The sequence below is a fragment of the Pinus tabuliformis genome, chromosome 5_1 (assembly GCF_031772625.1).
Source record: "Pinus tabuliformis cultivar Carrire ecotype Pingquan chromosome 5_1, CPIR1, whole genome shotgun sequence".
Lineage (NCBI taxonomy): Eukaryota > Viridiplantae > Streptophyta > Pinopsida > Pinales > Pinaceae > Pinus > Pinus tabuliformis.
Window position 1 is genome coordinate 245,349,018 of NC_142305.1, and position 72,089 is coordinate 245,421,106.

Sequence of the window (72,089 nt, forward strand, 5' to 3'; positions counted from 1 at the left end):
GCGTACTGGTATGAGTCTGCACCAATACAAGATTGTAAACAGGATTTTCTTATATTAAAGGAAGACGGTAGCAGGTGGTTTTTGTCCCGCATTGGGTTTCCAGCTTATATCATGGTGTTCATGTGTGTTTCTTATGTGTGATGATTTGTTCTATTTTACTGCACCTGCTTACTGTTTATATGGTTAATGAAGTTCTAATGCACTAATTAAAGATCAACATATAATGTATTAACTGAATCATAATTTTACTGGATATACGCTAGTTGCATTAAACATAGTTTCGTGTACACACGGGTTCCCTTAACTGAAGTAGCGTATGTGAATCTGATTATGGAAATGAAAAAGTTAGTGATTTGCTAATACTGATTCACACCCCCCCCCCCACTCTCATTATTATTTCCAATAGATTAGTGTTTGTGGAGCTCAAAATTATATGTGAACAATCTCTTATGGAGGATCGAGGATCATATCTATAAATTTGTGGTTAGTCACTTGTGTAGAACTTTGAAAAATAGTTGAAGCACATTTAGAAGACTTATTGAAGCATCTTGAAGACACTTTCACACTAAAATATACATCACTTATGGTAACAACAAAAAGAGGACAGGAGATAAAGTGCTTTCAATTCCTTATCTAGCACAACATGTCATCTAAGAACTACAGTGACTATTACTCAAAATTTAAAATGGAAAAAAGCTTAGGGAGTTTTATATTGTAAACCACATTTTGACTAGTTGTTTAAGAGAACAGGAAGTTTGGATAAAATTTTTGAAGCCATTCTAAGAAAATCAAGAAATGACAAGACACGTGAGAATGAGAACAATATTATAGACCTAAATTGGATAGGACGTTGGAAAAGCTCTTTGAAGTACTCTTAAAGGAGTATTGTTTTGAAGATCCTTTTGGAGCACATTGATGACACCTTGGTGCATCTTGTGAAGATACTTTGAAACTGAACTTGGAGATATTATTGGAGATCATGATGCATCATTGATGTCATCATGATGTGACTTAGAGATAGTGTTTGGTTACCATGAAGGATATCAGAGACACCTTCATGTGAAGAGAACAAGGTTTTCATTTATGACATAATGTGGAGACTACAATGAAGATGAATATAGATAGGGCTCATTGAAGAAGACATTGGGAGTCGTGAAGTATAACCAAATATATCTTGACGAAGTAAAGTTAAGGGTTAGAGACTTGAAAATACAAGGTTGGTGCCTTGGAGGTAGGTTTGGAACCTGTTGTAGTGGCTACAACCACCCTCCAAAAATTTTCCTTAGTTGTTTTGGAGCCTCCCTTCCAACCTTCACAACAACATGTCTTGCTTCATCAAGTACACAAGCTTTAGTGTTTTTCTTGCACAAAGGTAGCCTATCGATCATAGTTCAATGCATTCCCCTCATAGGCTGATCACCCAAACTTGGTCCAGCTACAGGCTGAGCAGCTCCCCCAAGAAATTGCACAATTCTAGAGGGAAACCAGCCTTCCCTCCATATATTGCACAATCCTAACTGGTAGCCTGCTAGGCTCTAGAATTGTGCAATTCTGGCAATCAACACTCATAGTGAAAATTGTGCAATTTTCCCCAGTAAGGTTGCTCAGCCCAGAATTTGCGCAAATCTAGGCAATAGTCAGCTGCTTTGCCCAAAAATTGCGCAAATCTCCTGGGCAGCCAGCCTAGCTCCCAGCTATAAATGCACATTTTCTCCCAGCAATCGAACAACCTCTTGCAAGTGTAGCTGAGTTGATCGGTTCCCTCCGGGACCGAGCAAAACAGACTTGCATGCATGGGCCACTTCTCCTAAGGCAGCATGCAAAGGCATCCCTTGCTTCAAGGATCTGTGTTTAGCAGTTGGAGGTTACATGCAAGGATCATTTCAAAATCCTCCCACCAAGTGTTGCTTTCCCTAGATTTGTGGCACACGTGTCACAACCTCGATCTTATAAAAACTCATCAATCGGACACTACAAAGCTCATTCCTCACATCAACCTTGTAGCTCTGGCATCCCACATCACATCTACAAGTAATCAGCACATTCAACTCAGTTGTTTTGGGGTAAGCCCACTTTCCATGACTTATGTTGAATTTCTGGCACTTTTTGTGTTTTGCTTCGTATGAACGTTGTCTGCTTGATTTCAGTGAGCACCTACTATCGTTTTGATATATTATAGCTTATACTATCACCATTTCAATTTTCATCAACATCTCACTGTTGTCGCATGCATGAAAATTCTTTTCATGAACGGTCGTCGATTCGGTGACTCGCCTCACCCACATGCATGTTGTTCCATTTTCTAAATGTCTCATTCACCATTTGCATGCATGATCATTCACTTATGCTTACACTTAGTATCACCATGCATTCGCACTCACATTCTTGTTCAGTTTCCTGTCGGTGAGTCTTGGCAACCTTGGCCTAGACGTTGCCTTCATTGAGACAACATTGCACAATCTGAGGAAGGAAGGCTCTGTCTTCCTCTCCATAAATGTGAATTTATTCTTAGGCACTATCCTCTAGGACCATTTTGCACATTTTTGAGGGACAATGACTGCTAGCCCAGAAAATTTCACAATGCAGTCAATGAGCCTGCAGCCATTGCTAGCTGAGATTGTGCATTTCATAATTCTAGTAGTCAGTAGCCAGAATGGAATATGAATTGTGTAGTTCTAGCAGTCAATCAGTCTCCCAGCAGCCCAAATTGTGCTTTGCGCAGTCTTGGCACTCAGTCTCCCGACCTCCCGCCCAAAATTGCACGACCTTCATGATTAGTCACACAGATATGTTGCAAGTCAGTTCTCAAGTTCATTTTGGTTTTCGACTGACATATTTCTTTCCATGAGTGTTGCCATGTCTCTAGGTATCACAGGTGTTCATCTGCCTCTTAGCAACACAAGTACAATGGTTTCTAGGAAAGCAGAGTTGAAGACACCGTTCATAGCACACTTGGGGATGCAGTCGATCAAGTGTCTATGAGCTTGACTACTCGCGAAGAAATCAAGTTTTTCATAGGCAAGGACATCAAGATATGATAGTAGTAGCATCACAGCCGACAACATCATGAAAAACAACTGAAGGTAGCATACCAAATGCAACGAATGCAATGAATGCAAGAGGAAGGTTTTTGAAAACACAGAGGCGGAACAAAGTTGCAAGCTCAAGCGGATCCACTGATGATGCAAGTAGTTGTGGAGACTCAGGCCATGAGGTGGTGACACGACATGAAGATCATGCAAATACAGAGAATGGAACAAAGAACGAGTTGCATGTGCTGAAGCAGCAACTCAAGGAAGAACATGAAGTTTCACCAACAAACGAATGAGTTGCAGCAGGAACAGGAACAACAATGGGCGCAACATGCACTCAATGATGAAAATGCGCCCGTACAAGTTATAGATCTATCCCAGTATCTAGCACAGAGAAAACATGGTGAGCAGTGATGTTTATCACATGCAAGGGATTTAGTAGCATGCATGTCATTGTATGTGTTATCACTCCTCCGGATCTCCAAGGCTAAGGAAGAGTCCAGTTGAGCTAACCATAGACCAACCTTTTGACTTGGTAGCTAGCCCTACCAAGCCGGAGAGGGCTCTCTCCAAAGAATCACAACCAAGAGGGTTGGATGGATTAGGGTTTTAGGCTAGTTATGATGTGCATAGGTTGTCTAATTTGATTTTTGATTAGGTTATTGCTGGATGAGGATATTAGGTAAAAGAGGCTAGGTCAGGGCAAATGAGATATGATTGCAGACATTCAAAGGGGCAAGGTAGGCAAAAGGTTTAGCACTTAGGAGGTGATTTGGTGAGATGGATTAATATTGATGAGGAGTTAGGAAGAGCATAGGAGATGTATTCTTCCTAAACTGAAGAAAAATGGACAAATTATGATAACTTTTCCAAAACAGAGCATGAGCAAACATGTATTCTACCTATCAACTTGAAAATTACCATATAATAGACACGAAATGGTTTATGAGCATACAAAAAATTCATACAAATGATAACAAAGAAGAAACAATGCTAAACATCCATACCACATGTATCCCAAAGAAATAGCGGCAACTCATCTATTAAAACTTGCCAAAATCTAATACAATAGTATCTCTAATCACTAGTACAACATCCAACTAAGTCCAACCTCTTAAAAGAGTGAAGAAAGGGAAGATATAGACATCAAAAAGAACTCCTCCCAACCTCAAGGGTTGAATCCATGAGAGGAGGAGAAATTCCACCAAAATCTAAACTGATAGCTAGAGTGTAGGTTGGTCAAAGTGACTCATCCCTAATTACATTGAAACTGGTTCATTTGACTTGATGAAGACCTTTAACCTAATGTATTTACCCCTAGGTAATAGTAAAAGGCCATAATTACATTTACCATATCAATTAAATTAGTAAAAAGTTTATTCCCAAGGATGAAAATCAAAATTGGAGAAAAACAATGAAAAATCAGGCAACTGGTTAAGTGAGCCATCTCTCTATCAAGTGTGCCCTCACTGTGTCATGTGCGCCCTCCATCTTGCATGATAATTTTGACTACATTCCTGGTGTTCAAATTGAGCCTAGGATAGCTCATTGAAAACCTTGTCCTATCTAGTTTCCAAATATCTCTTTAATTTCCAAATTGGGTTTGATTTGACCCTCCAAAACTTCATTCTCCCAATACTAGTCAACAAGTATAGAATGAGGGCAAAAAAATGAAGTGTGATCTTACATGAGACTTTTTGAGGTCTTCCTCAACTCCAAATTGATCTCATGATAACTCATTGGAAATTGCTTTCTGTCTAGTTATAATTAACTCATCAAGCAAGTCATTTGGACACTCCATCTAGGAGATAAATTGATGTTCCCCAGGTCACTCAAGAAGTGCAGCAACTCTCTTGTAGCAACTGTATTTTTCACATTTCTCCAAAAACATAACACTTGTGTAAAAACTAAAGGATTTTTTCATCCTTGGACTATTGTGGACAAAAACCTATCTCACTTATGTAAAATTTATCTTTGTTTGGTTGGAAAATACTTTGAAGAAAAACTGGCCCTATGTGTGGCAAATGATTTGTCCCTCGGAATGACTTTTTTGAAAAATGATGGAGACATGATGTTTATGAGTTGGAGTGGCCTAATACTTGCTTATATGACCTCCCTTAGACCTCCTCTGCTTATATGTCTATGATTCCATAGCCAACCCTCGCTTAGTGGGAGAGGAAATTAGGGTTTAGTGCTTGTGGAAAATGATGATTTGGACACCCTTGGGAAAATACAACTCCCTTTGGCATTCACTTAACTTTTTGAAACCCTTTAACTTGACTATTTCCTTTGACAAATTGATCTTTTGATGTTCTTTGAGAACTCTTTGAATTTGACTTTGCTTTAATGAAGTTGGCATATAGAGATTAAGTTGGCAGCTTAGGAACAATACTTATTACATATAGTGAAAATAAAATTACATGATGAAATAAGAATTTCTCTTTACAAATCATCTTCACATGGTGAAGAGATGTTATTTGATCACCCTTTACTTGCTGGTCTTATGCAATGGAATGGAGTTCTATTGGAACCTTGGAAACCCTAATAACATAATGAAACCTTGAAAAGCCCTAAAAGACCTAATGAGACCTTGAAGGACTAAATTTCAAGATGACATGACATGATGTGATGGCACGATGTCATTAACTTTATGGACAATGGATACTCAGCAAGGTTGAAATGATCTAGCAAGGGATAAATTTCTAAAAGGAGTAAAGGAAGCCCTAATTCAACCTTCAGTGACCAAATTTTTTCATGATGACCTAGTGGAATGACAAAAATTTCAGAATGGGACCCTAATATGATATGAAAAAAGGATTTTTGATCACTGATGGTAGTATGCAAATATTGACTCTAACAGTGTGCACGCATGCGATCCAACCCATTCAGCACACTCACCAAGGCAAAGACAAGAAGCAAATCCAACTGGAGTTGAACATGTACTTTAGCAAGTTAATGTGCATGCACCAGCACACACTTGAAGATCAACATGGACACTATGCATCAGAGTGTTGTCCTTTCAGCCACACCCAAGAATACCATGTGCATGTTAGCAGATGAGTTGGATGAAGGGCCAAACCAATACACCAGTTGCAACGGAGGCAAGAGTTCACTTCGGAAAGATGTCACCATGGGGTGCATGCACACTGTCACGGATGATCAAGCATGGCATCAGCTCACCACCTTCGCCATCACAAGCATGTCAAAGATTTGGTCTCATCACAACGGACCAAATGCCAGTGATGTATTGCATGTCTTGCTCAAGCCATGTTGTCTCACATGAGTACATGTGCATTGTAATGTTAAGTCATGTCAAGTGTAAGCCAAGTGTCAATAGTTGGATGTAACAGTCATAGAGTAGGTGAAGTGTCATGAGGGTAGTTGAACTGTCAAAAAGGGTAATGTCAAGGGTCACCCCACCCTTTGCTAGAAATATTCCCTCATAACTCATTGTATAGGCTTTTGGTCAACCAAGCTTCTCATAAGACTATCTTAGAGAGAGCTTGGACAGTATTGTAATGTGCCTTGGCTTCTCCACTGCACGGAGCTAGTACATATCTTTAGAGGAGTAGGCGGATGTGGGTGTAACGTTCCACTGTTGGGGCTAGCAAGTTTACATGGATGTATTGTATGATTGGAACTTACACTTATTTATATAATAAGAGTCAGCATGTTTCATGCATATGTTGTATTGTATTCCAATTGTCTTGTTTACTCCAAATAGCATATGTATTTTCTTTCTTATGTACGCATGTATGGACTGGTCTGTATGATCATGTATGAATCTTTCTGAAATGTGTTGATTGGTTTAACCATCACTTTGGATTGCCAACTAACTTGATTTCTAGCTTGTGTTGCATCTTCGCTCGTGTGTTCCCTTCCCATCCGGGTACTATTACAGGTTGCCAAGGGGTGCACTCATCTCAACCCACTAGTGTTTGAACTTTTCATGCACCTTCCTTGACTCACTGCAGTGATCACACCCTTGCTACTGAAAAAGTTATCTTACTTTCCTCTACATGAAATAGCAGTCAAGGCATTGCTATACGACCCACTGCTGGGACTCCTACACCAAATAGCCTGAGGTCTAATTGGGACTTCTTACTAGGGATATCCCCTTGACATGTTGGTGGGTCCAGCACTGTCAACAGAGCCCTAGAGAATTTGAGTCCTCAAGAAACTAGGTCGGAGCCTGAACCCATTATAGGATTGGATCCCTTGGGGTTGGTGCCTCAAAATTGACAAGGTTGGAGCCTTGGAAGTCCAAGTTGGAGCTTGGAATATTGAAGATCGGTGCCTTCATCTAGAGTTGGAGGTCCACATATATTGTACTTGATTTATTGAATAAATTAATAAAATTATTTATTCTTATTGTTGTTCATTTTTTGTTCTAAATACAAGTGATCTAACTGGTAAAAGTAACAATTGAAAAGGAATATGAATTCCCCCTCACTCTCAGTATTTCCAACGCCCCCAACATAATGGCATAGGCTAGTGGCTTAATTATAGCATGATGACCAGAGGCACAAGCCCCCTGTTATAGCTCCAAATCTCACTCTTATGGTTTGTGATGTTGTACTCATGGCCTAAGACAACCCCTCCTTCCAGACCTGGTCCTAAAATTTAAAAAATAGTGTTTTATCCCTTATACGCGACATTGCCTTGAGTTAAAATGCGTGTATACGTGGGTCTGTGTATATCCAACCCATGTGTATGTATTAAAACACTTAAAAAAATATAAAATTCCTTCTTTTCGGGCGGAGATCGCGGGTCTTACCTGCTTGTTGTTGGGAAAAGTATCCATTGGGAATGCCCCTATCCCACTCTAAGGTGTGATAGTGCCTTAGCAACAAACAAGGAAAACTAATTGAGTATTTATTCTTTATGAAATGTAAATGAAGAGAAAGGATGTAACTAACCTGTGTCTTCCGCTAGTTTGTTGATCCAATCACTCCTCTCTTTAGTGGCTCTAAGCTCCTCGCTCCTTCATCGGCCCAGCTTCACCGAATTCCTGCAAGATCACAAGAGAGAGAAACTACACGAAGATATAGATAGACATTCATAAAAAGCTCAAGATCAGATTAAGCTAAACATGTAAGCATAACAAAACATCATTGGTACACAGCATGTAGGAGAAACTCAAATAGTTTATTGATAGAATAAGAAAGTCCAAGAGGAGATACAACCAAGTGAGTTCCGATCCAGCATCTACCTCCCAGCAAAGGAATTCCTTCCTCTCCTCCAACAAAGCATAAATCACCCAATGTGCTAATCTCAATCTCAAACCAACAACAATTCTATGCAAAGTACAAAATTCCAGCCTTCTGAACCTCTGGGTGAGAGATCCATATATAGATGTAAGCAGAGAGGATGAGTCAGCTTATGTTTTGACTTGTGGCTTCTCTCTGTCAGTTCTTGCTTCCACTTGGAGGTTGAGAGCCTCTTACTCATCACTAGTCGAATTCATTGAGGCAAGTGTCATTGGAGAAGATTTTGGAAGCTTCCATGGTCTTTCCACCTCGTTGAATGAGCTTGCCATTTTTCATTTCCCGCTCAGTGCACCCTGGTAGTGCTTCCACCTGCGTTGCAACGCACCTAGCCAATGTATCCTCTGCATTTCAACGCAGGCAGCTAGTGGAGCCTCTGAATTGATCCTGATTTGACTAGTTTTGGGCAGTTTCTGGTGGAGAACTTCTGGGAGAAGCTGTCATTTGTTGGCCTTGTTCCTTTAGGGGTAGGAACAACTCTTTTAGGGACTTTGGATCCCTTGGATTATGGAAATTTCATGCTCAATGCTGTAAGGCACAAAAATGTCTATAACACTGCTGATCACCTGTTAGTGCCCGTGGCCCAACTGTTCCCAACCAACTCCTAACTAAAAAACTACTTTGGAGATGGTATAAAAAGACCTCAAAGGGAAGGCCAAAGGGAGAGAATAGAGAGAAAGGTTATTATGATGAGATTTTTCTCTTGACCAGGTCTGAAGTCCCTTGTGCCTTCTGCACTTCCCCCATTTTGTACAGGAAACCTTTGTTTCCTTGTGTGTTGATGTTCATCCACCATTTATGACATCATGGAGAGAGTCATGGAAGGAGTTTTGTTAGAGGCTTGAGGCTGGAACGGATCCGGAAGGAATCTTTGCTCGGAGCCTGCTGAAGGTGACTCGAGTGAACATATTCCTTTTTATGTACTTTATTTGTCTATAATAAAAGAAACACATGTCTTGGTTCCTGAAATGAATCTTCTTTATGTTAATGATATTCATGTTTTGGATTCATGTGTAAATGGTTGTTTGGATTTCATAACTAACTACCTTTCTTTATGACATGAAGATGGTTTCTTTATAAGTTTTTGTCCATGTACTGCTGTGTTCTTTGAATTGTTTGTTTTGCAGGACAAAAGAGAAGAAGGGAACTCCAAGAAGGGTTTGGACCCTAAAGGCCTTCTCAAACGTAGGACCGAAGGTACGTACCCTTATCATAGAATTTGCTTATAATAGCATAATGGCTGTATGAATGCATGTTTTTTTGAATAGACAACTTTCAGTCTGCTAGGGTTTCACCCAAAAAGCCCTAGGGGAGTAATTCCCTCCACCAGAATTGGCGACTCCGCTGGGGACAACACTCTTGTTGTTCCTAGTTTGGGTGTTTTTCAAGCCAATCAGGGCTCAGCTGCCTTGTCTGCTTGCTGTTATTGTCTAGTCTTTTCTTGAACTTTAAGCTTTGCCAGTTTCTTCAGTTTGTCTTTTTTATTTTTTCTTGAAGCTTTTCATATACGATGTTTTTCTTAGATACAGAAGCATATATACGCTTTTTTCTTTGAGTGAACCTGCGTATACGCAGGTTTCCTCAAACACAGTCGCGTATACACGCAATCTGTACTACAGTACAGTCACGTATATATTCCAATTTTCAAGATTTGTAAATCTTTTTGGCCTCTGAAGGTTTGTCTGGTGGTTTGAGTCAGTCTGAAACAGTCATTTTCCAGTATCAGTTATTTGTTTTACAGTGAGCATCTCGTTCTGAATTCTCTCTGATTATAAGGAGTGTTGGTCTTGTTTTTTTTTTATTGCAAGCGTCATCGTTTTTGGCTAAAGCAAGCAAGATTTCTTGCTAGGAATCTTGGCTGCTCTGTTTCATCAGGGTAGGAAGATTGAATTCAATCTTTGTGTTAATCTTGCTTTTGGTGACTTTTTGTTTGCTTGACAAAATCGCTTTTTGTGACCATCTACTTCTTTGTTTCATGAAAGTTGTTGTTTGACACTTTCTTGGAATTTGTCTTTTTGATCTTTTTGGTTTTCGTTGCCAAGGCTTTCATTGCTGCTTTTGATTGTTAAGAGCGATTTTAAACACATTTATTTTTGTTGGGTTTTCATCCATTAAGTGGTGTTGATTCGCAAAAGTGTTTAATTGCCTATTCTTCAATCACAAGTTTCAGTGTTGTTGAGAGCATTTTTTGAAAAGACTTTTTTGTTTATTGCTTTGAAGAAAATCTTTTGAAAATCTTAGTTTTGCTTTCTTGAACTTGCTTTTCATTTGGTTTCCTTTTAGTGAAGTGAAAGTGCTTTATGTTTGTCTTAGTACTTGTTTTTAGTGTTTAGACGAAATGGATGGTAACATCTCATATTCCATCTAGGCATTTTAAGTGGCAAGATAAAGATTGATAAGCAAGCAACTTTCATTTTTTGTTACATCAGCATATATTTGTTGCATTAGGAGAGATTTGCATATCTTTTTAAGCATATATAGCTTTGTTAGCTTTTGTGAGTGTGAAGTGTGCATTAACGAAAAGAAAAGGAAAATTTGTTTTATTAGAAGTACCTCTGAACCCTATAGAAATTGCTCTTCATCGAAAAACGAAAAAGTGCATGTGCATATAGTTAAGTTTTTATTAATTTCTTTTGCGTCAAAAAACACCACTAGTTTCACTTCCGTTACCTTGTGACTTAAAGAACAGCCTAATAAAATCAAGCGCTAACTAAAATTCACTAGAACTTTTTGTTTTAGTCAGTTACACCAACAATATTAGGATTTTAAGGCCTTGGATTAGGCGAGTGGAGAGTTAACTCTCTAAGGCCATATAAACGTCAAACGTAGGAGTCTGAATAACGAGATAAAATCCAATAGCATTAGGAAGACCAGGAAAGCTCTGGATCTGGGAGTTAAGCACGAGGGTCTGTAAAGACAAGGAAGAGAGATACCCCCTCTCCTACTTGTTCGAACTTACCTCACGATTGTTCCGCCTGGCTTCTGCGACGAGTTGGTATCCATAGTTGCTACTCCTAGGGAACTACACAGGTGGCTGCGGAGGGGAATCCCGTGGCACCCGAGGTTGACGTTGCATCACTCTCGACAGTACTACTGGAGGGCACCCTTGCGAAGCTTGGGGGCTTGCACCGACGCAGGCTGTTGTTAGGAGGTCAGCGTAACTTCCTCTGTTACCTTCGCTGATAGGACTGGGCCATCATTATCCCAGACTATCTTCGGAAGGCCCCTGACTCCACTTTCTTATATTTTGGTGTCCGGTCCTCATCACCCAGAGCGGAAATACTTGGAAGTTGTTTGACTAGCTGATATCTTTAGGGACTTTATAGTGTGTGCTCTTTGTTCCTTGTATATAGTTGGCTTTAGGTATTTTTGTATAGTCACGTTTGGACTTTGTGTTCTGAGTGACCGGCTTACCACTCTACCGATCTTGAAAGGCTTTTGGTTGTTCTTTCAGAAGTTGTGGAGTTGCCTCCTCAAGGGCAAAGGTTTTGATTGCTTATCCATATTCCTTGAAAAGTTATTTCTATATTCCCGTAGGGGAAGGGTCTTTGGATCAGTTCGATATGGCCAATATTCCTGTGGAAACCAACCAAGGTGCCCTCCCAAAAGGGGATCCTTGTGCTTTTCCTTTCTTTGGAAACGTTGGTACTCCCTTGATGGCCACTTTGAATATTCCTGGGTTGAATGTTGGACTACCCGTTTGGCTGTGGTCCACTCCGAATATTCCAAATGCTCTTGAAGCTTCTCAGTTGAATGCTTTATTTCAAGGGCATCACATGGGTGCTAATTATTCATCTTCTCTCAAAGAGAAATCTGGGGTTCCTTCTTCTTCTCCTTCTTGTCACAAGAAATCTAAAAAGAGGAGAAAAAGGAAGTCAAAGAAGAAGAATAATTCCATCCTTTCATCTTCAACCTCTGCGAATCATGTTGGAGATGAGCCTTTAGCCACTGCTAGTCATGCTGGGGGCACAAGTCTAGTCACTGCGAGTCACACTAGCACTTCATCTTCAACCTCTGCGAGTCATGTTGGAGATGAGCCTTCAACCACTTCTAGTCATGCTGGGGGTACAAGTCTAGTCACTGCGAGTCACACTAACACTTCATCATCAACCTCTGCGAGTCATGTTGAAGATGAGTCTTCAGCCGCTGAAAGTCATGCTGGGGGCATGAGTCTAGTCACTACGAGTCATACTAGCAAAGAGTCACCGACCTCTGCAAGTCATGTTCAGGACTCTCCACGAACCACTGCTAGTCATGTTGGCGAAATGGAGAATGATAAGAAACCTGGACGTAGAAGTTTTAAACCTAAGTTCCCTTGTAAGATATGCAAGGGAGACGATCTTACTCATTTATGCCCTGGTATTCTAGAAGTTCAAAGGATATGGTCTGAGTCTGAAAGTACTTCTACTCCTAAACCTGATATGGTTTCTCATCAATCCCATCAACCATTGGTTGATAATGTGGTAGAGCCAGTGCAATCGCTAGCCGATTACACTCCTCTTTTGGGGGGTGAAGGGCCTAACAAAAGAGTTTGTTTGATATCTAGTGCAGAGTCTTCTAGTATAGGGGGCATTCCGGTTACTTCGAATGTTCCCCCTCCAAGTGCTAAGAGTGTTTCCTTTGATTGGGATAGTCTTGTTGAGCCTCATCTTCCTTCCGCTGCACCTTTTCAAATAAAGGTCAGTGTTAATTCCACAAATGTCTATCGATGTATGGTGGATGAAGGATCCTCTACAAGTATTATGTCCTCTTTGACTTGGAAAGCTTTGAGCTCCCCAAAGTTGTTGACAGCTCAGAGTCAGTTGATAGCCTATGATAGAAGACCTGGTGAATCTATGGGTGTTCTTCCTCAATTGCCTATCACTTTAGGTGGGAAGACTGTCTTAATCGATATGATGGTGGTTGATAGCCCTTTAGACTTTAATATGCTACTTGGGCGTGATTATGTCTATGCTATGAATGCTGTGGTGTCTTCACTCTTTCGTGTAATGTGCTTTCCTCATAACAGGAATATTGTCACTATTGATCAGCTTGCATCTGATAATCACCACCCTAATTCGACTTTACTGCAGAATGCCCGTTGGTTTGTTCCAAGTGTTCAAGTAGACTCTACCCCGCCACGGGTCAATTATGTGGCATTGAATCCTCAATGTTCAATCGCTTCTTAGAAGGATCCTTTGACCTATTATTCTCCTTCTTGGGACTTGGTCCCGACAGTTGACCGAGAGATTCTTCCTATAGGGACATGGGACCCTTTAATTCCCTCTTTTAATCCTTGTAGTTCTCATGATTTCTCAGATCTTGCTTTGCCTTCACAAGAGGAACTCTTTGAAGCCATGAGTTATGACTACCAAAGGATTCCTTGGTCCAATCCCTGCAAAGGGTTTGTCCAGAAGAACTATTATGCGTAAGCCGCAAGGCTGCGTGGTTCCCTGTACCATATTGTATATATGAGGTACGCATTTTCAACTCTTGTATTCTATAACACAAAAATTTTCTATGAATTTTATATGTGGGATGTATTAACTTCGTGTCTAGTGTTCCTATTTATGTTTACAGAACTTGGAAGATGTCTCCTTTGGAAGTTTATGGTTGGTCCGTTCTGACTGAAATTGGTTCTTGAAACTAGCATATAGGTTAGGTTTTTCCGCTTGCATTATGCACTTATCAGTTTCCTTTCCCATTTTGCCTTAGGATCGACCCCACCAAGTTATGGTGCGGAACCTTCTCATTGCTTAGAAGTATCATGGCTTGTGTGGTAGAGCCTACCTTATCATGGGTGCCCTAGTTAGTACTTTTTTTGTCGCTTGGCACTCATGCTGATTTTTCATCCCTAGGCTCGGGAGTCCTCTGTAGTCCCTCCATGACTTATGCGTTGAAGACTCATTCCTCTTAGCTTCTCCGCTTTGTTCTGGCCTTTTACCCTAGAGGCTCCTTTGTGTTGAGTTGTACTACTGCATTGCATGTTGACCACTTGCACCTTTTGGCCTGGAGCCGGCTTCACTTGGACTCATGTTTAAGCCAACTTTTGACCATGACGTCTGCAAGATCAACCTTGCATACCTTTGACTTCTGAAGCTTGACACACCTTGACCCGTGGAAGGAACATACCTTTGAGTGTCACTGGCCAGTTTTCACCTCCCTGCATTGAGCATAGGAACGTTCCTTTCCCAGGAACTAGATCATCTGTTTCACCGACACTCGTTCTTTCCACTGTACCATAACATTCTTTTATTCTTTTTCCGGCTTAACAGAAAAAGACAAAAAAAATTAAATATTCCAAAAAGAGAGGGAACGGGACATTATTTCCATTTATTGTTGGCAGCTAGAGTCAGTCATGTCGCCCTTGAACAAAGCACTCAAAACAAAGTCTCCTCCTCATGGGTGGGATTTAGTTTGACTTAGGTATGCCATAACCTTGTTATTGAGTCAGTTCTCCCCCGATTGGTTATCTCTTCCAATCATATGGAGGGTTTGTTCGTGCCTCCTGCATGGCGAACTTATACAGAGTCATCATATGCTGCCACACAGTCACATTGAGTCGTGCTTTTGTCGCAGGGAAGTTAGCCTGAGTCGGCCTCTCTGCGGTGTCTCTTGACTCATTTTTCAGTCGGTCATCCCTGGTTGTCAGTGTCATGTCTATCATCACATCAGTTATATTGGTCCTTTACTCGTGCCAGTTTGAGAAGGTCCCCATTGACTTCTTGCTGGCGAGTCTTGTCCTTATCGACGACGACACCTTGCTCTGAGGACAGGCCTAGAGCCGCACCCTGGCCCTATTTTCATTATTGATAGGTCACCTTGTGCTCAGCATCGATCAGTTTCATGGGTCTTTGACTGAGTGGTTTCCCTTGTGTTCGACATCAGCTTACATTATCACACATTGGGATTCGTGCAGTACCTTGGTTTCCATTTGACCCTATTGGTGGATACCTCGCCTCTGTGTCAGCTTTCATTATTGGTTGGTTCAGAGGGTTTCTGTCGTGCGCTAGCCACATCTTGTGTACGCCGGAAACGTACTTCGGTTGGGTTACTACATCTTTTTCGTCCGATTCCTTCCACATTATTGGCCTACGGGTTACACTCGTGCTAGATTGATGGAGGATGCCTTAATGCCTTCCTTCTAGCGGATCTTTCCCTATCGACTCTGACTCATTGCTCTGGGGCATAGATCTAGAGTCCATTTGGCAGTACCTTGGGGTTTGCAGTCATTAGTGGCAGATCCTTCGCTATCGACAATGGGAAACCATCATTGTCTCCTGATCGATAGACTCTTACAGGTGTTCGACTCCAGCTCATCTATTCACACTTGTTAGATTTTACTGGGTACCTTGACGCTCATTATCATTATCGGTGAGTAGTCTCGCGTTTGTTAACGGTATACATCAATGACCAGTAATAAAACGATTTCTCACATGGTCGACTTCAGATCATTTATTCCCATGGTGTAGAAATGTACCATGGCGGTCGGTGAAGACCTCAGGTTGTATCAGCATTCATTGGTTCACTTGACAGTTGCTCCTGTTGCTGCTAGTTGATACCACTCCACTTTATATGTTGCAGTCAGTCATGGCGACATTCTATATGCTGGCACCTGAGTTTGTAGTGTAGTACCATCCTATTCCATCATGTTCAGTTGGTACCTTTTGGGATCAGTTTTTGATATCAGTGATCCGTTGCATCTTTCAGCATCATTGACAGTCTTATATGTGATATTCAGACATGTACTTGTTCATTATGATCAGATGATCCATTATGTATCTTTCAGTCATTTATACTTATATACTTAGTGGATCCGCTTGTACTTGATATGCAGACATGCTTTACTTTTTCTGAGCATGGGTATGCCCGCCTCAGACAGTGTTTCTTTCTGATCTCCTTTGGTGGCTTGGCAGGCTGAATTCTGGTGAAGTCCTCCTCGGTTTTTGACAGACTTCCTTTCCATGTACTCGCATAATATATTTCGGCCATCATGTACCCCTTCTGACCTCATATATTAGGGGGCATCTGTTATAGCTCCAAATCTCACTCTTATGGTTTGTGATGCTATACTCATGGCCTAGGACAACCCCCCCCTTCCAGACCTGGTCCTAAAATTTAAAAAATAGTGTTTTATCCCTTATACGCGACATTGCCCTGAGTTAAAACGCGTGTATACGCGGGTCTGTGTATATCCAAACCGCGTGTATGTATTAAAACACTTAAAAAAATATAAAATTCCTTCTTTTCAAGCGGAGATCGCGGGTCTTACCTGCTGATCACCTGTTAGTGCCCGTGGCCCAACTGTTCCCAACCAACTCCTAACTAAAAAACTACTTTGGAGATGGTATAAAAAGACCTCAAAGGGAAGGCCTAAGGGAGAGAATAGAGAGAAAGGTTATTATGCTGAGATTTTTCTCTTGACCAGGTCTGAAGTCCCTTGTGCCTTATGCACTTCCCCCATTTTGTACAGGAAACCTTTGTTTCCTTGTGTGTTGATGTTCATCCACCATTTATGACATCATGGAGAGAGTCATGGAAGGAGTTTTGTTAGAGGCTTGAGGCTGGAACGGATCCGGAAGGAAGCTTTGCTTGGAGCCTGCTGAAGGTGACTCAGGTGAACATATTCCTTTTTATGTACTTTATTTGTCTATAATAAAAGAAACACATGTCTTGGTTCCCGAAATGAATCTTCTTTATGTTAATGATATTCATGTTTTGGATTCATGTGTAAATGGTTGTTTGGATTTCATAACTAACTACCTTTCTTTATGACATGAAGATGGTTTCTTTATAAGTTTTTGTCCATGTACTGCTGTGTTCTTTGAATTGTTTGTTTTGCAGGACAAAAGAGAAGAAGGGAACTCCAAAAAGGGTTTGGACCCTAAAGGCCTTCTCAAACATAGGACCGAAGGTACGTACCCTTATCATAGAATTTGCTTATAATAGCATAATGGCTGTATGAATGCATGTTTCTTTGAATAGACAACTTTCAGTCTGCTAGGGTTTCACCCAAAAAGCCCTAGGGGAGTAATTCCCTCCACCACCCCCAAAGCTACTTCATTTTATCTACTCAAGTAGACTATTGGTTACTAATAGGTGGATGAAATGAAGGTTAATTTATGAGATCGGGTGAAAGACTTGACTCAACATTTACGATATCTAATCAAAGACTCAAATCAATTAGAGGGGGATATCTTTCATTTTTTAATGAGCTTGACACGGTAAGATAATATGCTCACAGCACCTTGTTTTATTTTTTAATGAGCTCGACATGCAAAAAACTATGCTCACCCCACCCTTTTCATTTTTAACATGCATGACAGAACAAAAGAATTATGGTCACCGAACCTTGTTTCATTTTTAATGAGATTGACATAAGAAAATAACTATGCTCATGGAACCTTGTTTCATTTTTTAATGAGCTTAACACAAGAAAAGGAAGTATGCTCATGGAACCATGTTTCAATTTTTAATGAACTTGACACAAGAAAAGGAACTATGCTCATGATGACCTGATTCATTTTTTAATTAGCTTGAAACAAGAAAATGAACTATGATCGTGATGACTTGATTCATTTTTTAATGAGACTGACATAAGAAAAGGAACTATTCTCATGGAACCTTGTCATGGATTCGAAGAAGACAAGGCTCTGGAAAGAATACATGCCAAGGTACACACATATATCATGGCTTCCAAGAGGTCTTCATCAGATGGAAGAAAAATTCCCTGGAAGGAATACATGTCAAGGGACTCAATAGTGGTAGGAAGATCAAGCTCCAATGTCCCCATTGAATGGTTTATCAAGTCACTTACAAGATCTAAGTAAAAAAAAAAATTGAGCATACAGCGAGAGGCTCATTTTTATGAGTAAGTGAAGGCATGGGACAAGTTGGAAAATAATTAACCTGTGGTGGTGTGGATACCACTGGATATCCTGGATGGAAAAATAGATTTGGAAAACCACTGCAAGCAAAGAATTTTAGAACGAGAAGAAAAAGGTCCTGAAATTTCTTAATTTTCTAAGGTTGTCGCAGGGAGACTATTCACACCAATGTGGTGTCATAGCTATAACACAGGTTATATGCGATAATTTTTCAATTGTCACACTGTTATCAAAATAAAATTGCGACAATTTCAAAATGTCAGACTTACATCATAAGATAGGTGTGACATGTCACACTTTTATCATAAACTAGGCATGAAAACTCTCAATTGTCACATTGTTCTCAAAAGAAAAGTGTGACAATTGTGATATGCTAAGAAAATATTTTTAAAAATGCTCAAGAATTTCCAAAAAAACTAGATTTTAAGAATCAAAATACAATCACCAGAGTACTAGAAGCCACAAAAGGAAAATAAATCCATTGAAGAACTAGGCATTCCCTAGTATGGTTTCCAAGTTTGTTATTGGACAAATCCTTCTTGCGAACAAGAGTGATCTCCCTAGACTCAATGATCAAATCTAGAACAAACAAGACAATGCATACTATCTTTCTCTAATAAAGATTGAACATGACTTACTTGTTTAACGAAGTAGGTCTTCACTTCAATCCTTTTATCGCTTGATTTCCTACTCCACTTCAATCTCCAAATACTAGAACCTGTAACGATAGAGACAAATAAAATGATCAAAGCATAATATGGAAGAATAAGTTTAAGAAAATACTAATGAGAAGATCGAGGAGCTCTGATACAATGAATGCAAACAATAAGAAAATCATGTGAGAAAAATAGTATATATTGTATTAACAAACAAGAGGGAGAAATTACAACCTAGGCCTTGATGCCATAAGCCTCCACTCAAAGATATATAATGCTTATTTTGCAAACAAGCCTTCAATCTCAATTTAATAGCATAAGTGCATAAACCAAGTACTAAAAAATTCAACCCCTTCTCCTTTGATTTGCACTTTATTTATAAGTGAGGAGACAAGGTTGAAGATCCACTTTCCATAGGAGGATATCCACAAAATTGGGGGAATAGGTTTCATAATGAGTGGGATTAGATCCATCAATATTGGCATGAATCCCATATAGGTAGGGGTTCGAGTCCATTGTAACACCCTCCTCCCACATCTACCCAAGTAACCATCCAACCAGGGAAAACATGTGACGAGAAGTTACTATGATATGATTTGACTCCCTATATGTCAGTTAAGGAAGTGGAATCAATGCAAATCCACAACACATACCTTTTATAGCTGCTACAGGACTCCTAAAAGCCTTCCCAGTCATCCCCATGACCAATCCCTGGGTCCCACTGAGTTTTAGATCATTAAACCCCTCGACGCTCCCTTGATATGGACAAGGGTGTGTCTAGGAGGCTCCAGACACTTGCACAACAAGGCATGTGCACATCTGTGGACTTTTCTCTTTAGACCCTTGACTACAAATTCGGGATTTTTGTCACTTTTCAAACCTAGAATCTAGGTCACTGCCCAGAAACCCTTGTAGCTTTCAAAATCCATAATTTACATGACAACAAGACTTACAAGCCAAAAACTGGCTCCAGGACTAGACCTGACCATCCCCAACCAGGACTGACATTATGTCAAACACTTGGAATCAATGTAGTCTACAAGACATGAATACAAGACAAAGCATAAATGGATAATAACTCATATGAGACTTGACAAAAATGATCACCATCCTCTTCCTTTAATTTTTTTGACATCAATTAGGTCTTGCATAAATTATCCTTTCACTTATAGGTAAATACATGAAATAACCATGACTATAACCAGTCATATAACCATGCTTATAACTAACATTAAACTATGTAAATAACAATGAGATAATAGCCATTAAGGCCACATAATAAAAAGTACAAAAGTAAGAGAACTTAGCTTTCATTAAACATAGGCAAGAGCTAACCACGTTCAGGACTTACACGTACCACACGACCATAGACATGGCTAAACCAAATCTTTCTTTCATCCAATCACCCTCATGCCATATTCCAAGCATGAATGTTGGATCTCATGGATAAACCAATCCATATACAACCAAGGGGATCCAGAGGCTAAACCACCTCCACCCTCACCAAACCAGTATCAAGATCACAAAACCAAACTGAGCTTGGAATGCCTTCGAACTCCATCACTATCCTTGAGGAATTTTATGTCTCCTTGTCTCTCAGGCCTTAGCATAATCCACACCATATCAGTACGCCCTAAACCTAGACTCCACCCTTAGGCTTTATAGTGTATCCCACCAAAATTGGTCAAGGGATTCCTCAGCCTTTGGGAATTTTCCTGAGACCACCTCTGCCCCGGATTCCGAAACCATGCGACAACTCCAAAGCTCAAAACTGAGAAACAATCCCATCACACCATGGCTATCTAGAAAAAGGAAAGGCAAGGCTGAAAACCACTGTCATAACCTAGAAAGACCATGTCGCTGACAACCAAAGAACCAAATACCAACATGCAAAACCATTTATGTCAAAACCAGCTAGGAAATCACACATGCAATATGTTACCTGCAAGTATTCTTGTTGAAGCTGCTTGATCCTGATATTCCTTGCTTACTCTTTGATTTCCTTTATTTTCATTGTCCTTCCTTTGCTTGAATTTCCCTTCCTTGCTTCAAAGCTAAGAAAAAGCTTTCCAACTAATCCTCAGAAGCCTTTTCATCAATGAGGCCTCATATTTCTTTATCTTCCATTATTTTCCTTCAATTTTCCTCCTCACATGTAACCTATGACCTTTCACCTTCCTTTTCTCCTATTTTCCTTTATTTTCATAAATAAATGTGCCAAAATAACTTTTGGCCTTTTTAATTCCTTAGTCATTCCTTTTCCAATTTCCTTAGCCATAAGAAACCAATGAACACCTGCACTAGGATGTCTTGCTCGGCATTCAACTTGGAATAAGTTTCCCTTAACCGTTGTCTTATTTTGTCTTTAATAAATTTTATTACATGAACTTTTAATAAAGGGATGTTACAAACCCCTACCCTTGGGGAACACCATCCTCAGTGTTAAACCACACCAAGACCTTAGCAAAACCATTGAAAAGCAAACATACTACCCATGGAGCTTTATAAATTAACTCGTTGCAGTATTTACAATGATCACTCTTGAAGATATGACAATAATATCGTTTATTGGAGCTTTATAACACAACTCATTACGTTATTTATAATAATAACCACATATACACATATGCACATTTTCTAAACCAGAAAATAAAAGGATATGATGCTTGCATCAACAATAAGGGAATCCATAGGCTCACACCTCCACCCTCAAAACTAATGTTAGGATTCACTTCCTTCCCAAGAAGTCCAGAATCCACTACTAAAGTAAAAGTTGCATCTAATGTCCAACGCTACAATCCTACACCACTTTTCCTCTCAGCGAACAGTTACTGGCTCATTTTTCTAGGGCACACTCCCAATATGCATCTGATTTCATCTGGAAATGCTAATGACCAAAACAAATCCACCCCCGACCTTCCCTTCTTTGCTACATAGTCCCTCAGGAAATCCTATCACCCCTTCCATGCAGTCACTTAGCTTCCAAGTTCCCTGGCATCCCCTCTCCCAGGTGATCCATCCCTTGGTAAGGCTTCCTCACATCAGAAGGTCAACAACCAAGACATATACCTACCTCAAAACCATCATACTATCATAGCATGCTCATGGAAATCAATGGACACTATTGGTCACTAGTGTCCCACAATGGCCCTACTCCTTAAGTGCTTTACTAGCATACTGTTGCATGTTCCAATTCCTTTTTCTTCTATTGCTAATGCCTGTCGTCAGTTTCGACCACCCAACCGATTATTTCATGATTTCCTGCACCAAGCACATAATTTCCATTAGTTTCAAAATAAATTTAAATAACTTCAAATCATACCTCATTGGTGGCCTGTCAACAAGGTACACTTGAAATTGTGTTCGCTTCCTATCACAAAAATTCAAACTAGCATCTTTGACGAAATCATCATGTATAAACATATCACATTAGGTTAGCTCCAAACACAACCATCATAGATAAAAATCATAAATCACATGTAACATTCATAAACCAAAATCACATATCACATGTAATCATAATAAATCATAATCATAGGTCATATGTATAATAAAACTGAAATAAAATACTAATACTTATCCTTCAAACATTCCTTAGCTTCTACCTTTGTCCTTATTCTGTACGCACTTTGGATTGGATGCCACACCTGAAAAGCACCCAGTTCCTTCTCTTCAACCATGTACACATACATAGTGTAAATCACACACATATAACCACACACAACATACAACGTCATGCAATACATACACCTATGCCTAACATACAACACATACACCTACACTGAGTGTACAACACAACACAATACATATGCCTACATCTGGTGTACACCACAACATATTACATACACCTACACCTAATGTACAACATAATACATATACATACACAAAATACAACACAGTGAATACACATGTCACGATACAATGACTACATAATACATACACCTACAACCGATGTACAACATAATACATATACATACACAAACAACAACACAACGAATACACATGTCACAATACCACGACTACAAAATGCACATACATAGTATCGCATGCCTGCAACATAACATGTATGACATGCACATAATACCACATCTACACGAGTACCATATGTACAACATGTACACAGTACCACCTATGCACCACACCACCTAGATAATATGTGCACGACATCACATGTACACAATACCACCTGCACAATGTGTAGACAACACCATATGTACACTGCACCACATGTACACAACACCATATGCACACCATGTACATGACACCACATGTACACAATGCCACATGCACACAACACCACATGTACAATATGTACACAACACCATGTGCACACATCGCCACATGTACAGTCATGCACACAACACCATATGTACAACATGCACACAACATCATATGTACATAGAAATGCATATACAACATGTACATAGCATCATATGTACACAACACCACATATCCAACATGCGCATAACATCATCTATACCCAGCACTACATATGTAATTTACACACAACACCATATATACAACATGCATACAATATCATATGTACAAAATACTACATATACAACATTACACCTCACCATAAGTACAATCACTGAATATACAACATGCATAACAATATCACTGCACATCCAAAACTATAGTTCCTTTACCAAGCAACCTTGCTTCTAGTGTCTCTCTGTCATCCATGCTTATCCTAGCATGCCTCAAAGCACATTTTTTCCATTCTGTCGATGTATCTTTTAGTGTTACCTATCATAACATAAACATAGGCATAATACAAGCATATAATATCAATTCATATCCACATGATACTGACCTCATATATTTGTCATTACTACTCTTCCCACTTGATTCCTCATAAACCAGGAACCTCTTCATGCCATTCACCTGCATAAGCAATCATTCCTCAACAAGAATGATCCCTGGTGACCCTGTCAAACAACAAATGACATACATACACATATACATATAAACATCAACATAAAATAATCATGATCCCTAATGACCCTGTCAGATAACAACGTACATACATACATAAATGCATATAAAGCAATCATGATCACAACATAATTACTAGATATCATAAGGCCAAGGTTAAGAGAACTTCCTTTATTCATGCACAACATGCACAATATTGAGAACAATAGTTCCCAACATATCCAAGGCATCTGAAACCTCAAATCCATTTACTTTACCATTTCTATTACCTTTATCATGATTGTCCTATCACCGTCCATTTACCTCGACGGACCAAACCAATCCAACTAGTTGTCATATGCTTGCCTTCAGTTGCCCTTATACATGTAATGAGCTTCATCCAGGCTTTACATAACCTATTGGGTACCACACAAATCTCCTCAAACTCCATTGAAATTCCTCTTTCCCAAACAATTCCCAAGGTTCAAAACATAAAAGGCAAGACAAGAAACAAACAAGAAGAAAACCATGAAAATCAATATGAATATGACACCGCAAACAAAGCAGCAAGGCCTTGCACTAGACATAACAAAGATGCAATCAATCACAACCAAATTGAAAATACCAAAAGAAAATAACTAGAAACAGACACCACGACTCTATCCCATGGTTCCCAATGCCTCCAAGTGAAAATCTCAACCTGAGCCTTCCTCAGAATCTCATGGTAGTTTCCTTGTCATGCAATCCCCTGCATCATATTTCCATAAACACATAATTGACATTGTATAAAAAAATCTAATATATCAGTTATCATACCTTTTCACACTAATTCCAAGCATGTTTCCCTGCAACTACTCATACATTTCAACCACATGTTCCAAAGTTCAAGACAACATATCTATTAATTTGAAATCAACCCTTATAAAGACTAACAATCATGGTGTAATCCATATTCAAATCATATTCATTAGACATAATGCTACAACTGTCACCTACTTACACTCAAGTATATATCAGTTGTCTCAACATGTATGTGTGAGTAAAACCATCTTAAAACAATATTATTTTAACAAATACTCATATCATGTGATTAATCAAATATTCAACAAAAGATACATGACATAATAGACACCAAAACTCAAACACCAAATAGATGACATAATCAAAGAGTCAAGCACCAAAAATACGACATAAGCAAACTCATACCTTAATGTATATCAGGGGAGGCTATCTTGTCTTCACAATCAAGCTAGATTAGCATGATATCAATTCACAATATATCAACTCAACCATAAATAAGGTTGTGATATCCATCACAATAACTAGCTAACATGTTCACATCATAAACTCATAAACAATTATGATTCATACATAATAATCACATCTTCACGGTCAATCTAGATTAGTATGACATAACATCACAACATAGTAACTCATACCTAAATGTCATAACCCTAACCATTTGCATAGACCAATCCAATTTAGTATGGTACATATAACATCAAGATCTTAATGTAATAACCCTAATCATCAAGTTACTAGCATATAACAAAAACAAGTTATATATCATTCTCATCAAAAACATATAACCTAATCATCAAGTTATCTAACATAAAACAACAATAGCAATGCATACAACCACAGGTTACTATCATTCATGACTATATGACACATGTACATATGACTATACTAATCAACTAACATTTATCGTACATATAACCATAATAATAATAGAATGAAACGAATATCAGTAGCCCTAATTCTTATAACAAACATTAACCAACATACCTGCATGCCCACCATAAAAACCTCTATGATGATCTGCTCTTACCCTGGATTCCATTGTTGCAACTTCACTATAATGGTCTACATCTCCTGCTCTATCTCAATCAACACATTAGCATCATATCTTATCAATATCATCATGATGCCCTAATGCATACAATGACCTCATAATTCATGTCTAGCCTACCATACATGCATAACCATGACCATGACAATGCATGCATAATAACATATAGACACTAACATGCATAACAAATTCATATACAACCGACGTGCATTCATGACAAAACATTCCACAACAACACCATCAACCTTCACATGGAAAAATCACTACAACCATGATCAACACCATGCAAATGCAACAAGCACATGGACTACAAGCATAAGGAACACATATGCAACCGACATGAATGCATGACCAACACACTGCCCATCCAGTCCAAGTGTTGAACCATGCTCTGATTCCATCCTATGATATCATATATCACCCAAAGATAACATGAAACAAACACCTCCCAAAGAGAATGGAACCATGCTCTGATACCACTTTGTAATAGCCTCCTCCCACATCTACCCAATTAATTAGCCAACTAGGGAAACATGTGGCAAGAAGTTACTATGATATGATTTGACTCCCTATGTGTCAGTTAAGAAAGTGGAATCAATAGAAACCCACAACACAGACCTTCTATACTTGCCACAGGACTCCCATAAGCCTTCCCAGTCATCCCAATGACCAGTCCCTGGGTCCCACTGAGTCTTATACCATTAAACCCTTGGACACTCCCTTGATATGGTCATGGGTGCATCTGGGAGGCCCCAAATGCTCGTACGTAAGGCATGCGTGCGTCTAGGGACTTTTCTCCTCATACCTGTGCCTGCGACTCTAGAATTTGTGCCACTTTTCAAGCCCAGAATCCAAGTCATAGCTCATAAACCCCTGTAGCTTTCACAATCCATAATTTACATGACAACAAGAATTGCAAGCCAAAAACTAGCTCCAAGACTAGACCTGACCATCCCCAACCAGGACTCACACTTTGTCAAACACTTAGCATCAATGCAATCTACAAGACATGAATATAAGACAGAACATAAATTACCAACAACTCATATGATACTTGACAGGAAGGATCATCACCCTCTTCCTTTAACTATTTTCACATCAATTAGGTCTTGCATCCATTATCCTTTCAGTTATAAGTAAATACATGAAATAACCATGACTATAACCAGTCATATAACCATGCTTATAACCAGCATTAAACCATGTAAATAGCAATGAAATAAAAGCCATTAAGGCCACATAATAATGAGTACAAAAGAAAGAGAGCTTAGCTTTTATTAAACATAGGCAAGAGCCAACCAGGTTCAGGACTTACACATACCACCCGACCATAGACATGGCTAAACCAAATCTTTCTTTCATCCAATCACCCTCATGCCATATTCCAAGCATGAATGTTGGATCTCATGTATAAACCAATCCATATAAAACCAAGGGAATCCAGAGGTTAAACCACCTCCACCCTCACCAAACCGTAATCTCACCAAATCAGCACCGAGATCACAAAACCAAACCGAGCTTGGAATACCTCCATAGTCCATCACAATACTTGAGGAATTTTTTGTCTCCTTGTCTCTCAGGCTTTACTGCAATCCACGCCAAATCACTAGGCCCTAAACCAAGACTCCACCCTTAGGCTTTACCATGTATCCCACCAAAACAAGTCAAGGGATTCCTAGGCCTTCGGAAAATTTCCTTAGACCACCTCTGCCCCAGATTCTAAAACCATCCAGCAATTCCAAAGCTCAAAACCAAGAAACAATCCCATCACACCATGGCTATCTGGAAAAAGGAAAGGCGACACTGAAAACCACTGTCATAACCTAGCAAGACCATGCCACCGACAACCATAGGACCAAATACCAACATGCAAATCCATGCATGTCAAAACCAGCTAGGAAATCACACATGCAATATGTTACCTACAAGTATTCCTACTGAAGCTGCTTGATCCTGCTCTTCCTTTCTTACTCTTTTCTTTCCTTTTTTTTCCTTGTCCTTCCTTTGCTTTCTTTTCCCTTCCTTGCTCCATAGTTGAGGAAAATCTTGCCAACTAATCCTCATAAGCCTTTTTATCAATGAGGCCTCTATTTTCTTCATTTTCCACTATTTTTCTTCAATTTTCCTCCTCGCAACCTGTGACCTTTCACATTCCTTTTCTCCTATTTTCCTTTATTTTCATAAATAAATGTGCCAAAATACCTTTTTGCATTTTTAATTCCTTAACCATTGCCTTTTCCAATTTCATTATCCATAATAAACCAATGAACACTAGCACTAGGTTGTCTTGCCCAACATTCATCTTGGAATAAGTGTCCCTTAACCATGGTCTTATTTTGCCTTTATTAACTTTTATTACGTGGACATTTAACCAGGGGTTGTTACATCCATGTTGTTATGATAAGATTGCTCAATAAGGCTTATAGAATTTACTTTTTATTTTTATCCATGTAGAAATTTTGTCATGCCCTTTAATGCAGAGAATTGTGACAGTGTTCACATGTTGTAATGATTTAACTTGCATTGTCACAGTTTGTCCATAAGGAAAGAGAAACAATGACTAAAATTACGGTTTTTTCATAATGTAATCCAGGATTATTGAAATTCTCATAATGGTTTTTCTTCTGTCTTTGTAGAGGATTACTGGCAAGGGTTCATCGAATAACAAGAAATCTAGATTTGTGGTCATTTTCCTAATTGCACAAAATGACGAGTAACACATTTCAATCAATTACTAAAAAATTGGATGAAAAAGAAAATAGTGCATTAGGGAGAAATCATTATATACTTTATAAGAGCTTATCTACAAATCTGGATTTCCCAATGGGAATTTACCATATGCAACTGTTATCATTACCATAGTTAGATTTGTCACATTTAACCATGATTTATCTTCCTTTACCCTATTTATGTGAAATTGTCAAAATTTTAACTATATTTTTTCAAGTCTCGCTAATGGGAGGTCACAGGGTTAATTCTCCTCAACATCCTCAAGGCTAGACTTTGCCAATAAACTGGTGGGATGTGATCCTAATGTAGGAGCATCTAACCCCCCCTTAATCAAAGAGGAATTTGAAGTGGAGCAAAGAGAGGACAACGTGGACCATGGAGCAAAACAAGGGAAAATCTGTTTTAAAATAGATTTAAAGGATGGACTGAATAAGTCTCTCGAAGACTTGTTACTATTGTTATTCACCATGTGTTCTATGCATGCATGTACTGAGAGATTTAATGGCTTTTTGTAGAGGGTTGATTGGATCCTTCATAGTGATCCGATCCAACACTTCTTATATATATATATATATATATATATATATATATATATGTGAACCTGCATGTTCAAGGATATAGAGGTAATAGATAGAGGAGAGAGTAGTAGATAGACAAAATGTAGCTAGAGGAGAACCCGTCCTAAGGCTGCGACACCTTAGTTTTGTAAACATTCTGTATATGATGATAAAATGTGCATTAGTGTTGAATCATGCTTATGTTTATGCCTTTGTTAAGTTATATTATACATATGTGTGCGTGAGTTAAAATCCCAATTGTGAATGCATGCTGATCGACCATCGATCGCGATCCATTGAATAGTGAGATACTATTATATGAGATTGTGGTAGAACTGCATTTAACGCAAAAATTCTTCAAATGGCGAATAAACTTAAGTAAAGGAGGAAGCGGTGGAAATGCATAGCGACTATCGGATCTTATGGATCAATGGTCCAAATCCCTTATCACATCGACAACAAAACCATTATTGCATCAGGGAATCGGTAGAACTCTTTATGAGTTATCAGAACTAGCCGAAGTTTGATTGCAAGTGTGATGTTGCGATTACACCACAGTCATTGGATCTGGAGTCAAATCGATGGCGCAAAAGAAATCGGTGATCGCAATTGGGGAGGTTAATGGAACAGTGCTATATCGCAAATGTGGAAACATCGATGGCCGATGAGTGACATGGCAATATCGCCGATAGACCGATTGGGCAATCGGTGATCGGGAGTTGTGGTAATCAGCGATCGGGGGTTATGGTGATCAACGATCGGAGTGATCGCTATCAGAGATCGGAGGATGGAGTGGCGCAACGGACTTGTAACACTGCGGACCCATCGATAATTATTAAATCAGTTATATAATGTTTGAAGTCCAGTATGTGTTCCGGAGTGGGTTTTCTAAGAGTTTCCCGTGTATTATGTAATATGTGTTGGGAGGGTCCCGATAGTGGAAAGGCTCGACAATTGAATGGTTAAAGGGGCTTAAGGTGTAAGGCGCATATGTATGCCTCCGATGGTGGAAAGACCCAATAGTGTGAAAGTTCTGATAAAATAGTAATTCCATGGTTTCAAAGGCTTATAGCCTCAATACGCTTCCAATAGGCTTTGTGGGCCCATAACCCATAGGCATCAAGATCAATTTATTTGGAAAATGGGATTTTGATTAACCCCCAAACTCTCATTCCCATCATTTGGTATCAGAGCAAAAGAAGATTCTGCGTGCAAGAGAAGAGAAAAGATTCCAGAGAGAAAGCAGAAGGGAAAGAAGGTACAGTTGTTTAAAGCTAGAGAGTTTATGATCTTACTGTCGCACAGAGAACGACAGCGAAAGGTGAGAAGAATTGCAGCAACCTAGAGCAAGGTGTGCTCAATTGATTCCAGATTAAAGAACCAGAAGGATGCCAAAAGACCGAGTGAGGAGTGCTTGGTGAGGTATCATGTAGCAGAGGAAAACTGTTACTGTAGAGGTTGTTTGCAACTCACAAAGATCATAAAGGAAATTCCACAGAGATGTGGGTAGAATTGTTATGGATAAGGAGAATCATATGACCAAGAGGTCATAAATTTTTGTACCTTGGGAGTCTGATGCAGGAGCATCTAACCCCCCTTAATCAAAGAGGAATCTGAAGCAGAGCAAAGAGAGGACAACGTGAACCATGGAGCAAAACAAGGGAAAATCTATTTTAAAACAGATTTAAAGGATGGATTGGATAAGTCTCTCGAAGACCAGTTACTATTTTTATCCACCATGTGTTGTATGCATGCATGTAATGAGAGCTTTAAGGGCTTTTTGTAGAGGGTTGATAAGATCCTTCATAGTGATCTGATCCAACACTTCTTATATATGTGTGTGTGTGTGAACCTACGTGTTCAGGGATATAGAGGTAATAGATAGAGGAGAGAGCAGTAGATAGACAAAATGTAGCCAGAGGAGAACCCGTCCTAAGGCTGCGATGCCTTAGTTTTGTAACCATTCTGTATATAATGATAAAATGCGCATTAGTGTTGAATCATGCTTGTGTTTATGCCTTTGTTCAGTTATATTATATATATGTGTGCGCGAGTTAAAATCCCAATTGTGAATGCATGTTGATCGACCATCGACCACTGTAGGGTCAATGGCAATCCATTGAATAGTGAGATATTGTTATATGAGATTGTGGCAGAACTGCATTTAACACAAAAATTCTTCAAATGGTGGATAAACTTAAGTAAAGGAGGAAGTGGCAGAAATGCACAACAACTATCGGATCTTATGGATCAATGGTCCAAATTCCTTATCACATCGGTGGTAGAACCATTATCGCATCATGGAATCAGCAGAACTCTTTATGAGTTATCAGGTCTGGCCAAAGTGCAATTGCGAGTGTGATGTTGTGATTACACCATAGTCGTCGGATCTGGAGTCAGATTGACGGCCCAGAAGAAATCGGTGATCGCAATCAGGGAGGTTAATGGAATAGTGCGATATCGCAAATGTGGAAACGCCAATGGCCGATGAGCGACATGGGAATATCACCAATAGACCGATCAGGCAATCAGTGATCAGGAGTTGTGGTATTTGGCGATCAGGGTTATGGTGATCGGCGATCAGAGCGATCGCTATTGGAGATTGGAGGATGGAGTGGTGCGACGGACTTGTAACACTACAGACCTGCCGATAATTATTAAAGCAGTTATATAATGTTTGAAGTCCGGTATGTGTTCGAGAGTGGTTTTCCAAGAGTTTCCCATGTATTATGTAATATGTGTTGCGAGGGTCCCGATAGTGGAAAGGCCCAACAATTGAATGGTTAAAGGGGCTTAAGGCGTAAGGCCCATATGTATGCCTTTGATGGTGGAAAGACCCGATAGTGTGAAAGTTCCAATAAAGTAATAAGTCCATGGTTTCAAAGGCTTATAGCCTCAATATGCTTCCAATAGGCTTTGTGGGCCCAGAACCCACAGCATTAAGATCGATTTATTTGGAAAATGGGATTTTGATTAACCCCCAAAATCTCTTTCCCATTAGATCCCTTCAAATGGATCTATTTAGATATTTCCTATTAATAAAAAATATAAAAAATTAACTATATTTTACCTTTATTTGAAGCTTACTCTACTTTGGAATATGGGTTTTCCACATGTGTCGCATGTCGTTGGATCTTACTTTGTCCAATTCAATAATGGGGAGTCTTGACTTTTTCTCTAAAGGTTGCATAGGTGAGAAAATTTCTTAGGTTTACAACATTTCCTCTATTTGGTAAATAGTTGATATTTTACAATAGGTTTTGTTGTAATGTCTTTGAATTTTCTTGATGTAAATTTGGATTTTACTTTCTATAGTTTTTTTATATGGATTGGCCCAAGGTTACAGGGAAAGTGATGTTGCAGGTAAGTGTGATACTTTGATTTGTGAATATTAGTCTTACATGGAATATGTTACAAACTTGAAATTATAATATCATGTTTATTTAAATGGGTTTTAAATATTTATATCTGAAACTCACTATTAAATATATGAGCAAAATATGCGTATATAATTATAGATTTATAATATCAATTTATTAAATGGATTTTATTAAAATATTTTATAAGGAATTCTTATTAATTGTGCATTCAAAATATTCCTACATGCAGACATTTTAGAGAAACTATGTTTCATAAAATGAAATGGCTGTAGGTTTGGGAAAAATAAGAAATTTGTAAATTGGCATTGGAGAGTTCTATTAAAATAAAAGATTTTACATTAATGTCATGTTGATAGGCCTTCCAAAATATGTCACCATCAAGGCTGCAAGGCCATATAAATCATCCTCAAGTTACAACATAGGGATTAGAACATAACTAGCATAGGACATACATGTAAACAATAACAACAATAACCAACAGAACCCATATTGAAAATAGGTGGTTTCAAACACCAAACAACAGAAGTGTGGGTTAGCGCCCCATGGATTGTTCCAATGGCACATGGATAAATGGGAAAATTGTCCAATACATTAAGCTTAACCATTAAGTGTCCATCAAAATCATGGGAACAACATGAGACAATTCTTATAGGGAAAGGATCAAACAGTGAGAGTTGTAGAAAAAACATGTAACTAAGCACGAACCAACCCTTATAGAGCTAGGACAACCATCATAATATCATAAACTGACCAAAGAAAAACACTATGATCCAACATCAAATGGTCCAAGAGGCTTTGATAGCCACTAGTGAGAAGATACAAAAGGATCCAACCAGTTAAAACACAAGAAAACGTTGATGTCCAATGAAAATGACTTAATAACCACCCAAGTGTTGTTGCCAAACCATCATTGAGTCCCCTTGCGAAAACATGAAGAAACATTACTGCAAAAACTCCTGGAACATACCAAAAAATTTCACTGACATGCATTGGTGCTAATCAAATGAAATAATAGTGAAATTGGGAGGAATGCCAACAGAGGGATGCACAGTATTGCCTAGAGGTTCCACCAAAGGAAGCATAATGCCTCCATGAGGGACCAATGAATCCCTTTATGTCAATTCAAACACCATGAAACCTTCCACCCTAACCAAATGAGCATCAATATCATCAAGGAAATAATGAAGGTTCTTGAGAATTATTTTAATGTCCTCCTATCCAATAAATAGTTTATAGTTGTCCACATGTTTGTCTCTTAAAACCAAACGAAACAAAGTATCCAATTGTTGATGAACCGAAAGGGAATGGAGAAAGTATTATCTGTGTTTCCTTAATCTTCCTTATTCTAGGAGCCATCAAAGGCCCTTATCTCGACCTTCTAAGTCAGAAAAATAATGGCGCTCTCCAAACTCTTGTGCTTCCATTTGACGAATTTCCTTCCATATTTATGGAGGCACTGAGTCAAAATATGAGGCTACATAGTCCCAGGTGAAAATTCTCCTCGATTGCGAATGAGCATGGCTAGCCACCCTCTTCAGCTAGCCAACCATTTACGAGGAGGAATGACAGCAAAGATTAAACCACCACACTAAATAGGAGTCAAACCGACTAGAATAACATAGGGGTTACACGGTAAATTTGAAAAGACACATCCAAAGATGACTAGGTCGTCCCCCAACACCTCAAACAAAAGTTTATACCAGGACAAAATTAAAGAGACCAGAATCTGTGAAGGAAAAAAAGGGCACAACCCTAGTATCCTCAATGATAGCACATTCTAGAGAAAATGTCTTTGAAATCCCCATACTCCACCCACCCAGAGAACCATTTGCAAAGAAATGAACCAAGAAAGTGGGATTTTAAAACCATGTTTTCCATTTAAATGCCTTTCAGAGTTACATTGCCATAGGGGAGCAGGTTTGGGAAAAATAAATAGAAAAAATTAACAATATTTTACACAAGTCAATCACCATTTTACAAAATATATGGAATAAGCAAATAATTAACTCAAAGGACTATAATAGTAAGTAAGGGAAATTTTGTTTAGGTTTATATTTTGAAGACCATCTCAAGCAGAAGGGTTGAGTGATTTCAAAATATGCTAGATTTAGAAACATTCTTGTCTTCTTTTTCATCTTGTTTCGTCACTATTTTATTTTTTGGGCCTTTTTAATGGTATATTTGTAAATGATATATTTTAGGATTTCTGGATTTTAATAAATATCCAATTTAATTAATAGGAAATTTAAATTGAATATCCAAGATAAAGTTATTAAAATAATAGTTTTATTTTTATTAAAAGTAAATGAACTAAAAAAGCATAAAGGCACTTTAAGTTTTATTCTGGTTGTTTAAATCATTCTGTAAATTTTGCTAATAAAGTTTCAATATGCAATATATTATGTTGTTATTAAGATCAATAGGAATATGTTATGGCTCATTTTTTAAGTTTTAGTAAATGTTTGTAGCACTTAAAATTCCTTTTATTGCTCCTCAATAATGTTGATTTTCTTAATTGTAACAATTATAAATATTGAAGCTATAAACATGTTTGTTGAGATTTAGGATGACACTTTTTAAAGCATGACACAATGGAAAATTATTTAAACAGTGATTTATGTTGTTATGTATATAAATTTGACTCTAGTGCATAGAATTTGATATTATAAAAGATTAATTCTATTATTAAATAAAATTCATTCATTGCTAATTATAAACTATGAATTGGACCTTCTGCATTCAAAGGGAAAGGCATGTATAAGTGCCATTTCCAAGTAGATTATTGCATATTTGGAGGGAAAGGTGTCCATAGATTGCTTTAATAGGAAAACCATTAGGAATGGGAGGGAAAAGAATGCTCAAGATGTTTTTAGTATGTAGATAATCATGTGTTTGGAGGGAAATAAGTGGATAAGTTATCATTTGTAGTTAGAGAATCACATTATCTTAGTAGTGTTTATATTACAATTTACTCATTAAAGATTGCAAAAAGTTTTTCAAAAACATTAAAGAGGGCACAATGGAGGAGAATGGAATTAATCAAAAAAATGTGAACTAAAACAAATTCTATCCACTCCTTTGGAAAATGATAAATTTTGAATTTGAAGCATAAAGTTGGTGAACCATGCTACATTAAGTAGCAGTCAAAAATCAATATTTAGTGTGGAAGGAAGGATTAAGTTAACAATAATGCTATTTAAAGGAATTTGGGTCCATGCATGGAAAGAATTACAACATATTACCCAAGATTTCTTTTTTGTGTGCATGATAATATATTAGTGTATTAGAAAAAAACTAGATTGAATAAGACTAACCATTCTAGGGACTATCATACAACACAAATGTGGTGAAAATTTAACAATATTCTAGTTATAATTGTTCATTATTCCTTGTACTAATGTTAAATCCATATGTGAGGTGGTAGTCATAGAGAACCTCTTTAATATCGATGGACAAATTTTTTCAAGATACCATGGGCTTGAGAATTTCTTCCAATAATGAAATGGAAGTTTTAGTGACACTCTAAAGAATCAGTATGCCCCTAAACCATGGCATAAATAAGGCTTCCTAATAAGGGATTCAACCATCATTACCCATTCACTTCTTCATGGAAATTGATGAAAGATTCATGAGTAACAAATCATGTTGGCACCCCTAGTGCCCTTCCAAAATTAGACAATATAGTAGAAGCCATGTATCATTATTTTTTGTTCTTCTTATTTTCCAATGTGAACGTGCAAATTAAGGAAATGCCTTCATTAGTGTGAAAATTGCATCGTAGAAGTGACGGGCATGACTGTTTCATGTGGAATGGGGAAAATGGAATATAGTTGTGGCTCAAAAACACTCAAAGGTAAAAAAAATCTAGATACAAACACACTCTAGAGGTTGGGAAGAACCTCCCTAGACTAAGGATTGAAAAAAAGAAATATTTTGCAGCTTTTCTTTCATAGCAAGGAAGACAACTAGAATTGTTAACCTACCTAGATTCTCTCTTTGACCTCATGGTGCACATCTCAACACACATAAACCTCACTCCTTAACATGATATACTTAAATTCTAATTATTATACAATTGATACCATCCCCAAAGAATCAACCAACCCTTATGGTGGAGAAGCTAGTAGTTTAGCAACATAGGTGGATTATGTTAATGACGCAAATTGTGGGCTTCAATTTCTATTAATTAGTATATGTTTCTGCAAACAATTTTACTATTACGTCATTATATCTAGGAACGTGCTTGTAAAATTTTAAGCATTGTAATTGGTTCGAGTGTTTAAATTTTTTATTTATCGTTCTCCTTTTGGACATATGAACAAGGTTTGTTATTTTTAGGATGTAAGAATGTTCAACTAGTTTGGTCACATAATTTTGACAATATAAGACATTGTTACCGTGAAAAAAAAAAAACCTAATTCCATATAATTGGATTTTTTTTGTGCTAATACATTCATATCAATATCATTTAACAAAACTCCTTATCATAAACATCTTGTACAAATTATCAACAAAGGGAGGATGCTAAAAGTAGTATATGATTGTTACACTAAAATTTGTCACCATGACTATTTGCAGTTAGTATGGCTTCATCAACTATCATACTATCCTCCTTGGCAAGCCTCATACCTCTGCTCTCCATGTCAAACTCCAAGAAGAGAGAAAGTCATTAAAAATCTATATATCTCTGGGTACGCAGTTTCTCTTACCCTTACCTGCGTGTACGCACCCCAAGTTCACAATACCTGCGTACTTGTACGCTCTGTCTGTAAAGCAATGGGTGAGTACTCCTGTAAAGGTCAAAAGGCGCAAGTTTCACTCCCAAAACGTTACTTGTGGTCATTTCTAGAGCATTCTAGAAGCTTGTTTGACGTGTATGAAGCGCCTCCAGATGGTTCATGTATCCCTACCAAAGAGGAACTTATCCCATCAAGAGGGGAGCTATCCCATCCAAAGAGGGGCTTATCCCATTGATGGTGGACCTGAATAACTTCCTCTAGAGCACTATAAATACAGGCATTGGGCCAAAGGGAGGAGAGGTTGAAAGTTGAACATTTCTAAGGGTAGATGCTGCTGGAATTAGGACTCCCTTGTAAAGCTTGAGAGGAGAGATTCCCATCCTTTCCTAGCCTTATTTGAGAGTGGGTAAGCTGATCAAAGTAAAGGAAAACTCTTGATGGACCCTAGGAGGGACTTGCACAACACCAAGGCTCAGGTTGTAATGGTTCCTTTTGTTACCTCTTAATACAAATGAACTTATTTTTCTCAACAGATTGTTATTCATGGTTTGTTTCATATACTCCTTGGTCTGTATGATGGATATGTATTGTTTTATGAGTTTATCAGGTGCTATTTAATCTTTTGGCTTGTTAGTGAATGCAGGTTTCGAAGAGAAGGAGGAGCTCATCCAGATCGGCGAGGCTGGACTACTACAAAGCGTTGGACTAAAGGTATGTTAAAGATCCCCTGATTACTTGTATTCTCAATGCATGTTTAGAGAAAGGTAGTGTTTATTTGTCTTGTTTGTCACTAGAAAGCTTTTGCTTCTAGGGAGGTCGGTTGTGTCCGCACTGTCGACTCTTTCCGCATGACAAAATGGCGACTCCGCTGGGGAATCCATTGATGTGAATGTTTTTTCCTTTGTATCAAATTTTGATCTGAGAAAAGTCATTTGTTTTCTGGTTTTTGGCTGTCTGACTGTGTATTTGGGTGGGCTAGCTTAGGGTTAAATTAGATTTTAGTTTTTCTTTGTCTTGCTAGAAGTACGCAGCCTCTGAGTTGAGCATAGTGCGTACCTGTACGCACTGTCACTTTGTGCACAGAGCGTACCTGCACCTGTGCAAACAGGTCGCCTGCGTACCCTGTCAAAATTAAGAAAATTTCAATTTTCTTCTTTTTACCTTTTAGATTTTAGTTTTCAATTTGTTTTTTCCTGCCCAGATCGACTGGTTTTCTGCTATAAATCTTCACCTAAGCTTGTTTCGTCAGTGTCGAGAGTTTTAGTGAAATTCATAGAGGTTTTGCCTTAGGGTTTGATTTTTAACTGGTCCTGTAGTGACTTTGGCGTTAGAGGTTGTCAAACTTTGGATCTCCTTGGTTTTGTTCAGTCCTCTTAGGAGTCGGGCCTGTCATAGAATTCACCCTTGTGAGAGACCTACCTTTGCGTCTTCTCTTTGCGAATCTCGAAAAAGTTTGTTGTTTGAACTTTGAATTTTATTCTTGAGAAAAGAACAAAAGATTTTGATTTTTGTTTTTGACTGGTTTTTGGTTCTGCATTAACTAGTCCTTAGTTACATTTTGACTGAGTAAAACATCCAGGAATCATCTTTAGTAAGCTTTTGACCCATTAGTTTTACTTTTAGGTGCTTTTCTCTTAGATTTGCTTTTGAGTGAAATTGAGTTGATTTGATTGCCATAGCTTTTTTAACTTTGATTTTTGTTAAAGTAAGTTTTACATGCTTTATTACTTAGGAAAAAATACAAAAATATATTTTGGAGGAAAGTTTGCTTTGGTAGCATTGCAGTCTTTGAAAGAAAAAGGAATTTTCGTGAAGTGATTAGTGGTCATGTGTCGTATGTTTTGAAAAGATAAAGAGTTTGTTTCTTTGATTTTCATTGCCAAGAAAGTTGTCTTTATATTAATTTTGTATTCTCCAACTCTCTTAGCTAGGGAATTCATTGAAAAAGGAAAAATTAGTATAAATCATCCTAAGTGCATCTTTTTAAAGGATTTCGGTCGAGTCTAAACACCATCAGTTTCATCTCCACTACCTTTTGTCTTAACGAAAAGCCATAAAAATTAACGCTTAAAGTAAAATCAACTTAGTAAATTTTTATTTACTAGGGCTCTGAAACACCAATATAGATCAGGCTAGTGTCTTGGAGTAGGAGAGTAATTAACTCTCCAAGACAACAAAACCAAACAAGTAGCTCATCTTGTGGTAGGATAAATCCAACTATTTCATTTGTACTCTGGGAAAGCTCCTCTTAAAGGAGAAGCACGACCTCGTGTCCGAACCAGTGAGGGGATCAATCCTCCCTCGTTGGGAACGATGCCAGACACGCACGTATTACAAACGGTAAACCTCGGATTAACCATTCTCGAGGAGCCAGGGATCACTTGTCAGTAAACCTTGGATTATTGTCAAGGAGCCGGCAAGGGGATTGAGCTTGATACTCTGCCCTTGCGTGCTGTCGGAGTGTAGACTGTTCCCCCAGGTGCATTTGTTGCTGTTGGTAACCTTAGTGACCATTATATTTAGGATTCTACTGAGGTGACGGTGGAGGGAAGATCCCACTGTACCTGGAGCAGACGTCGGCTAGACTCACTTGGATTTTCCGGGGGGTTCACTTCACTCGAGACGGTTAAAGTGGAGGAACTTGTGCTGGTCTATTCATTAAGCAGGTTTCCGGGGTAACTGTTCCGCCCACCACTTCTGTACTGAATTCGGCGATGTTGGGTTTCATCTCCAACTAGTGTTTTCGGTCCAGAAGGCTACTGTTTGTGTATGGTTTGACGCCCTAGATTCTTTAGGCGTGTGATTCAAATTTGTTTGGTTCTTTAGAGACTTTAGGTGGTTTGCTTTGAGATTTTACTTTGTTTGCGTGTGCAGTAGTTAAAAGTTTTTAACTGTGGCTGAATTACCAAGACAGTCCCGTAGACTTCAGGGCAAGTCTCCTGAGATTGTTACCGTGGCCGATTTGTTGAGGAAGTCCCGTAGATTGCGGGGCAAACCTCCTGAAGAGGTCCCGAGTCATTACGAAGGTTTGAAGGTCCTTGTAACTCCTAGTGGTAGTAAAGTAGGTTCACCTGAAGAAGGGGAATCGTCGTTGGTAGTCCATCCAGATTACCAAGGTCTAGAAACAGGTTATAATCCCGAAGCAGTTGCAGTTTCCGAGCTTGCTGGTAGTTTTTCATCTACTAGTGATATAGGCGAAGAACCTGAAGTATCTGAACCTGTTACTCCAACTTCTAGTGCACCTGATTCACCTAGGGTAGAAAGAGTCATCACCGAAAATCTTCCTGCTGGTTTGATAGCTATTGAAGAACTTGCTCCAGAGGAAGAATTTGGCGTATCTATCCTTGAAGATCAACCTACTATTGATCTAAGGGAGCGTGAATCTATCTTTTACAGTCCTCCTAGAAGTACTACTTGGTACCTTTCGTTAACCAATTATTTAGACAACTCAGGGATAATTTTTTCTCCACCTCGTACTCCTTTTCCACCTGGAGGTATTTATACTCCTGTAAATATGTCTGGTCAGTCGTCCGTGTTCACTCAATCTCCTGAATCTTTCTTGTACGGCGGTCCTTCTGTTCCCTCCGGGTATCAGTCACTTTCTGGTACTTTTGCGGGAGCATCTCCTCAACCCATTGAACATGGGTTAATCGCTGGAAACAATGGTAATAAACCGTTGGGTGTAGGAGACATTTACATGATGTCAGGTTCAGTTCCCGATTCTCAACCTCAAGGTGGTCAATTACCGCCTGGGGGGCAGCCTCAATTAACGCCTGGGGGGAAACCTCAAGGACAGTATGTACCCATAGTACAATACATTCCTCAAGGTCAACCCCAGCCTCAATATGTACCCCAGGGTCAACCTCAGTATCAGTATTTACCTCAAGGGTATCAACCTAAAGGTCAAGGTCAACCCCAGTATCAGTATTTACCTCAAGGTTATCAACCTCAAGGTCAATACTCGAGTCAAGGTTATCAACCACCTCAAGGTCAATCATATGTTCAAGGTACGGGAACTGTGCCCTTCAGTTATCAATCCTATCCTCAATCCGGTTATGGATCTCAATATCCTCAACCTGTCATGGGTCAATACCCCGGAATGAGCATAGTGTGGGATCCATCGCAAGTTCAACAGGTATTGCAGCCAAGTGTATAGTTTTCATCTCAAGCTAGACAACCCTTAGTTGCTGGTCCATCCCAGCAACCAGTCCAGTCTAATGTTCAAACTTCTGTACCTTCGGTAGTTACTCAGCCGCCAATTGCACCTAGTACTCCATCTCAAACGGCTGCTGCAACTACCGCAACATCTGTTCCTTCCACCACACTTGCTTCTGGAGTATCGACAGCTCTGGTTTCTACTATCTCTGCAACTACTCCTCAGACATCTTTACCATTGTCTGGATCTACGATTCAAACTACGGTTCATATGCCTGTAGGACAACCTGGTTTAAGTACGGTTGTCACTAGTCAACCACAATTCACTTATCAACCATACCAGGGACAGTACCAATACGGGCCTGCTGTCCAACAGCCGGTTTACCAGTATCAACCGTATCCTGGGTACACTTATCAACAACCTCAGCAACCCCAGTACGGTCTGGTTAATCCTGGTTTTCCAGGAGGATATAATATCCCGAATGCGATTCCGATTCCAATTTATCCTGGATATCCTCCTCCTGGACTGGTCTTGTGACCCAGAGTTTTAGGGATCCTAATCGGCAATTACCATTTATTGCAACTTTGGATTTACCAGACTTGTCGCGCCTAACGAACGATCCAATAAATTATCTTCCGTTCTGGCCGCCAATGCCAAATAAGTTGCCCAGTGATATACCCAAGTTCGAAGGTAAGTCTGGAGAGGATCCGTCCAATCATGTGATGACTTACCACCTCTGGTGTGCTTCAAATTCCATCTCGGATGATTCGATCCGCTTACGTCTTTTCCAGCGTACGTGTTGTGGGGAAAAGTATCCAACACGGAATGACCCTATCCCACTCTAAGGGTGATAGTTCCTTAGCAACAGCTGAAGCAAAGCTATCTAAAGTTACTTCTTTATGACATGCAAGAGATGAAAGGAAGGGATCCACTTACCGATGTCTTGCGCAAATGGTCGATCCAATCTCCTCTATTTGCCGCTCGCTCCCAGCTCCAAGTCTTCTCACGGCCCAGCTACACGAGATCCTGCGAACAAGACAAGAAAAGGAAACTACAAGAAGCATGCATTCATAATTGATTCAAGGATTAGCATAAATCAAATACGCAAGTAAGACAATACACCATTGAAACACATGCGAATAGAAGAACCTCAAATGCTTTATTAATATAAGGAAGTAAGGTTCAGGCGGTGATACAACCGTGAGAGGTCCAATCCAGCATCACCTTCCCGACGGAAAGAAATATCCTCTTCACCTCCCTCAAGCAATCACCCAATACTCTCCACTGTAAACCAACAACAATTCTTTGCACAAAATTCCGCCCTCCAGATCCCATGGGATGAGATCCTTATATAGAGTTTTGGAGTGAAGATAAGTCAGCTTGATGTGTGACTTGTTGTCCTCTTCAACTCCAGTTGTTCTTCAGTTCTTCACTCGGAGTTTCTACCTTCCACTGCGAGTTTTAGAAGCTCTTAACTCATCATTAGGCGAATCTTATGATCAAGTGTCTTTTTGGAAGCTTCCTGGGCACTGGCACATTGAGAAAAAGATTCCTCCACATGTCAAAGTACGCCCAGCGCAGGTAGCCTTTGTTGCACTTGCTATGCAGCGTAGGTACACCATAGAGCTTTTGACATTCAGCGCAGATGCTTAGTGGAGCAGCTGCTTTGATCCAAAATTGACCTGTTTTTGAGTGTTTTTCAGTGGAGAACTGATTTGTAGTGCTGTGGTTTGCTGACCTTGTTCCTCTAGGGGTAGGAACAACATGTTTAGGGACTTTGGATCCCTCAGATTATTGACATTTCATGCTCTATGCTGTAAGGCACAAAAATTTCTATAACAGTTGCCCCCTAAAGTATGAGGTCGTTTATCGGGTGAAATGCTTTATTAGGAGGATCCGAAGTTCATTCAATCGTCGGGAGGTGACCTGTAACAAAATACAATACAATACATTATCTTTTCATACTTTCTTTTCATGATCTAGCTGATGCGGACATTTCCCATGCTCAGCTTTATAAATACATTTGCTGTACATAAACAGACGATCGTCTGATAATAGACTGATAATTCTCTGCTTTTAATTATCATCCTTTTAGTAGGATGATCATCTACTGCACATGTCTATGTTTTTATCTCCTGAATATATATCGCAGCCCGGATGGATGAAACTAGATCCGGGGTCTTCAAACTTGTCCAACCTTCACTCTAGTACAAGTCGATCCATGTGAGAATTTCTTGAAGTCGAACATGGAAAGACATCGCTTGATTACCAGTCAATAATGTAAACTATTAACAGGCGCGAGAGGAATCACCGATAATGATGATGACCCTCAAGGTACTGCAGCACAATTCATGTGGCGTGAATATAGGATCTGACGTCGAACACCACGCAAAGTCTCCCAGTCGAAGGTCATTAATGTATACCTATCGCCGGAAGTGAGAAACTTGCCATTGAGGCATGCAAGCTTCAAAGTACTGAGGGGGTGTTCCTAGATCAACTTCTTGGATAGTGAGCTGATGTCGACAAGAAGTGATCCGTCAAAGGAGGGCCTTAATGAATCCCACATCAGTGACACGGAACGGAGCTAGTGATGATGGTGAAAACGATCTGTGAAATATGATTCAGGGTGGCGGTCATGGAAGGATGAAAGATGATGTATGGTAGTGGATGGGACCCGGTTGACACTTTCTGAATGACATCTCTTGAACATATAACGACACTGATGTGATGGATTGGTAGCATTACCCCATGTATGGATGGTATGGCGAGACCATGGTGAAGGGACCGGTGAATGATAATAACCCAACCCGATGTTTACGGAGGCAAAAGTGTCATGTTCAAGAGCGACTTGCTACCATTAAGCTTTGAGGTTCTCCCAATTTTTCCCCAGTCATTTCTGACCAGTACCTCTTTATTTTTGTCAAGCTTGAGGAGGATAACATATGCTTGTTCTATAACCTTCCCTTCGGGCAAGCCCATCGCTATGTTTTAACGAGCTTAACGATAGGGAAACTCGTTCTCGTCTAAAGACAAGTTTGTCGCTATCTAATATTTTTAACGAGCCCAGCGACAAAGACAACTCGGTCCTTTTCATTTTTAGAGAGTCTGAAAAGGGTACATAAAGTGGACTCCAGAGGTCCTTTTTCGTCATCTAATCCCTTAAGTCCGAAAAAGTATAAAACAATACAGAAGGGATGAATGTTCGATATCTTTATCGAGCCGAACTAGACAAGCGCTCGATCTTTTTGTGTAATAATCCCTTAGGTCCAAAAAGATTAAAATCTAGAGGAGGGATAGCTCTTCCGGTCCTTTTAACGAGCTGGAAGGCCAAAACTCGGCAAGCTTTTCATTTTTTACGAGTCAGTGAAAAGAGCTCAAAGAAGACTTGTCTTTTGAGGAACGAGTGATAAACAGGGATAGCAGCAGATTCCAGGTACAGGTTGGAATTTTCCAATCACGGTAGTATTACAAGGATGGTTAAGTGAAATCACTCTTCGCAGCTGTTCCTCAAAATAGGTAAACAATCAAGTGGATGTGAATGATCGGCCAAATGAAAAGTGGAGGTGACGGTGCACAAACACGACCAGGGCTTTTATGGCTGATGAATTTACGGTCTCAAATGGTCATTTACCGGTTCATTTTTTCTGGATGAGCTTGAACTCTGGGGAAAGCCTGCTCACAAGCTTATGTCTATTTTTTAACGAGCATGAATTTCTGCATTAAAACTGCTCGGATCTTGCGTTTATTTTTTAACGAGCATGAACTTTGCCAAAACTGCTCGTTTTTACCAGTCATAAAGTAGGAAGGTCTCATGGGAGATCGCTATTTTTTAAAGAGCTTCATCTCCCTACGTATTGCTCTATATCCTCTCTTTGTGCAAGCTGGGTATCGGCTTATCTACGGGTTAGCGGGGTTAGTCCTACCTAAAACTAAAAAGCTGCCCGAGCTTGCATTCCAAGAGGTTTGCATGCCCCCAGGTGTAAGTCTAATTTCAAGGTTGCCCCTACTTTTCCGTTAAAAACCTTTGTTTTCAACAGGTGAGGCTTACCTCTTTCAGGTTACCCAAAGATAGTTCTACTAATTCTTTCAAACATAAACTTTTCTTCGGCGATGTCTATCATTAGGTTACACAAAGATGGTTACAATTTGTTGCAGCAATTGAATCCCTTTCTTTGGAGGCTGCCCCTACTTATCCTCTAAAACATTTGTTTTAATGGGTGAGGCTTGCCTCTTATCCAAAGATGGTTACTACTTGCTGCCGCAAACGGATCCCCTTCTTTGGCAGAGCCCACTTTTCTAGACAAAGGTGAATGACGACGCTCCGCCATACACTTAACTTTAACAAAAGAATCTTTTTCCAGAACAACCCCATTCCTAACTGCCCCTTCTTCCGCATGAGAGCTCTTGCCGGCTCTTCTGTTTTACGAAGAAGAAGGAGGGGACGGGGTACGAACTAGTCATATTCTCCCGCGGAAATTCTACTTTACACCCAAGGTTTTTTCTGCCTCCAGAGCAGACCAGGATGCATGCCCCCTGGGTTCCGGCCTTCCTCTCCCGAATTACTCGCACTCATCAGGAAGAAGAACCGGAGGTAGATACCTTTCTTGATCAAATAGACCATTGAGGATAGGTATGTGACTACTTGCGATGCATGATCCCGGAAGTGAAAGTTGGTCTACGAGCTTGACCATTCTTCCTTCGTATGGAAAACACATTATTCGAAAGAGTGAGGAGACTATTGCTTCCATGCAATATATGTAGTCTCGTCCAAGGAGTAGGTTATAATCCAAGGGTCCTTGGATGACCATCAAATTCATCTTGACAGGCTTCCCTTTCAAGGTAATAGGCACATTAGGTAGAATCCCTAACGGTCGACTGGTTCCTTTGTCAAAACCCGAGAGATTTCTTATCTCAGGCAAAAGCACTGGGCAACCCAGTGCTTTCCAAGCAATAGAGGACAGGATACTCACAGACGCCCCTTCATCAATGATAGTTCCAGCCATCACCATTTTGTATATTTGGACTATAATTCTAAATGGGATACTGGCTGGTAACCGGGGTCTGCCTAGTTGGTTCCAATCAAAGGACACAACCAGGTTGCTTGGTGGTGGGACCAAATATATGGCCGGGTATGATCCTGACGATGCTCCTTCCTGCGATAAAGGAGTGGGCACATTGCCCTGATGTTCATCAGAATCGGTGTTGATGAAAAGAATCTGGACGGTGTCATCCTTACTCTCTTCGGCAGGGGTGTCAGCTGAAGATGAATCCTCAGTGACTGTGGTATTTGAAGATGAAACTTCTGAAGGGAGAACCAGGTCAACTGCCATTTCGACCTTTGGACTTTCGTCCGGTCCGGATTCATTAGGTTCACTTTCAGTGACTGACACTTCAGCTGGCCCTATGAGCGGGGCAGCTGTATTTTCGACCAACGAAGGACTTGGCGCGAGTTTTTGATATCCAGGAGGAAGTAGCAACGGTGCAACCGGTTGATATTCCAAAACTCTCTTTGCTTCGTCTAAAAAGGGACAACGGCGGAGGGTGTGATTGCCTTCACACAGTTCGCAGGGGAATATCTTTCCCCTTCGTTGTCTAGAACCTTCACTTTCGTTGGTTGACGGTAAGCATTCCACCTGGTTGTCAGAGGTTGACGCTTCCGAACTGTGCAAACGAGGGGACCAGTCCCTTAGTATCCGGGGAATACTGGGACAATCGCGGTGGAGGTGGTCCTCTCTACATATGACACATGGCGATTTGGGCCCGGTCCGTGCTGTGTGTGGATTTTTGTTAGATGCCTTTTGCTTGCCCCCAGCCGCCTTTGGCTCCTTCTGCTTCTTTTCTTTCTTCTTCTTTTCCTTCTTCTTTTCTATGGGAGCTCTGCTTTCGGCGGCTTGACCTTTCGAAGAAGAAGGACCGGAGGAAGGCTTATAAGAAGTGGAAGGCTGGAGGGTAGCTCTAGACTGGTCTAACTGTTGACTCAACTGTTCAGGAACCGTGGTGGTCTGAACTACAGTGGTTGAGAATAGCCAAACTGGCAGGCCAATTGTCAGTCCTGGAAGCGACAATGTGGCCATGTGGGGCGCACCAACTTCTCCCCAAGAGGAGAAAGGGCTAGGGGTCCCATCATGTGGAATCCCTTGGTTGGTGTGTTCCATGTTCTCAACCTAAAGATCAACGTAGGAATAAGGGGTGATTATGTTCCGTTTAGAATGAATTTTATATGACGACGCTTTTAGACACAACTTGCTTTTTCACTTTTTAAGAGTCGAGAAAAAGCTAAAGATGACTCTAGTCTCCTTCGATGTATTAACGAGCCCGAAGTGACAAATGCTCGGATGGACTTTTTTAGTTATAGAGTTTGAAAAAGGCCAAAAGAAACTACTCTGGAGTTCTAGGCAGAGGGTGTGCCAAACCTTTCGCGAAACCACAGAATACGTTTTATGGTACGAGTGGTCGATCTTCGTGAATTCTGTGTTCACTGCATCGCGATCAGTAGGGCGGCCGACACGGCTTCCTATGGATAAAGGCTTTGTTCCTATAGGGGTCTCACAATATACGCAACGGTACGCGGGAGCACAAATCCGTATTAGTGCTATCGTCCCTCAGGAGGAATCACCCACCTTCGTAGAGATCGACAGTCACTATGTTTAACGACGCCGGAACACGTCTCTACCTAGACCTCTACTGCGTTTCGTTATGTTTCAAAGCGTTGTTATGTAAATTCAGTTCGTTTTAGGTTGATCTTGCTTAGCAGTTTGCCTTTATGGATCACCACGTGATGTATGATACAACTCCTAAATGCAGTCTAAGAATGATAAGCAAGCTTTTTCAATTCTTTCAACTTATGAAAATCTTAACTACTGAGGGAAAAGAAAGACATCATCTTTTCAAACAGATCATAGAGCACACACTGATGCACTTTTCCTAAATCGACATGCAAACTGTCAAAATGCACATGCACAATGCAAGTATTTCTTTTCTTCTTCCTTAATGTTGATGTATTACAAAAAGAAAGCTGTTGTATAATTTCGAATTCAATTTCAAGCGAAAGCAAACAAGTTTTTGTCCAATAATCAAAAGAACACCTTAAGATTCACTCGTTTCGACACAAGAAATACTAAAATTTGAACCATATAACGAAAGCAAATGCTCAAGCAGCTATGAACAGCAATAAACTAGCTCTTAGAATCACAACGACACTTTATCATAGGTCTAGATCCAAGAGGTCATAGCAAGACTAGTTCACTTTTGCTACGGGAAACTGTGAATGAAAGCAAGAAATACAATAAGAACAACCACGGTTTCTTCATACAACTGAGGCGGAATGATGGCAAAGGAAGGTAGTTTCAGATGGGTATACAGGTTGACAACAGGCTGCAAAAACAATATTGAAAACTGGGAAACAGACAGTAGGGAACCCCAGCTGCACAAGGCAAAACTGGATCAGCGCAGGTACTGCACTGTCAATCTGACATGCAGCGCAGGTAGCCCCTTCGGGACCTGCGTTGCAGCGCAGGTAGCCTTTGCTGCAGCTGCACTGAAGAGACAACTCTCGTCTCTCTCAGATTCCGGGTCACAGTTTGCTCAAAAATCAATGGTTTTTGGCCAAATCAGAGGCTATCAGCCAAGTATACACTAGAGGATGTTTGAGGAAGATGAACACTATCACAAAGAGCTAAAAAGAGTCCTTGTGGATCAGCTCTTCAAATCATAAACATGCCCAGCACTGGGCTAGAGTAGCTGCCCTCTACTTTGCATTCGAAGGATTCGAATGCAGTTCGATTCGGTACTCCCTTTGTTTAAGAAATGAATAGCAAGAAACACAAGCTACCAACAAGACACGATCCCCAGCGGAGTCGCCAGTCTGTTGTGGGGAAAAGTATCCAACACGGAATGACCCTATCCCACTCTAAGGGTGATAGTTCCTTAGCAACAGCTGAAGCAAAGCTATCTAAAGTTACTTCTTTATGACATGCAAGAGATGAAAGGAAGGGATCCACTTACCGATGTCTTGCGCAAATGGTCGATCCAATCTCCTCTATTTTCCGCTCGCTCCCAGCTCCAAGTCTTCTCACGGGCCCAGCTACACGAGATCCTGCGAACAAGACAAGAAAAGGAAACTACAAGAAGCATGCATTCATAATTGATTCAAGGATTAGCATAAATCAAATACGCAAGTAAGACAATACACCATTGAAACACATGCGAATAGAAGAACCTCAAATGCTTGATTAATATAAGGAAGTAAGGTTCAGGCGGTGATACAACCGTGAGAGGTCCAATCCAGCATCACCTTCCCGACGGAAAGAAATCTCCTCTTCACCTCCCTCAAGCAATCACCCAATACTCTCCACTGTAAACCAACAGCAATTCTTTGCACAAAATTCCGCCCTCCAGATCCCATGGGATGAGATCCTTATATAGAGTTTTGGAGTGAAGATAAGTCAGCTTGATTTGTGACTTGTTGTCCTCTTCAACTCCAGTTGTTCTTCAGTTCTTCACTCAGAGTTTCTACCTTCCACTGGGAGTTTTAGAAGCTCTTAACTCATCATTAGGCGAATCTTATGATCAAGTGTCTTTTTGGAAGCTTCCTGGGCACTGGCACATTGAGAAAAAGATTCCTCCACATGTCAAAGTACGCCCAGCGCAGGTAGCCTTTGTTGCACTTGCTATGCAGCGCAGGTACACCATAGAGCTTTTGACATTCAGCGCAGATGCTTAGTGGAGCAGCTGCTTTGATCCAAAATTGACCTGTTTTTGAGTATTTTTCAGTGGAGAACTGATTTGTAGTGCTGTGGTTTGCTGACCTTGTTCCTCTAGGGGTAGGAACAACATGTTTAGGGACTTTGGATCCCTCAGATTATTGACATTTCATGCTCTATGCTGTAAGGCACAAAAATGTCTATAACAGTACGCTCATTGGTCTCGCGGCCAAGTGGTACATTGAGTTACCACGGGCCTCTTTTTACAATTTTAGTCAGTTAGCTACCTCGTTCCTAACTCATTTTCAGTTGTCGGTCAGATATGATAATGGCACGGAGCTACTAACTTCACTAAAACAGTCGACGTCCACTTATATTTCCGATCATATACATGAATGGAGACGTCGACGACGATTAGTGAAAGTTTTTATCCCGGACCAAATCTTAGCTGAATGGTTTGTTAAATCATTATTACCGAAGATTACTGAAGACGTAGCTAAGGCCGGAGTAGTTACTGAGGAGCAAGTAATTGCTCAAGCGCAGTACCTTGACTTAGTTTACACTCAGTCAGGTACGTTACATGAAAAGATCCCAGATCTTCCAAAGTCGAATCAAATCGCTGCTGCTCCTTCGAGATCTCATGCTGCTGATGGCATGATTGGTACGGTAAATACTAAAAGCAAGAAGAAATCTTCGAAGAATTCTTCGCCCATTATAACCTTACCAGATTCCCCGACAGGAGAGTCTTCTCCTGAAATTTCCGCCGATATTCACGCTGTAGAGTCATCTACGGCTAAATCAAAAAACGGTGGGAAGAAGAAGGGTAAGAAGAAGGGTAAAGCAGACAAGACACCAAAGGAGAAAACAGAAAAGTCGGAAACCAATGAAGAAAAGCACAAACCTCGATATCCTTGTCTTATTTGTGAAGAGGATCATTTTACGAGAGATTGCCCCCATCGGGCCGAGGTTGTGAAAATCATCAAAGGTTCCTCAACTCCTGCTGTTTTGAAAGATCCATTTCCAAAGCAGGAGAGTAAGATGATAGGTTCTTCCTCGAGTGCCACTGAAGAACCCATATTGATGATGTCTCATGTAAGGATTGCGACTCGATCACACGATTATGGTAGTAAAAGTCCTGTTGATGGATCGAAAGAAGCAGAATATTCTCATTCAAATCCATCAACCTCAGCTCCCGGCTCCGATCCACTACAGATCGAGAAACCTAACCCTGACTTAGTAATAAAACCGCCCGCCAAGGGTGTACTTCGAAGGTCTGCTTTCAATCCACATGCGAGAGCGGCCCAGAATTACAACATTGTTGAGGATTTAGCTGTTTCATCCTCAGCAATGTCGGCTTTAGAAGTGCTGCAATCATGCCCAGCACAGCGAAAATTACTTTTGTCGGCTATAGGAGCTGTTGATGTTCAGGACCCGAACTTGATAATCTTTGATCTAGAAAATAGTACACCGCGTCTCCCTCATCAGATGGCTTTCCAGATTCCAGTGATAGTAAAAAACAGACCTATTCATCGGACTGTAATTGATGAGTGAGCTTCCACGTGTATTATGTCGATTCAGTGTTGGAGATCGCTTGGTTCTCCTTCGCTGAACCAATCCCTGACAATTCTTAAGGCCTTTGATGGCCGTGGGTTCCATCCGTTTGGCATTTTACAGGATTTACCTATAGGGGTTGAAGGAAAAACCGTTAGTCTGGATGTGGAGGTGGTTGATGCCCCTCTAGACTACAACCTTCTCTTGGGTCGAAGTTGGTCTTACGCTATGACAACGGTCGTTTCATCGGTCTTCAGAGTAATAAAGTTTCCACACAATGGCAAGATCGTAACCATAGACTAGCTGGCTTATTTTTCATCCGACCCAGCCTCTTCAGAGAGTATCTAGCATGTCGGTAAAACGACTATCCCTTATAAGGATGTTGGCGTAGGATTAGTTAAAGATTCCGGTTTACTGGGAACTTTTCCTTTTCCTCCAATCAACACAGACCCTTCATTCGCATTCATTCATATGATTACGTCAGATACTATTATTTACGATGATCCTTGGATTGTCCCATTTGAATCTGAGATAGACTCATTCGGTGATGCAATGCCTTTGAGTCCATATGAAATTGCCTATGAAGCCGTGCAGTCTTTTTCCGACACAAGTTCAACCAAAATCGACCAAATGAATGTGGTCTGTGAGGAATCCCTTTTCGCGTCAACCTCGGAGTTAATAACGTTTCCCGAAGTTGTGTCATCTGACGAACAACTTTGTGAAGTCCTGTGTGTAGACGATTTACCATGGGAAGATCTCCATCATAGATCTTCGTTTTTACCTGAGGATGATCGTTTTGAAAACGATTTCTCATCAATATTTACAGCTGAATATGTCAAAGACGCTCAGAGTCCAATGAAACATCCTGATTCAGAGCTGAATTTGGGAAACGTTTCTCGCACTATTCCCATTGACATTTCAGTGAAGCCCGGAATTGTTGAACACATTAATATAGGTGCCTCGTGTTCAGATGACGAAATTCAAACATACAAGGCCCTATTTCAAGAATTCTGCGACGTGTTTGCCTGGTCCTATGAGGAAATGCCAGGAATTGATCCCTCCATTGTTGTTCATGAGATCAAGACTTACCCGAACGCTAAACCCGTTCGGAAACGTCTGCGTCAGATACACCCTTGGAAAGCGACTGCAATTAAAGCAGAAGTTGAGAAGCTGTTGAAAGCAGGTTTCATTTATCCGATCCCGTTAACGGATTGGGTATCGAATATTGTTCCGATTAATAAAAAGCAGGGAACAATAAGAATATGTATCGACTATAGGGATATCAATCGTGCTTGTCCCAAGGACAACTATCCAACGCCCTATATCGATCAAATAATTGATGATTGTGCCGGCAGTGAAATATTTTCCTTTATGGACGGTTTTTCCGGTTACAACCAAATCAATATTCTACCTGCCGATCAACCAAAAACAGCTTTCATTTGTCCATGGGGAACATTTGCTTATTGCAAATTACCTTTTGGGCTTAAGAATGCCGGAGCCACTTTTCAAAGGGCGATGTCTTATGCATTTCATGACATCAAGCACATTGTGCAACCGTATCTCGATGATTTGCCCGCTCACTCCTTACATCGAGCTGATCACCTTATCCATTTACGAGCAATTTTTATGAGGTGTAGGCATTATCGTATATGGTTGAACCCACACAAATGTGTCTTCTGCATAGAAGTGGGACGATTGCTGGGATTTGTAGTTTCAAAAGCTGGCATTCGCGTCGATCCCTCGAAGGTTGAAGCTATCATCAAATTGCCTCCTCCTTCGAGTTTACGCCAACTCCACAGTTTGCAAGGGAAAGCAAACTTTTTACGCTGATTCATTCCTAACTACGCCGAGATTACCAATGGTTTTACCCGGTTGTTGAAACAAAATGCTCAATTCTCTTGGGATGAGATAGCTCAGAAATATTTTGATGCGCTAAAGCATGCGTTGACCCATGCACCACTGCTGCATCCTCCCAACTACAACCAGGATTACTTTTTGTACCTCGCCGCCGCTCATTCCACCATTGGAATGGTCTTAGTACAGGAAGATGAATTCGAAACGGAACATGTGATATATTATCTTAGTAAGACGTTAAATCCCACTGAGCTAAAATATTCACATGTGGAGAAATTGGCCCTGGCAGCTGTTCAGGCTATCCAGCGTTTTCGTCATTACATTCTTCTCCGTAAAACTACAGTCATTTCGGATTGCAACCCTATGATTTACATTTTGACTAAACAATTGCTAGGGGGAAAGTACTCTAAATGGATTGTTATCTTGCAAGAGTTCAACTTGGAGTTTGAAAAATCTAAGTCTAAGAAATCTTTAGTTTTTGCAGAGTTGATGTGTGACTTCCCGCGTGCTGACACGGAAACTATGGCAGAGGAACCCATTGCGGACGAATCCCTGTTTCTCATTAGCACTTTAGATCCGTGTTATGGGGATATAATCGTCTATCTCCAAACCCAATCCTTTCGGCCCGAAGCTTCAAAGTCGGAATGCCGAAAAATTCGATTCCAGTCCCAACAGTACAAAATTATTGGAGATACTCTTTATCGTCGTGGGGCAGATTTGGTTTTTCGTCGTTGCCTAACTCATGAAGAGGCAGAAAGGGTTATGAATGACTGTCATTCTGGAGTGTGTGGCGGTTATATGTTTGGGTATGCCACAGCCCAGAAGGTGTTGCGTGCTGGCTACTTCTAGCCGTCTATGTTTAAAGATTGTATCATTGCGGTCCGAAAATGCCATAATTGTCAAGTGTTTGATCGCAAGATGCGCGCACCACCTCCTCCTCTCCACCCTATAATTGTCATTGGTCCTTTTGCTAAATGGGGTATCGACTTTATTACATGTAACCCTCACTCGGCCGGGGGGCATGCGTATATCATCCTTGCGGTTGATTATTTTACTAAGTGGGCCGAGGCGATGCCTACATTCGAGGCAGACAGCAAGACAGCTGCGATTTTCATATTCAATCATATTATTGCTAGGTTTGGTGTCCCACAAGCGATAATCACTGACCATGGGCGCCATTTTCGAAACATTATGATGACAGAACTTACAGGCCAGCTTGGTTTACGTCATGATAGTTCTACTCCTTATTATCCCCAAGCAAACGGTTTGGTTGATTCCATCAACAAAGTTCTAGTTATCATGATCCGACGAATCATTGGTATTCATCGGTCGAATTGGCACAACATGTTATTTTCCGCGCTTTGGGCGTACCGAACTTCAGTGAAAACATCAACAGGGTTCACTCCTTTCCAACTAGTTTATGGTTTGGAAGCAGTGTTGCCCATTGAATGCGAAATCCCATCACTTCAAATGGCTGTCGAATTACTTCCAGCTACTTCCAAAGAGGAGAAGCGTCTATTATACTTAGCTAAATTAGATGAGACTCGACGTGACGCTGCATTGGCAATCAAGACTCATGCAAAAAGGATGAAAGCTCAGTATGATCGTAACGTGACCCCTCGTAATTTTTCGGAAGGAGACCTAGTGCTATTATATGATCAAGCTAACGATAAATTAGGTGCTGGAAAATTCATTCCTATGTGGCATGGACCCTACATTGTTAAGCGAAAGCTAGCAAAAGGGGCCTATGAGCTGGTAGATTTTGATGGGGACTCTTTGGGTAAGCCCAGAAATGGACTTTACCTAAAGAGGTATTATGCTTAAATGATGGGTATGGAGATTTAGTTAGGTTAGTTTTTTCTTTCTAGCTGGTGTGTTTGTTAGTATAGATTGTGTGCTTAGCTTAGAGAGTGTGTTTTTCGTCATTATTCTGGCTTATCTTGGTTTTACTCTTGATATTGCAGATGTCGACGCCTCTCCAAACGTACATTGGATTTTCTGATGGTGCTTGTCGTAGTACATGGAATATCTCTTCCGCAACTTGGATTATCTATTCGCCCTCCGACGAGTTAGTTTCTATGCATGGGGTGAGCCTCGGTCAAACAACAAACAACATTGTAGAATACAGTGCAGTGATTGAGTTATTATCTGAATCTATTTCATTTGGGATTCGGAGTTTGATAGTGAGGTTAGATTCTGAACTCGTTGTATTACAGCTTAATAGAGTATATGCCATTAGAAATCCAGTGTTATTAAGGTTATTTTTGAGAGTGCGCCTCTTGGAACGTGAATTTGATTACATTGAATATCAACATATTCCAAGGTCATTAAATACATTAGCAGATGCGATTGCTTCTCTAATGTTAGACAGACATTTGCGATAATCATAAATGTAAATTTAAAAACATTTCATCATACATGTTTAACAAGATAAGCCGGTAATAATGATATATATATAGATAGGGGTGTGTCAAAAAATATACATCATCTTCGATCATAGGTTGAAAAACACCTTATGATCGGCAAAAATGATAAGTACAAAAAACCAAAAATGTCACATGTGTCTACAAAAAGTGACTAGCCAATCACTGGTGGTGCTCTCTATACGAGACCACTGCCCGCGCTACCCTACACAGGAACCTCCTGAAAGGTCTTGGGACTGCGACCACATAGCGCTGAAGTCGGATAGGAATATCGTCTATAGTCGTCTCTGGTATGTCCGCCGTGAGACGCTCTAGGTCCTGTTCCAACTTGGCTAAGGTCTCTGCGACCGCATCCTGTGGGGCCGGTGCTGGTGCAACTGGAACTCTTCTCTCGAATGGCCGGAGATTGGCCGGACGCTGTGGACCTACATCTGCATTTTGAAAATTGTCACTGTCAGTTTTGAGACGATATCAAAAACAAACAAAAAAGTAAATAATTTAAAAACTTGTGAAAAATGAAGTACCTTTGTCGTCCCATTGTTCTCCCTGTGGAAGAACCATGTCCAGATCACCGCGAAAATCTACTCTGGCATAAGGAAAATCCTAGATCGCAAAGACCTGGTCCTCCAACCAGTGAAAGTAACCCGCAGGAAATCGGACAACTCCTGCTCCCTCATCAGGATGCCAGGCCATCACCGCAACCCATCGCATCAACTTTGGCTCCCGAGGAGGCCCTGCTGCAACAGTGAGATGTTGTGGGATCAGCATCGGAACCCTCTCTAGGGCAAAGCTCACAACTAGAGGCCCATACCCAAAGGTCTTTAATTGCCCATTCTTTGCCCTAGTCAGTTGGCCCTTCATATTGGCCAACACAGCGTCACACCAATTGAAAATGGTGCCTCGGTAGCAATCTATCGCCATCCGCATTTGGGACCCGGTGGCAATATGCAAAGAGGCTGCGCCGCAGAGTCTGGTAACTGTAAAGGCAATTACCATAAGTTCAGGCAGGGATATGTATTTGATTTCTATCCCTTTCTCCTGGTGCTGATTATTGCACCACTCTAGCCGGAGGCTAACAAGGGATTGGCCACCCGGCCTAGTCCCGGACAGAGTCAGTTGCTCGCCCCTATTAGGCAAACCAGTGAGAAAATATATGTCTGAGGGCTCTATCTCGAGCTGGTGCCCTCCGATGTAGAAGCATTGATCCTGAACGTTCCACCTTTCAACCAGCCATTCTAAGAATCGCACTTGGGCCCTCATGCCAGGTATGGCCCAGTATTTGTAGAGATCGCATGCCTTCAAAGCATCAATGGAAGGTTGATGATCTATTGCGGCCAAATCAACATCTTCGTGTTCTCTTTCGCGCCAATCAAACATGGTGGGCAATCTACACACCAGAAAACATTCATTAGAATTCATTGAATCAAAAATTAATGGTTTAGTTTTGAGATTTGGGGTTTTAAATTCACTTTGCGCGGAGTACGCACCCCGCTTTCAGAAAACAGAGCGTGGGTACGCAGCTGTTCTGAAGGTAGGCTGCGTACTCCTACCATTTTCCCATTAACAAAATGTCAGGGTACGCAGGTCGCCCATGGGGCACCTGCGTACCCCGAAAAGCGGATCCTAAAACCCCAAAGCCCCCAAAAAATCAAACTAGGGCTTAAAATGAAATTCTAAACGGATGAAAACAAAGAGGAGGATGTTGTGAAATACCTGAAAGCGACGACACTCGATTCCGACGGTCGGATTCTCCACAAAGTCCACGGGAAGTTTCTTGCCAAAAGCCCTTTTCTCTCCCTCAACAGTAAAATGGTAAAAATGACATGGTAAAAGGTCTTTTTATAAGTTTTTTGGATAAATGAATGCTAAATTTGTTTATTTTTCACCATGGAAGGATATTTCTCAATGCATTTTTTGCTTATCTTAAACAGGTATAAGTAATGTGTCGTTTTTGTGCAGGACAAAAGGACTTTCAAGGAAAATTATCATTTTTCACGAACCAAAACATCAGAGTCATCTTTTAAGCCCTTTTCTGACTCCTAAAACATGAAAAGATTGTCGAGCGTTTCTTTTACACTCGTTAAAACGGAATTAAAAGACGGTCCCCTTATAGCTCTTTTCTGACCGTAAAAACAGGAAAAGATTGTTGGGTTTTTGTCGTTTCAAACTCGATACTGGAAATAAAACGACGTGTCCTTGATCGCTCTTTACTTTTCAGGTCAGAGACACTAATCATGAAAGTACTCCTTGGTCGCAAGACTAAGCGGTTCTCTCAAGTTTTATTTTATACTTTTTCGGGCTTGGGAGACACAACTTTACAAAAAAGTTCAACCTGGAGTCTTCTTAAGTTTTTTCAGACTCTCTAAAAATGAAAAACGTCGAGTTTCTCCTATACTGGACTCGTTAAAATTTCACTGTAAAGGGCCTGTTCGATTACAAACAGGAACATACCACTCCTTCTTAGGGTTCGAATCAAAACTAAGTTGGACTCATCCGAAGGATGAGCTTATAATCAAGCATATGTTATCCTCCTCAAGCTTGTAAAAAATAAAGAGGTACTTGCCAGAAATGGTGGGGGAAAAGAGAGAAAAATGAGCCCATTTGTTATCCTTTGTCTCAGAAGAAGCCTTATTACCACTCTTGAACACGACACTTTTTATTCACCTGGGTTGGGAAATCCTTTGCCTCACAGTTGATCAAACCACATCGAAAGTCTTTAGCCATGTATTAACTTTGGGTCAAATGTCACCAAGCCATCTGTCGTGTCGTTATGTGTTCAAGAGGTCTCTGCAATAAACATTCATCTGCAAAATACTCGTCATCCATTTTTTACCATCCCTAAGTCAGTCCTTACAGCTACATTTCTTCAACTTGATATATGATTTCGTGTTGTGGGCTTGCCTGCAACGGGTCACTTTCTATCGACATCAGCACATTATCTAGAAAGATGACCTAGGAATCGTCAGTACCTTGAAGTCTGCATGCATCAATGGCAGGTTTCTCGCCTTTGACGACAGTTTACATCATTGACTTTCGATTGAAGGATTCCGTGAAATGTTCGACATCAACTCATTCATTCACATCTCATGGATTGTACTGGGTACTTTGAGAACCATTGACATCACTGGTGGTCTCTCTCACGCTTGTTAACAGTTTACATCATTGACTGGTAATCAAGTGGTTTCTACCATGTTCGACATCAACTCATTTATTCGCATGGATAGAATCGTACCTGTTCGGGAAGTAGAAATGAAGACCCTACATCTAGTTTCCACCATCCAGGCTGCGAGGAGTTTTTTATTCATTATACAGTAGACTAAATATAAACAGATGGCTGCGTCCATACTGTGTCTACAAAAGTCTATGATTATGATGTAGTGCAGAATCATTCCTATATCAGAGCAGTAGATAGTCAATTAGTTAAAGTTTTCAATCTGAGTATGGGAATGCCTACCTCAGTGATGATATGATCATATATATGTATTTTGTGTTGAATACTTGCAGGTTCCGACTGGGTTCTCCACAAGATAATCCTTGAAATGATAAAGTACTTCACCCTTCCTAGATGATATGAAACCCTTATCTACTACAAGCTTCGCACTTTAGGGGGCAATCTGTTACACTAAAATTTGTCACCATGACTATTTGCAGTTAGTATGGCTTCATCAACTGTCATACTATCCTCCTTGGCAAGCCTCATACCTCTGCTCTCCATGTCAAACTCCAAGAAGAGAGAAAGTCATTAAAAATCTATATATCTCTGGGTACGCAGTTTCTCTTACCCTTACCTGCGTGTACACACCCCAAGTTCACAATACCTGCGTACTTGTACGCTCTGTCTGTAAAGCAATAGGTGCGTACTCCTGTAAAGGTCAAAAGGCGCAAGTTTCACTCCCAAAAAGTTACTTGTGGTCATTTCTAGAGCATTCTAGAAGCTTGTTTGACGTGTATGAAGCGCCTCCAGATGGTTCATGTATCCCTACCAAAGAGGAACTTATCCCATCAAGAGGGGAGCTATCCCATCCAAAGAGGGGCTTATCCCATTGATGGTGGACATGAATAACTTCCTCTAGAGCACTATAAATACAGGCATTGGGCCAAAGGGAGGAGAGGTTGAAAGCTGAACATTCCTAAGGGTAGATGCTGCTGGAATTAGGACTCCCTTGTAAAGCTTGATAGGAGAGATTCCCATCCTTTCCTAGCCTTATTTGAGAGTGGGTGAGCTGATCAAAGTAAAGGAAAACTCTTGCTGGACCCTAGGAGGGACTTGCACAACACCAAGGCTCAGGTTGTAATGGTTCCTTTTGTTACCTCTTAATACAAATGAACTTATTTTTCTCTACAGATTGTTATTCATGGTTTGTTTCATATACTCCTTGGTCTGTATGATGGATATGTATTGTTTTATGAGTTTATCAGGTGCTATTTAATCTTTTGGCTTGTTAGTGAATGCAGGTTTCGAAGAGAAGGAGGAGCTCATCCGGATCGGCGAGGCTGGACTACTACAAAGCGTTGGACTAAAGGTATGTTAAAGATCCCCTGATTACTTGTATTCTCAAAGCATGTTTAGAGAAAGGTAGTGTTTATTTGTCTTGTTTGTCACTAGAAAGCTTTTGCTTCTAGGGAGGTCGGTTGTGTCCGCACTGTCGACTCTTTCCGCATGACAATGATAATCAAGTCAATAATTATATCCTTGAGAGTTTCTCACTCAATGTTAACCTACCAAATGCCTTTTGAAGTCAAGGTACCTATTACGCCACCTCATGTCATTGTTTTTATGTGTTATTAATCATGGTTCACAATTTGGCAACCTCAATATTACCAATGGTTTTGATTGAGATTCATATGGAGCAATCGTATTTTTAGATTTAATATTAATGTGTAATACTTCCTCTACAATTCTTCATGCCTATACCTCCAAGGCAATCCATTAATTATCTTAAGGAAATACCAAATCTCAAAATTTTAAGAAAACCCAACACTATCTCTCCTTGAGCATTTTCAAAGTTCCAAGTCTTATAAAAACAAGGATATTTGTGTTGTCACAACTCCTTTGTTATCAACCTTCCAATTTGTTGTTGATAAACCTTAACACATATATTTAATTTGGCATAATTCAATTTAAGAAAAAGAAAATGGTTGATTCTTTATTTGACTAGTTTGTATTACCCTACTCCAAAATGAAAATCAAGGTGTAGGCCCATTGGAAGCTTTTCAAGCAATTCCTTTTTCCTTGTGAAAATATATGAAAGATGATAATCTATTATTAATGGAAACAAATGTTATCATGAATTTATTGTTTAGTGTTTAGCTTTATATTAGATTTTTTTGGTAGGAACAATAGTATTAATAAGCACATTGTGGCCAATGCTCTTGGTAGAAATGACAATGTCATAAACATCATTCATTGAATTAGTAGGACAAACGAGCACATAAGGGAAAACACCCTTTGTAGAAACAAAATTGCGATTAACAAAAGTAATAGGAGTAATATTTTCATTGGGATTAGCATGCACAATAGGATGAGCATGAAGGGTTGGAGCAAGAAAATGTGTAGTAGGAGCAAGATCGTGAGCTAGATCATCAACACAAGGATGAGCACTTTTCTTGGGTGACTCATCGTGTGCATCTCTCAATGTGTTATGCACTTGTGAATATGGAAAAACAACTAGGTCGTGTCTTGGGTTAGGTTCCTAAAGGCATGGTGATGTTTTTGTTATTGATTAACATATCTCAATCCTATTGGTTTGATGTCAAAGTTAGAGAACACATAGAAAATACCATTAACAATATCAAGTTTAAATCATGTCACAAGGCCCAATCAATGTTGCTCATGCATATGGATTGTGTTTACAACCTTATCATCAGGATCATCATGTGGGCGTCCTCGTGCAAGAAAAACATCTATAGGATATATTTGCTTGCAATGCAATCAATAGTCCATCAAAATATCTACAAAATATTATAATTGTAAACATGCACATTGAATGTGGTAACTAATTTATCTTATCTTAAAAAACCATGAATATTTTACTTATCACATTTGTTGGCTCATATAGATGAATTGGGAGATTGTCCACTTTCTCCCCATGCATCCCTACACAAGGATACAATAGAAGGTCAAGATGGGGTCATTTGAACTACCTAACAACTCAATAATTTAATAGTCCACTCCTCAAGCTAGTGAGATTTGTTTCCATCCTTTGGGATTCAACATACTCTACACATGCATATATGCAATGGCTAATGGGTATTTAAAGAGGTGACAGAATGAAGATCTAATTACTGAAATCTCTCAAAAAATAGACAAAATAAATTTGATGCATACAAAAAATACTCACTCTATAGACCCGTAGAAACAAAAAAGGTATAATGCATGAAAAAAACATAAAATAAAATTTTGACTCCACTTATAAAAATCATTATGATCAATAATCATGTCCACATAATGTAGAAGCTTATAATTGATGTGTTTCCCACCATCAAAGTTACAATAAGAAATACCTAATATAAAAGAAATGTCTTATACATCCTCGAGAAGAAAATAATTAATCTTATGTTTTTCATCCACGGCCTTAAAATTCGTGTTTGCAAATGCCGTGTGGTTGAGATACTTTAATTCATATGTCATTTAATTATGTATATGGACTATAGGAGGGAAAGAAGGGAAATGAGGTGAATCATGGGAGAATCTTACTTAGTCCTAGATAATCTAGTTTTGAAATAAATATCCTCCTCAATGGTACTAAACCACATGTTTGATCCAATCCTAAATGCATATTTTGTATGATCCCAACACCAGATCAACTACATAAAAAAAATAATAATTATTCCCCTTTAGAGATATAACCTCCTCATGATATTTGAAGAGTTTAATATCCATGAAGAGAGAATGTGTGTTAGTTTTAATAGTGTGTGGGAATATCTCCAACTCCTTCTCTTGTGCCTCCCACTATCACATTATCAAGCAATTCACTAGTGGAGCATGATTGACATAATAAATACATTATATAAATCAATAAATAAAATATTAATTTATTAATAAAATAATTTTGATATAATTAAACACAATATTTAATTTATGATATAAAATGATGTGCATTAAAAACACATTAGATCTTATATAAAAAATTCCACACGAATGGGCACACCAATTCATCTTTAACAATCACACAAATTATCACATGTTAATGTGCCTTATATTCTTATGCATCAATTTGTTTTATATACCATGCACACTAATGTGTTTAAACCAAAATGGAACAATATAGATCCAACCTCAAACACACCATTTTCAACATGAAATACATAGTGTACATAACATAGTGCAATTGTAAAACCCATGCATACCATTGTTGTGGAAAATCCAAATGCAAGTTGTGGGTACACATTAGTGTTTATGATGCAATATGTGTCCTTACATGTGTTAATAAATAACATGCTGGGTGTGGAGCTTGATTATCTTCTTGATTGCTCAGAGGTTTTTTGTTTCAGTTATGCTTGGACCCTATTCCTTGAAAAGGGGGTGTGGTGGGTCTTGCCCCCCCACTATTGCCGTTGAGGGGTCACCTAGCGCCCCCCCCCCACCGCCCAGGGGTTCAGGGGCAGCACCCCTGAAGCAAAAAATTAGACAAATTTTTCCTTGTAAAATATTGTAATTTTGTATTCCATATGGGTCATTGATTAGGTGGTAGATCTTATGGTATAAGTTATGTTAATTTATGGATTTCTGCCCTAGAAGGAAACCCTCTATTTATATGAGGGAATTGGATTACGACTAGGTACTATTCTATGTGAGAAGAAGAGAGGATATTGTGTGAGAGAAAAGAGGAAGTTACAAAGGATTTTTTGTAGGTTGTATCCCTTCATTTTTCTAGATAATATAAAAGGAAGGATTGGTTGTTTCTTTGCGAACGTAGCCCAATTTGGTTGAACCACGTATATATGTGTCTCTCTTATTTATGTTTTTCTATGTTTTTTTTCTGCAATATTTTATGTGTTTCATTGATCTTTTATTTAATTTCTAACATAACAACACTTATTTTGTGACTTTCCCACACAAACAACAATGCTCTAAAATCATATAACTGCATTATAAGAATTGGTGGGTATCTCCCAACCATGTGGAGAGGCACTTATATCATAAAATGTTTTCATGTTGATATAATGCACCATATATAGTGTGATAAAATGATGCACTGATATTAAGGGTGCTCTCAGGAAACTATAACATTAGCATTATGATGCAAAAATCATACCAACAATGGTGTCCTTGCAAATCCTACACATATCACTAATTTGGAGAGGAGCATTTCTATGTTAGTGGTGTACTTACTATTGATAAGTGCACCAAATTTTGTACAATACTAGAAGTTGCTAATGAAATTGTTCAATCCCATTTGAGTGGACAATTATTGTAGTACATCATTCATATACAGGTCAATTGTTCATTATTAGTGTGTGTGCCTTCCACTATGAGCGATGTGTCTAGGTAACATGAATGCACCATGTGATCTAGTTGGATTGCTACTTGGATCTTATGGTGTCGTCCAATTAGTTGGATGAACCATAGTTGGTGCAAGGAACACACACTAATAGTCAACAATGCACACTTCCAAGAACACAAAGCAATATCATTGTGTGTGTAATTTGTACCAATGCATTAAATTGTTATGGGGAACATTGTGAATTTTTTTACCATTAAATAGCATTTTATTCATTAAAAATAAGGGGAAAATAATAAAAAGGTGAAATATAGACAACTAAAGAAGTTACTTGGTAAGGATCCATGTTCATAAATGGGAAGAAAAATACTCCAAAGGGTTTTTTCAAAATAAAATATGGAATTTTAATACACCACAAACAAACATTGAGTAATATTGACAAATCAGTCACATAAATTTGTTGCATGGTTAAACAAAAACATCACACCAATGCTTGAAAAGGAGGAAATCTCCAAGGGAACTATAAAAAATGAGTGAAATGATCCCTTAAAAAAAACATGGGCATGGTGCATCATTCTCCTAAAAGTGTTAGTGCACTCATATTTTACTTATGCACCATCATTGTCTTTTTAATTTTTGAATATGTCAATACACATTATGTGTCATTTTGAGCTAATGACAATGCATTATTAGAATCAATTCATTCACACAAGTTTGTATAATCACACTCATGCACCTCTAAGACTATGTACATTGTAATTCATTTTCACAAAAAACTCTATATGCTACCTCTACTAGAAACCTCCTAAGATGGTATCTAGGGAAATGACCTCCAAAAAATTATTCATATGAAAAAAAAATTAAAGAGAGAGCTAGGGGGGAAGAAGAAGAAAAAAAGGGTGCATTTTTCCTAGTATTTCTTTGTCCCCACCCACCATGTTAATGGACAATATATGAAACTTGAGGATGTGTATAACAATTGGTCTCTTCTGCAATGTGGATGGATAAAAATAAGATTTGATTGTGCATCTAAAATAAACTCAATCCTAACCGGGAATGAGAAGTTTTAATCCAAAATATATCGCTACAAAATTTGTCATATTTTTTGTGCTTTCTAATTGGAAAATTGGAGCTACGAACTTTTCGGACCGATTTTAGGGGTAGGTTATGTTTTGGTGTTTTGGGGTTATGTGTGAGAAAGTTATGTCTCCCATGAATTGGATTATGCTTTTACCACCATAGTACCATGTGGATGCCATATCATCTCTCGTCACTCACAATCGTGAAGCTAGTCATGTATGGACTTTCAAAAATATTCTAGTGTCTGAAATCATAACCCTAATTGGGAGTCAAGGCATGCAAAATAAATAACCTTAACCCTAGACAACCATATTTTTTTTAATAATGGGTTGTTAGGAAAGTGTTGATGGGGATAAATGATATAGCCACAGTCACAAGGGTTCTCTATGGTATGATGTCTTGATTTTACCTCACATTATTTAAGGATAATAGACCCATTTGTATTATGTCTCAATAGCCATGCTTGATTTTGGATGTTTTTAGATATTGAAGGATCATCATAGTAGAAAATGTGAAAATACAAACTAAAAAGTATATACTTGAAAAAATGAAACTATTGTAAACTAACTATATGCTAAAACAGAAATGAGGAAGAGAAAAGATGGGTGAATAAACATAACAATTGTTGATTAAATAACTTTTTCGGTGATCATCACATCAAAATTCATTTGTAGACGCGTTCCGAACCATCTAGTATGGTTAGTTGATTTCCCAACACTTGAATGTTTAAATTATTAGAGAAAATAAAGAATAGTCAGTCTTTGTTCTAATCAGTATGCACTGAAGAAAACTACCATAAATAAATAGTAACAATGCAAGAAAGAATGTTCACATAATAGATCGTTAGCCAATAGTAAAAAATATCATAGAATGCACACATAAATGAATCTAATTAAGATTAGTCTAAATAAAAATCATAATGTATACTAAGTCATAATTTACGTAATGGCCTTCTCAGGCTTCTCAATGTTATTTATCAATAGATACGAAATTTGCCAACTTCCTAGATCCTATCTACAAGGACCTCCAAAGGATCAAAATTCCCTAACATGAGGAGTTTTACAACATTTATAGGATATATTAGTAGTTTCCTCTTGGGACTTTTGAGCTCCCCTAGGCAGATACAACCTTTCATATTCTTATTGTATTTAGATATTAATTAAGAAAAATAATTTGTAAAACTCCTACGAATTGAAGCTGACAACTACTACAATGTGATTGGATCCTCAACTGGGATCCCCAGTTTTTCATGAAGATAAGATACCCAAATCTCCTAATATGATGGAATCATTGTAATCCTATTATGCAACGACCCTTCCATAATGACATGGTATTTTGATGTGTGTTGGGAGAGAGATTGTACATACTTCTTCAATGAGACCATGAAGGAATTCAGAACCTTTTGTTGCTTGGAGGGTTCCACAATGTGTTTCTTGAGATTTTATTTGGTGATTTTTTTGGTAAAGACAACTCTTTCACATTGAGCATATCTTCCAATTTTCTATCCAAGTCTTCGTCTGGTCTAGCTTTTATCTGTGCCCCAATAGTTGGGAAACTATTCATTCATATTAACCTTTTAGCTAAAGAATAAGTTTGTTGATACTAAGCCACAAACCTAGAGATTTCCTTTTCCATTTTTTCTTGAATCTTGAGGGCCTTATTGAAAGTAATGGAGTCATACGTCAATTCTTCTTCATTGATTTTAGAGACTTCTTGTGGGCCTTGAGGATATTTCTTGGGACATTGCTCCAACTGACTCACAACATTCCATACTCCTTGGAGTTGAGTAACTCCATACTTAGCCAATTCCTAAAGTGGAAGTAACTTGGTGGAGATATTTTGGATCTGATAGAGGCACATGTAAACCTATTTGATTATGAAATTCTATGACTCGTGCACTTCAAAAGAAAAATACTTGCAATCATCCATTTTAGTGCCCTCCTACTTTAGAGTTATATTGTCAACCTTCAACAACTTTACCTACGACTTTAGTTCTACTATATGATCATCTTTTTCCTTCAACTATTCAAGTAGGCCTTTCACATTTCCCTTGGTGGCTTGAGATAATGTTGTGACTGCTAAGGTCATAGCAAGTGAATTTTTCCTAGTGTCTAGCACAATTGTCCTTTCAGTGGTGATTGAAATAGGAGGTAGTTGAGGAGTTGATAGTATCTTCCCCTTATTCTCCACTATCATATTTAGAGTTTGATTATATCTGATTCTGCCCAAGTTAACCACTTTCTTCTTCCTAGTTGGTTTAATTCCCATATATGTGATTTTTAAGTGGCCTTTTGTGATGATAGGAGTCATTGGTTAAACTAAGCCAATATCCATCGAAATCTTGTCCTGATGGGAATTTTTTTCCCGTACTTCTTGTTTGGCTTTGAGAGCTTCTCCTTTAGCTTTACTCTCTACTTCCTATTGTTGTCTCTTCTCTTCTTATTATTGTTTTATTTTTTCTTCCCCTACATTTATTTTATTTTCTTTCTCCCTCATCATCATTTCCTCTTCTTTCTTCTTATGATCAATTTCTTGAGCTATATTGGTTGCTTCTTGGTCTTGTTTTATCTTCTTATCCTACACAACTCGAGTGTTTTGTTCCAGTCAGCCTACTTCTAGGAAATGTATTCTTTATCATCTTGATCTCTCTCCTTTCTCATTTGAGAATAATTATAGACTCTTCTAGAAATGGCCTCTAATAAATTTAAAACATTGTTTTTTTCTCTTCCTCAAACCATGTCTTGTGTTGGTAGTCCCACCTATACTTGCATGCCTTGAAATGATTTTTAAATATAGGGATGGGATCACATTTTTTAAATGTTAGATCCCCAAAGAAAAATAGGTTCAAGGCATCAACTTCTAATATATATTGTTTTATGCCCTTCAACTAATAGGAGCCTAGGTGTAATGGAATGAATGGCCAGGGAGCCTCCTTTCCTTGTGATAGTGCTCCACTTACCCCTATGTATACTTGATATGTTATTTCCTTCCATATTACTTTATCAATTAAAAATTTGGGTAGTAGGTGAGGAGGTTTTATCACTCCAAATATTCTCATATATGTTCCATCCTAATCATCAAACCAATCACCAACTCCAGACATCACCTCCATGGCCCTTTCAGACATGCATAGAATGTGTACATTGAATAAGATTTCATAAAGTGCCAAATTTTGGTGTATGACTAAGAATCCTACAATACTTTACAAGATACGTGAATTGGATCCTCTTGAGTTATCATTTCCATCTCATTATCATAAATTCATTTTTTACACAAACTATTTTCGAGAGGTAGGAGGCCATGAAGAACTGAGGTTGTTGGTATTCCTTTGGATTCTAAGCATGTCTAATATCGTCTTTCAAGGAGAGAGAGAGGATATCAATCTAGTTGAAAATGCTTGTTTTCATCGCTAAGAGTACATCAACAAAACCCATAATTTATAAAATTCTTATGCATTGGATCAACCATACAATACACATAACATGGAAGCCAATAAATAAAAGGGAATATCAAACAAATTTGTAAGATATGGGACATGAAGCTTTAGCTTGTTGGCCCACCATGTCTTCAATAGTTCTTTGAGAAAGACCTTGTAATCTACTAGCCAATTCTCATCAAAGGTTATTTCATCCTTAGGGAGCTTGTAATACATCTCGATATTTGAGGACTTGAATGAAGAAAAAGGCTTCTAGTGACTATCCTTGATCATGTATTCTTTAGGGTCAGTATGTTCTATGATTCACTCAAATGCCTCTACACATGGAAAGATAGTGGGATGGGAAACAACGTCATGCAGCCAATATTTTCTAAAAGACCTGTATATTTTCAAGTTTAGGTTGTCTTGAGGAAAGTTTTCTCTCTAGATAAAATGGTATACCTCTATCCATGCATATGTTTTATATTTATTTATGAAGCATGGAGTGTCAATGAAATCAAGACCAAGTGAGCTAGTGGATGGCTCCTTATTTGTGGTCTCAACCATGGGGATTTGAAAACTCTTTTCTATGACTTGTTAAAAGTTTCCCTACATAATCCATTAAAATAATACCCATTATAAAGATTAGCACACAAATATTAAATCCAAGGAACTAATAGATCTGGGTTTGAGGCTACTTGTGTTAATCTACTAGCTTATTCTTTTCTTTTTTAAACCTAGACAAAATTTCCTTGTCTATGTCAAGATGGGAAGGAAAGATCAATAAAGAGTGACCAAGGGCAAGGATTATGAATGACAATGTAGCTCATGGAAACACAATTTTGGCCAGGATGGTCCACATTGCACCAGAGTGATACTTCTTTGTGTTATAGAGGCTAAATCTAGGGTTTCGATGAAACATATTCATGTGTTTATGTGCCTTGAAGACAAGTGATTGATGTGTTGATGATTGAGACTAGGGCCAAGATTTAATGAAAAGATGGACTAGGGGTGTAGAGATGGTGTTTGGGACAAAAAATCTGAGGTGATTGGGTGATTTTACACAAAGAAGATGAAATGGTGAAGATTGTAGTGATAGAGAGTATGGGGTTTGGATTATTTTGGGATTTTAATGGCGTGGGGAATTCAACTAAGAGGCCAACTTAAGAGGCCAACTAAGGGGGCAAACCAGCTCACTCTGTCAGTTCAAGACAAGTTAAAGGCCATTCAGCAGACACAAAGAACAATGGGCCTTGTGGTGGAAGGACCTACTATGGAGAATCTTGTCGAAGAAGTACAGTAGGCCGTGATGCAGGGTACTACTGATTTACAAGTTCTGAAGATGGAGTTCCATGAACTCCAAGATAAGATTGTAGTGCCAATCAAGTGACTCAAGGACCAGTCACCCAAATTGTGTTGGGGGCCTGTTGAGATAGGATCCCCGGGGTTAATTTTTGGTCAAATTTTGGGTTAAATTTTGTATGAAATGTAAAGTCTCCATGAATTATGGAGCGGAGCACGAAGATAATCAAAGTGAAAGGGAGTCTAGTCCCTTAGGTGGGTAGTGATAGGAAGGTTTTGAGACCCGCCCATGGTCTGCGAACCATGGTATTATAAGTGAAATGTTATATATAGATGAGTCATAGCGAGTCTAGAGAGGTAACTAAGATAGAAGATCATTGTTTTGGGCAAGAAGCTAAGGAAGGAAAGGTCTATTTCATGTACTTAGGCAAAGGGGAAGACTCCTGTAGCTGAGTGTGTGAAGACCTTGGTAAGTCCGCAGGCTAAGTGTGTGGGCCCCTGCAGCTAAGTGTGCAGGGAAATGAAGTTTGTACTTGAATGATCATACTTAATAAAGACCATTTTGAGCCTATTCTGATACATCTGTGTGTTATTTCTTATTTCTGCAAGTGTTTATTAATTTTCTCTGTGTTAAAATTTATATGAATTAATGCTTATCTGGTGGGCGAAAGTAGTAGATCAATAATATTTATGCATGTTATGAATAATTAAGAACCTTCGCGAAGATCTCAAAACAGTTAAGCAAAATCATTGTAATAATCTGTTCCGGAAAAAATAGAGTTCCTGAAGGTATATATAAGCCACAGGAACCCTTCACACAGACCTCTGGATGCAGAAACCTAGTTTTGTCATCCCCCAAAACTGCTTCGGGTGAGACTTCATTCTGCACTACGTAGGTTGTTGCCAAAACGGACAACAGCTAAGGTTTTTTTGGTTGGTGCAGATAACGTTGAACTTGGGTTAGGCCCCATCAAGCCAAAAAATGGTTAAGTTGTCAGGACCGGGATCTATCTGAGGAATGTGTGATGTCAAATAAGTGGTTCCCTACTGAGAAAAGATTGAGAAGTGGATTGATTGAAAATTGCACACGTTTGCATCACAGGAGAACATAAATCCGTGCTTATCCAAGGAAGAGTGGTTGAACAGATAATTGTACACAGACAAGCTTGAAATATTCTTCTGTGCTTTTCCTTGTGAATTGCACGAGTGGTTGTCTAGGTTAGCGGATCGTGAGGGTACGTGGAAGCTTTACGAACCTATTGTGTGAACCCAAAAAATGGTGAAGTGCTTGGAGGCTTCAGAAAATAACATCGCGCAAGTAGTTGACCACTGGATCGATTCTATCTTAGGAGGATTCATCACTGAGTTCGCAATCGATATGACCATCAGCTATAATGAAGTAGAGCGCAGATTCTTCAAGGGACCAAGAGTTAAGTACTTAAACTCTCTAAAGACCTGGATTAAGATGTTGTTGTGCGAAAAGTGGGTTATGTTATTACATTGACGTTTGGGACTACTCGAAGCAGAAAACCCTTTAGAAGGAATGAAGAATCAAGCTCTGAGTACAGTCTATTGTTAGGATCTCCTAATAGCAATGACGGAGGAACTATTATGAGAACACTGTGAAGCATGCTATAGATAGTAAGCCAGGGTATCCCAGGGATACCCCATCCATCCACTACACCACCACCTCCACCTCTACAACATACATCTACACCTCCACCTCCACCTCCGCATCAACCATTCAACATGGCGAACATAATGAAAATGTCGATATTTAAAGGGGTGGGAAGTAAGGACCCCGAACTATTCTAGTTCATCGTGGATGTTGTGTGGAAGGCACAGAAGATTACTAATGATAATATGAAGAAAGCAAAGTTGTTCACATCGTTGTAGGATACGGCATTGACTTGGTATATCAAGTTTTGTATGAATAAACCCAACACGACAATGGTAGAGACTCAGCAGGCACTGAATAGTGAGTTTAAAAATCCTAAGTCTTAGGCACAACCTGTAACAGAGTGTTGAAAAATGGCAACAAGAAATGCTAAAGATAAAAGTGCTAAAAATAGCACTACTAAAAGTAGCAGTTTGGGTACCAGTGCTGGATTGGGAAATAGGGAATGAAAAATGGAAGTGCTAAAAATACCATTCTATTTTTAGAAG